General features: G+C 34.8%; 5 protein-coding genes and 1 long non-coding RNA gene across 6 annotated transcripts; 3 read left to right on the forward strand and 3 right to left on the reverse strand.

Annotated features, from left to right (window-relative positions):
* Nucleotides 1-27,605: 27,605 nt before the first annotated feature.
* LOC141685917 (uncharacterized) lies at nucleotides 27,606-28,522 on the reverse strand. The gene is made up of 5 exons (XM_074490993.1): nucleotides 28,300-28,522; nucleotides 28,114-28,213; nucleotides 27,901-28,022; nucleotides 27,730-27,811; nucleotides 27,606-27,645 (listed from the first exon to the last, which is right to left on the reverse strand). The coding sequence occupies exons 1-5, from the start codon at nucleotides 28,520-28,522 to the stop codon at nucleotides 27,606-27,608; spliced, it is 567 nt and encodes a 188-aa protein (XP_074347094.1).
* Nucleotides 28,523-37,379: 8,857 nt separating this feature from the next.
* On the reverse strand, nucleotides 37,380-37,882 carry LOC141684182 (uncharacterized). The gene is made up of 3 exons (XR_012560576.1): nucleotides 37,831-37,882; nucleotides 37,626-37,752; nucleotides 37,380-37,528 (listed from the first exon to the last, which is right to left on the reverse strand). It is a non-coding gene; the product is annotated as an uncharacterized LOC141684182 (long non-coding RNA).
* Nucleotides 37,883-41,548: 3,666 nt separating this feature from the next.
* Nucleotides 41,549-46,155, reverse strand: LOC141685918 (uncharacterized). Its single transcript, XM_074490994.1, has 12 exons — nucleotides 46,110-46,155; nucleotides 45,925-46,026; nucleotides 45,748-45,843; nucleotides 45,537-45,667; nucleotides 45,245-45,398; nucleotides 45,092-45,148; nucleotides 44,872-44,946; nucleotides 44,463-44,606; nucleotides 43,375-44,364; nucleotides 42,799-43,257; nucleotides 42,442-42,694; nucleotides 41,549-42,356 (listed from the first exon to the last, which is right to left on the reverse strand). The coding sequence occupies exons 1-12, from the start codon at nucleotides 46,153-46,155 to the stop codon at nucleotides 41,549-41,551; spliced, it is 3,315 nt and encodes a 1,104-aa protein (XP_074347095.1).
* Nucleotides 46,156-46,721: 566 nt separating this feature from the next.
* On the forward strand, nucleotides 46,722-54,459 carry LOC141685194 (C2 and GRAM domain-containing protein At1g03370-like). Its single transcript, XM_074490311.1, has 9 exons — nucleotides 46,722-47,343; nucleotides 47,877-49,136; nucleotides 50,120-50,302; nucleotides 50,428-50,711; nucleotides 50,805-50,921; nucleotides 51,125-51,387; nucleotides 52,368-52,608; nucleotides 53,573-53,842; nucleotides 53,953-54,459. Exons 1-9 carry the CDS (start codon nucleotides 46,998-47,000, stop codon nucleotides 54,142-54,144), a joined length of 3,156 nt encoding a protein of 1,051 aa, XP_074346412.1. The 5' UTR covers nucleotides 46,722-46,997; the 3' UTR covers nucleotides 54,145-54,459.
* Nucleotides 54,460-59,161: 4,702 nt separating this feature from the next.
* Nucleotides 59,162-59,665, forward strand: LOC141685919 (putative mitochondrial protein AtMg00310). The gene has a single exon (XM_074490995.1). It carries the CDS (start codon nucleotides 59,162-59,164, stop codon nucleotides 59,663-59,665), a length of 504 nt encoding a protein of 167 aa, XP_074347096.1.
* Nucleotides 59,666-68,367: 8,702 nt separating this feature from the next.
* On the forward strand, nucleotides 68,368-69,324 carry LOC141685920 (uncharacterized). Its single transcript, XM_074490996.1, has 2 exons — nucleotides 68,368-68,679; nucleotides 68,770-69,324. Exons 1-2 carry the CDS (start codon nucleotides 68,368-68,370, stop codon nucleotides 69,322-69,324), a joined length of 867 nt encoding a protein of 288 aa, XP_074347097.1.
* Nucleotides 69,325-72,089: the final 2,765 nt, after the last annotated feature.

Below are 72,089 nucleotides of genomic sequence, written 5' to 3' on the forward strand. Positions count from 1 at the left end.
ATTAAGATAAAACCAATTAATAACTTTTCCAAACAAAGCCTTAAACAGTCATAAATGAAGTACTTCGATCTCCAAAAATACTCGGTGAAAGTAGATGATTTTGGTATCAATCGAATCCTTATGATTTGGGCTTTCAAAAACTACAAAAATTATAAAATCCGGCAGAGTTTTGTTACTGATTTGATCAAAATATGATTAAGTCCTTCTCCTGTGATTTGAGTTGTGTGTATATACCAGAAAAAATCGATCTTTGTGTATATATACTCGCAACACACAAACCAAATTTCACAAAGTTGCTGTATGGCGACACCTTCCTGTGGCGACAGCTTGGAATCCTTCTATGGCAACACAAACTCTGTGGCGACACAGGAGAGTTGTACTTAGAGAATTTCTAAGGCTTTCTCTCTGTGGCAACACAGTCTCTGTGGTGACATAGGAGAGTTGTGCTTAGAGAATTTCTAAGGCTTTCTCTCTGTGGTGACACAGTCTCTGTGGCGACACAGGAGAGTTGCACTTAGAAGATTTTAAGTCTAAAACTCCTGTTGCGACCCAACGACCTCTGTGCTACTGTAAATCATTTTAAACATCTTTTAAATATTGAATCATTAAAAAGAATGTTAAAAATAATAAATCACAATTATTTTTCACTACTTCTACAAATATTATCATTACATTGATAACACTATATTTTTATGAAAAATGATTATGCTGCAAAATATTTAATATTAATTTCAATGAACCCCTTTAAATATTAATTACTTAAAGTCCACTGAAATTAAATTAAATAGCTTTATCAATATGAATGTGCTCAACCATATATATTGTTAGGTCACACATACTATAGAAGGGGGTTGAATATAGTGTTTACTACAATTAAATCGAATATAAGAACTCAAGTAACAGAAAACAGATTTTATTCAACACAATAAACTCTGTTACAATATGGAACTGTCCTCTCTCAGTGATGAACAAATTATCACGAGAGCTGCTAGGGTTACAAAAAATAATAACTTCGATTAAGATAACACATATAGTGTAAACCCTATGCTTGTGTTTATATACTACACAGTTACAAGATAATTTTCTAATTGATATGGAATATAATTCTGCTTCCTAAAATATATCAACTAGTTATCTTTTCTTCCAAGTATTCTATTCTTCATAGAATTCCTTCTTCAAGCATATTTCTTTCTGTCTTAGTCTCGATCTTCTTTCCTTTCAATCAGCCGTCTGCCTTATCTGAAAGTCTCCTTAAGTCCTGATATTATCTCCTGATAAATATCTTCTAATAATTTAAGTTCTGATAACTTAAGTTCTGATATCTTAAGTCCTGACTTCAGTATAAGTACTGATTTTCAGTTAAGTACTGATTTGTCCTGTTAAGTAAGATCTGAAAACTTAAACACAAATCATATTAGCCATGACATCACAAATATATCTAACATATATAAATTGTATGCAAGCACATAAATGATTGAATTACGAGAAATAATTAGTGACATGTAAATTCAGATGTCCTTAAGATATTGAATTTAAACAACAAGTGAATTTAACCAGAACAAATTGCAGTTATTGACTTCTAAAACTAATTAGAAATATTTAACATCCCAAGTTCACTAACCAACTTAGAGAAAGTGTTTACATCAAGTGGTTTGGTGAAGATGTCTGCAATTTGATCCTCTGTGGGTACAAAGTATAATTCCACAGTGCCATTTGTGACATGCTCTCTGATAAAGTGATACCTGATATCAATGTGCTTTGTTCTCAAGTGCTAAACTGGATTGTTTGAGATTGCTATTGTACTTGTATTGTCACATAATATTGGGATCTTTGATACCAACAGACCATAATCCCGGAGTTGGTTCCTCATCCACAAGATTTGAGCACAGCAGCTTCCAACAGCTATGTATTCAGCTTCAGCAGTTGATGTGGATACTGAGTGCTGCTTCTTGCTATGCCAGGATACCAATCTTCTTCCAAGAAACTGACAGCTTCCTGATGTACTTTTCCGGTCAATATTACAACCTGCAAAATCTGAATCTGTATAGCCAACTAGGTCAAAACCTGTACCTTTAGGGTACCAAATTCTAAGATTTGGAGTTCCCTTGAGGTACCTAAATATTCTTTTAACAGCTATTAGATGAGATTCTTTTAGTTCAGCTTGAAATCTAGCACATAAGCATGTTGCAAACATGATATCTGGTCTACTTGCTATGAGATAAAGTAATGAGCCTATCATACCTCTGTAGCTTGTGATGTCAACTTTCTTACCAGTTTTGTCCTGATCAAGCTTGGAGGTTGTTGGCATGGGAGTCTTTGCTGGAGTTGAATCTTCCAGATTATACTTCTTAAGAAGTTCTCTGATGTACTTAGATTGAAAAATGAATATTCTATCTTTCCTTTGCCTCACTTGTAATCCAAGAAAGTAGTTCAACTCTCCCATCATACTCATCTCGTACTTACTCTGCATTAGCTTAGAGAATCTCTTGCAAAGATCATCATTAGTAGAACCAAATATAATATCGTCAACATATACTTGAACTGATATCATATCAGATTTATGCACTTTATGAAACAGAGTTTTATCTATGACACCTCTAGTAAAACCATTTTCAAGTAAAAACTCAGAGAGAGTGTCATACCATGTCCTTGGAGCTTGCTTAAGACCGTAGAGAGCTTTGAATAGAAATTATACAAAATCAGCCAGATTTGGATCTTCAAAACCAGGTGGTTGTTTCACATACACTTCTTCTTCTAGCTCTCCATTCAAAAATGCACTCTTCACGTCCATTTGATAAATTTTGAATTCTGAATGTGCTGCGAATTCCGGAAACATCCTGATTGCCTCAAGTCTGGCTACTGGTGCATAGGTTTCATCATAATCTATACCCTCTTCTTGAGAGTAACCTTTAGCTACCAGTCTGGCTTTGTTCCTCGTTACAATGCCATCTTCATCTAGCTTGTTCCTGAATACCCATTTAGTGCCTATCACTGACTTGTTCTTTGGTCGGGGTACCAGCTTCCATACTTTCTGCCTCTCAAACTGATTGAGTTCTTCTTGGATAAAAATAACCCAATCTGGATCTTCTAGTGCCTCATCCACTTTCTTAGGTTCCATTTCTGAAAGAAACCCTGAAAAATGGGATTCATTCTGAGTGGCATGTCTTGTTCTCACTCCTGTGTCAGGATCACCAATGATCAATTCAAAGGGATGGTCTCTGTTCCAAACCCTTTGACGAGGCAGATAAGATCTTGATGTTTACCCTTGTTCATCCTGATATTGAGTATGAACTGTAGATCCTCTTCCTGCTCCCCCTGAGTTGCTGTCACCATGACTAGATGATTCTGATCTGTTTGTAGTGGTTCTTGATGAAGTTCCTGAATGATTATCATGATCATTATTTCCACCATTATCACCACTTGATCCTGAATCAGCATTTCCCTGAACTACAGGCACAGTTCTAGCAATCTCAGGTTCTATTATATCCAAAGGATCATCTGATAGATTCTCAAATTCCAGAGATTCAGAATCCTCTTCTCTCTGCAAGCTTGCCAACTTGGTGTCGTCGAATGTTACATTAAGGCTTTCAATCACCTTCTGATCAGAAATCATATAAACCCTGTAAGCTTTAGATTCCAGAGAGTAGCCAAGAAATATGCCTTCTTCTGCTTTAGCATCAAACTTTCCTAGATGTTCATTTCCTTCCTTTAGCATAAAGCATTTAACACCAAACACATGAAAGTATTTTAGTGTTGGTTTCTTGTCAGCCATAATCTCATAAGGAGTCTTGTCATGATCTTTGTTAATCAGGGTACGATTTTGAGTGTAACACGCTGTGTTGATAGCTTCAGCCCAGAAGTAGGTAGGAAGTCTTGATTCACTTAGCATAGTCCTTGCTGCTTCAACCAAGGTACGATTCTTCCTTTCTACTACCCCGTTTTGTTATGGAGTCCTTGGGGCTGAGTACTGTCTCAAAATACCTTTCTCCGTACAAAATTTATTTAAAAATGCATTCTTGAATTCTGTCCCATTATCCGATCCGATCTTTCTAACAGGTAATTTCGCTTCCAACTCAATCTTCTTTATATGATCCACTATCAGTTGAGGTGCTTCATCCTTGGATTGTAAAAACAACACCCATGTGTACTTGGAGAACTTATCGACCATTACTAAAGCATATCTTTTCCTTGATAGTGACAATATGTTCACTGGACCAAATAAATCCATGTGAATCAACTGAAGAGGTTCAGTTATACTTGTCATTTCCTTGCTTCTGTGCGATGCTTTCTTTGATTTCCCTTTTTCACATGCTTCACAGAGTCCTTCTTGACATAATTCCATATGTGGTAGTCCTCTCACTAGTTCGCTCTTGATCAGAGAGTTCATTATTTTGAAGTTCAAGTGCGAGAGCTTCTTGTGCATAGCCAACTTACTTTTGATGAAGCTTTCTTAGGTCCTGAAGGTTTAGGAGTAGAAATAGGCTTAGCTTTCACTTTGGCTGGCTCCTTCTCAGTGTTAGTCTCAACAGAGTTGCCAGACTTAAAAATAGGAGTAACAGTCTTGTCTTGTGTGTGCTTATTACTCATGCTTATCTTAGTATTGATGCAAGTGCTAGCAGTTACATGAAAAGCTTTTAAATAATCAGACATGGTAACAAATGCACATGGCATACATCCAACTATACCTCAAGGTTCATGAAAACTAGGCATGTTAGGCATGGCAGACATACTAGAAGTTGCAATAGATTCTACTTTACCTTTAGTGCATGCATGTGTAAGATGTGCAGCAGAATTGCAATTATTAAAAAGCTTCATAGATGCAGATGAGGAAGATGCAAAATCAGATTTCTTATTAACACCTACCTTACCATTCCTGTTCTTCTTAGTCTTAACCTTAGCACTCTCACCAGTCTTAGAGTTGACTATAAGTTCTGGTTTCTTAAGAGTTTCAGGTTCCTTTCTATCCACCTCAGTACCTAGGTCAGCTATGGATTTGGCTTTCGTAGCTGGAGCCTTAGGAGTCTTAGGGGATTCCTCTACCTTCTCTGTAACACCCCCAGATCCGGGGTCAGGTATCCGGGTCATCACGGTCTTTCTTTCCACAATATCACTTAACTGAATTAATAATAAATAACCTCATGCTGTGACCCCACACTAACACACACCACAACCCGTTATAGTCTCAGAGATGAAATTGAAATAAGTACAAGGCTTTGAATCCACAATTTAAAAGTTATTACAACCCAAAATGATTACTTGATAAGTTTACAATTAATTGCCATTATCTGCCACAAGTTATAATTATACATAATTGATTCCCAAAAGTAAAAGGTCTGATCTACAGATAGATCTACCTCTGCAGCTATAGCAGCTACAATCTCAACGGGAAGGCGCGGGGCGCTTCCCACGCTCTTGCACTAGGTCTGCTTGAGTCTGGCCATCCTTCCTAACTGTTGTTGTATGATGAAGAAATAAAGCAAGAGTGAGCATTACAGCTCGCAAGATAATATATAGTGTAAGCAATAATGCAAGTTTCTAAATGGATAACTTACTAAAATCCTTTATCAAGTGTAAGATAATTACTTACTGGATATAAGCAAAAATAAGGGATGAAGTTACCAAATACTTCACTATACTTATATCATTTATAAAACTACTTGAACTACCACTGTTCAAAGTATAATGAGTTTTCGACAGTTCATCACATAGATGAGACCACAAGATAAGATTTGCATAGATTAAATCTTTGAAATATTATTGAATGAAATGAAGTTATGAGATACTTCATTAAGTCCCGATATATATGTCCACACATATATCTCTTATACATTTCCTGAAAACCTCTGTCATGTAAAGTATGAATAGAGTTTGTAACATCCAATTAATTTTTGGAATGGAAAAGAATTGTGGCATAAACCCGATATCTTGCTGATTAGGCAAAGATACCAATAAGTAACCTTTTCTACTGTAGATGGATGAATTCCTCGCCGGTCATCACCCTGGCCGCATTCAGACCTCGCGCTAGACCGTTACCCGGCCACTCACGCGTGGATGGACTGTCACCCAGCCTCTTACACCTTCATAGACCGTACCCCGGCCTGTCGCTTATGCCGACTCAATTAGATGGACTTACTTCCCTAACATTTGGCAAGTAATCAAATTGTTGTCTCAAAACAGCAACCACGCTGCGAATATAAAATACACCACAGAGCCGGATCCCTCAGGTTTTGAGCGAGTATTTAAATCCCCTTTGAAAGGAGGATCTTAAATATAAAAATGAGTTTTGGGATCCGCCCTAACTTTTAAAAATCATTTTGAAGACTCGAAAACAATTTTAAGAATGTTTGGAGTAATGCTGATTTAATGAAATAAATCAGTCCCGGTATATTAGAAAATATCTGAATATTATTATTTAAATAATATTCCCATAAGGATAATCCTTATAAAAATAATTGAAGTAAAAGTTTTTAAACTCATACTTGAAATGGATATTAAATAGCCAAAGATATACTTATACGAAAGTATGATCTTTATTTGAATAATCGAAAATAAGTTTGATTATCGAAACATTATTCTTTAATAAAATAAAGAATATTAATTAGTAAATAAACGGTGTCATAAGTCCTCGAATAAATATTCAACTAATATTCATTAATTAAAATAAACGGAGTCATAAGTCCTCGAATGAATATTCAACTAATATTCATTAATTAAAATAAACGGAGTCATAAGTCCTCGAATGAATATTCAACTAATATTCATTAAATAAAATAAAGTTATCGAATAAAACTTATTCGATTAATAGTTTTGAAAACTATATCAATATATATATATATATAAGTATATATATATAATATACTCGGGAACATCGACTCTCGGTTTTAGAAAATGTTCACCTTTGGGTCCCCTATACTAAGGGTATACGCAACTACTGCTTATCTCTAGCATAGGTATTATGCAACTTATAAGCAATTGAATCAACAAATATATGTATCAAGATTACGAAACAGACATGCATATATACCATATCACATGCTCCAATATATCGCAAGAATTTGCTAATTAACCATCATGCATCTATCACAAGATAATGCATATACATATGTATACATCACAACAACAGTATAACGGGTAGAAAACTTGCCTGAGCAACTGGGGGTGACAAATGGCTTGGGACGAGTCTGGTAACCTATAAACAACATATAAGTTGGAATTAAACCAAAACATATAAGTTGGAATTAAACCAAAGTCGCTTATGAATCTATACTTTAACCAATTAGACTCCAACACTCGCTTTGCGCTCAACGATTCCCTTAAGTCGCTCGAGTACCCTTGGCTCCACCATTTTTAATAAATTAACCATTAAGGGTTTTAAGGCGATTCTTTCACGAGTACCTTACCAACTGCGTAATACATTTTACATAAATGATTCATACTCCAATTAGTCCTTTAAGGTCTTTAACCTATGTTTCAAAGTAAGGCGAGGGGTAATGGTTCGTTCGCGAAACGCCTTACTTAAAACGGTCGTTTCTCCTAAACCGTACACCAGATTCAAACGAACCACATATCAAAACGAAGTTCGTAACATGAACTATCTAATCATGGCAATGGTCAAAATCTAACAGGGAGTTCTCGGGTCCTGATGTAAGAGCAAAAACAGTCTAAAGTAAATCGGACATTACGACGGCTATATTTACGCGATTACCAATTTTTATTCTACTCCAAACCAACCCCCAATCAACCACAATTCATTCATACAACCAAAATCCATCCATACCATACTACAACAGCCCCAACAACTCAATATTACCAATTCATACTTATTTCTCAATCATGAACTAAGAGTTTACTTAAGTTTATTAACTAATCATCAAGATTTACAACTCCAAAACATAATAAAACCATCCAATCTCTAAGTCTACAAGAATCATGCTTCTCATGAACCATAACAACAAAAATAAACCTAATACTCAAGTAAAGTTAGGGTTTGGAGGGGTTATACCTTCCTTGGAGAGTGGAGAATCAAGTAATTAGCTTGGAATCACCCTTAAAAGTCCTTATCCAAGCTTAATCTAAACAAAAACTCAAGAACAAAAATTTAAGTTCTTGAAAAACACTATTCACCCTCTTCTTCCATGATTTTTAGGAAGAGATTGTGAATGAATTAGAAGCTCAAACTTATAGGATAGCTATATCTATGCATAAGGAGTATTAGATAATTACCTCACTAATTAACAAGGCTTGGATCTTAGATTTTGGTTTTTTTCTTCTTGAAAACAAAGAGAGGCCGAGAGCTTTGATGAAGAAAAGAGAAGTCAACTTTGTGTTTTGGTGAAATGAATTGTTTTTAGCTTGGTTGGTTGCTTTTGATTTGTTTTAATTATCTTTTAACTATGAAAAATTGTGTGGTTATTAATCAACCGCACTTCCTTCCTTTATGTCATACTTAGGTCATCATGTGATGTCATCCTCCCACACTTGTCCTCTTCTTGTTGGTTTGATGACATCAACCTTACTAACCTCTTTGATTAGCTTCTAATTACTTGGCTAATGACCGCTGATCTGTTATACGGTCCGCTTAACTTTCGTTTTCGTTTATCGTTTGAGGGATCATACCCGGGATCTTATTACTTGGGTTTCCTTAACCTTTCTCAATACATTATATTCCTTTTATGATCCTCTCTTATAATCCTTGAATTTAAATCCTTTTTATCCTGTAATCTTATACTCAATTCTTTCGGTATCTGGTGGATTTTCGGGAAAAATCAAAGTGTTCGAATTTGGATTCTGACGATCTTTACATACACTTATTTATCATATAGAGTACTAATACGATCTCAGAATATCAATAAAAGAACCCCTACATAGCGTGGCATGAAAAGTTTTCTTATTCAGCAATATCAGCAAAAACACTATTCATAAGGGTTACAAAAAAAAATTCAAAATTTTGGGGTTATTACAGTCTCCCCTCCTTAAAAGGATTCCGTCCCGGAATCAAATAGAAAACAAGTGGGGGTACTTTTCTAGCATTGCGCTCTCTAGTTCCCAAGTTGATTCTTCCACATTATGATTCTGCCATAGCACTCTGACTAGCTTGATCACTTTGTTCCGAAGCACCTGCTCCTTCTTATCCATAATTTTTACTGGTTTCTCCACGTAAGTCAGATCTGGTTGCATATCCACATACTCGTACTCCACTATGTGTCTGGCATCCCGATGATACTTCCTTAGCATTGACACATGGAACACATTATGAACTTGTTGTAGGTTCGGGGGTAAGGCTAGCTCGTAAGCCAACTTCCCAATCCGTCTTAGTATCTCAAAAGGTCCAATGTATCTTGGGCTTAGTTTTCCTTTCTTTCCGAACCTCATTAACCCCTTCCAAGGGGATACTTTTAGTAGTACTAAGTCCCCTACTTCATACTCCTTGTCCTTTCGGGCTAGGTCTGCATATTTCTTCTGTCTGTCTTGGGCTGCTACCAGCCGTCCTCTGATGAGATCCACTATGTCTTTGGTCCTTTGGACCACTTCGGGTCCGAGCATCTTCCACTCTCCTACTTCATCCCAGTATAAGGGAGATCGACACCTTCTTCCGTACAGGGCCTCATAAGGCGGCATTCTGATGCTAGCATGAAAGCTATTGTTATAAGAAAACTCGATCAACGGCAAGTGATCATCCCAACTTCCTTTAAAGTCTATTGCAAAGACTCTCAACATATCCTCTAGTGTCTGGATGGTCCTTTCACTCTGCCCATCCGTCTGGGGATGGTAAGCGGTACTCATATTTAACTTGGTCCCCGCACATTCTTGAAAGCTCTTCCAAAATCTGGAGTTGAACCTGGGGTCTCGGTCTGAGACAATGGACGCTGGGACTCCATGTCGCGTCACTATTTCCTTAAGGTAGATGTCCACCAGTCTATCGACTGTGTATCTCTCATTGATAGGAATGAAATGAGCTGACTTTGTCAGTCGGTCTATAATCACCCATATGGCATCATGGTTGGCTTTCGTCCTTGGTAAACCGACAACAAAATCCATGGCTATTTGTTCCCATTTCCATTCGGGAATCTCCAGGGGTCGTAAAAGTCCACTGGGTCTCTGGTGCTCTGCCTTTACTCTTTGGCAAGTCAAACATTTGCTTACCCATTCTGCTACGTCCCTCTTCATGTTGGGCCACCAGTAATACTCCTTCAAATCCCTATACATCTTGGTGCTTCCCAGGTGAATGGAATACCTTGAACTATGGCTTTCATCCAAAATCTCATCTTTAAGCTCTTGAACGTTCGAAACCCAAACCCGGTAGGAGTACCTCATTATCCCTTTATCATCTTTCTCAGCATGGATCTCTTCTCCAGCCATTGACTCTCTGCCTTCATTCATTAATTTCTCTTGGCACAATCTGATCTTTTCCAATAACTCTGGCTGCATTGAGATCTCAAACAGTTTTTCAGTTCCGGTTTCGGTTACCTTTACTTCTATTTCCATTCTCTCAAAATCCTTTATCAATTCTTCTAAAGTCGTTATCATTTTGAGTCTTTCCTTTCTACTAAGGGCATCAGCCACCACATTGGCTTTCCCCGGATGATAGAGAATCTCACAATCATAGTCCTTGATTAGCTCTAACCATCTCCTCTGGCGCATGTTGAGCTCTTTCTGCGTAAATATGTACTTGAGGCTCTTATGGTCTGTGAAAATCTTGCACTTCTCTCCATACAAGTAGTGCCTCCAAATTTTTAGGGCAAAAACTATTGCCGCGAGCTCAAGGTCATGAGTAGGATATCTAATCTCGTATTCCTTCAGTTGTCTCGACGCATACGCAATCACTTTACCGTGCTGCATAAGCATACACCCTAATCCTTTGTGCGACGCGTCACTATATATCACAAAATCTCCTTTTCCGTCTGGCAATGCCAACACCGGGGCCGTTACCAACCTTTTCTTTAATTCCTGAAAACTGTTCTCGCATTTTTCTGTCCATTCAAACTTCTCTGTCTTACGAGTAAGTCGTGTCAAAGGGTCTGCGATCTTCGCAAAGTCCTGTACAAATCTACGATAGTAGCCGGCCAATCCTATGAAACTCCTTACCTCTATGGGTGTGGTTGGCCTTTCCCAATTTGAGACTGCCTCTATCTTGGATGGGTCGACCAATACTCCTTCTTTATTGATCACATGACCTAAAAATTGTACTTCATTCCGCCAGAATTCACACTTCGAGAATTTGGCAAATAACTGTTCCTCTCTGAGTATTCCTAGAGCTATCCTCAAATGCTCTGCATGTTCTGCCTCAGTTCTTGAGTAGATTAAAATATCATCGATAAAAACTATCACACACTTGTCCAAGTACTTCTTAAATACTCTGTTCATTAAATCCATGAAAGCCGCTGGGGCGTTGGTTAATCCAAAGGACATTACCAAGAACTCATAGTGCCCATACCTGGTACGGAATGCGGTCTTGGAAATATCTTCGGGTTTAATCTTTAGCTGGTGATATACAGTTCTCAGGTCAATCTTGGAAAAATAAACAGCATCCTTTAGCTGGTCGAATAGATCGTCTATTCTAGGTAGCGGGTACCTGTTCTTTATGGTTAGCTTGTTCAACTCTCGATAGTCGATGCACAGCCTCATGCTCCCATCCTTTTTCTTAACAAATAACACTGGTGCTCCCCACGGAGACACACTAGATCTGATCATACCCTTATCCAAGAGTTCCTGCAATTGGGTAGCTAATTCCTTCATTTCTAATGGGGCTAACCGGTAAGGTGCCTTTGAAACTGGCGCCGTCCCTGGAGCCAACTCAATAGCAAATTCAATCACTCTATCGGGTGGTAATCCCGGAAGGTCTTGTGGGAATACATCTTCAAATTCGTTGACTACCGGAATATCTTGTAAGTTGGGCACCTCCTTCTGCGTGTCCACCACATAGGCTAGGTAAGCCTCATTTCCTTTTCGTAGCATCCTTTTGGCCTGGGCCATAGTCAAAAATTTCTGCGTCTGCCTCTTTTATCTAAATATGACTTCTTTCTTTCCTGGGATATTTAACTTAACTTTCTTCCCCTTACAGTCTATCTGAGCATCATTACTAGATAGCCAGTCCATTCCCAAAATTACATCAAACTCCCCTAATTTAAAAGGAATCAGATCAACACTAAAAGATTGTTCCCATATGCCTAACTCACAGGCGGGGTGAATCTTGTTAACAGGAATAACTTCATGGTTGGCTATTTCTACTTGTAAGGGTTCTATCAAGGGTTCAACCTTAAGTCTTAATTTACGTGCAAAGTCTCTTGATATAAAAGATTTAGTTGCTCCCGAATCAAATAAAACATTTGCACTAGCTGAATTTAGAGAAAGGGTACCTGCTATGACATCTGAGTCTTTCATAGCATCCTGGACTATCATGTTGAAAGTCCTCGCAGTAGGTGGCTTATTAGAAGCAGCCCTGCTTGCTTCTGAAGCTGCTGGTTTATTCCCTGGGCATTCCCTCCTCATGTGGCCTGGTCTTCCACACTGATAACAGATGGTGGTCGGGCTGACACTAGGGGGTTGTGAAGTACACTTGTTAGAATAGTGACCCTCTCGACCACACTTAAAGCAGGTTACTGGCTTCCCCTTACACTCCCCAGAATGCATCCTACCACAAGTGTTACAGGCTGGTAATGGGGGTCAAGACTGGTTGGAATAGGACCTTCCTGACTTCTGGCCGCTCTGGCTCACATTCACACCCATTGGCCGCTTAAACCCAGTACTCTTTCCCGGTAGGGACACTGCTCCTCGATTAAATCTAGTTGGGAAGCTCCCTCCTGCGGAACCTCCACCCATGCTCATACTTTTCCTCTTTATTCCCTTCTTCTCTCTTTCCTTCTACATCTGTTCACTTCCGGCTTCTACAATTGTTGCCTTTTGCACCAGAGTGGCATAATCAGTAAGCTCAAGGATTGCCACCCTATTCTGAATCCACGGTTTCAGTCCCTGCTGAAACCTCCTAGCTTTCTTTTCCTTGGTGCTCACAAACTCCGGCACGAACCTTGATAACTCAGTAAATTTTGCTTCGTACTCTGCTACGGATAAGTTATTCTGCTTTAGCTCCAAGAACTTGAGCTCCATCTGGTTCTCCATAAACATCGAGAAATACTTTCCCAAAAACAACTGACTGAACCTCTCCCAGGTTATGATAGTATCTATCTCCATGTTTTTCTTGGCCTCCCACCAGTAGTTGGCCTCTCCTTTCAGAAGGTAGGTAGCAAATACAGTCTTCTGTGCCTCATCGGTACTCAGAATCTCAAAGGATTTCTCCATTTCCTTTAGCCATGCCCTTGCCTCAACTGGGTCGGCTGATCCGTGGAACTCAGGAGGCTTAAGGGACTTGAAAGCCCTGAAAGAGTTTGCCACATCATTGTTATTTCCTTGAGGGGGTGGGTTGGGTTGACGTTCCAAGTTCTGCCTTAGTAGTTGCATGAACTGGCCCATGGGATCCATGCCTGGGTTTGGTACTAGTTGCTCAACCTTAGTTTCTCCTTCTTCAGCCTCTATCTCAAATCCCTAAACATCATATGTTTCCTCCTCCTCTTCATACAGGGAGTCATCCTATTCAACATAATCCTCATCTTCCTCTTCACTGTGTTCCTGGTTCCTATCGTCCTGGTTATGGCTTCCCTGGTCCTCAGGTCCAGGGTTCGCCCTAGTTCCAATCTTTCTTGGCGGCATGATACTGATAAATATTTGGGAAATTCAATGTTAGGTCACAATTATACACAACATAGTGCCTTGCACAGTTATATAATGGGGAGAATGTATCTCGCAATTCTATTATATTATGATAGTTCTAATAAGAAGTGCAGTAATAATAATGATAAAAACAGTGATCTCGTCACTAAGGAACTGAACTGAAAGGAAACAAATATATACATAATGCGAGAAATACGTAGTTTGATCTGGTCAAAAGTACAACAGTGCTACAGCCATCTGCCCAAAAGTGATACACAAGAGTCTATCTGTCTAGTTAGAAAAAGGGATGCTATATACAAGTCAACTATCCCGGAAAATTGGCTCTTACTAAGGCCTCGACTAACTAGACAATTAGACTATCCCATCGCCGGTCCTGAATCACACACCGGAGTGGGTCAGCTCCCATACCCTTTCCATCGCACGACGGAAGATATAGTCGGCCTGTCGCCTGGAGATCCTACCATGCCTGTCCCCCTGGAGCGATCGGAGTCTTGCTCGGGACGTGAGCTCTATCCCCATCAGCTCCCTCCTCAAGGATCGGGGTATAGTAGCCCTAGTCTCATAAGCTCGGGCACGCCTACCCGCCCTCTCCGCATCCAACTCCCTCCTAACCTCATCCAGCCGGGCCTCAGCAACAGCCACTCGGGTCCTCAGTACATCCTGAACATAGTCGTGGGCTAACAAAGACTGCCTATGGGCAGGGTCGAGAGGTGGTGAATTCGGAGCCGCTGGGGGTGCCTCCTCGGTCTGCCTAGGCTCGGGAGTATGGGTCTCTGAGCTGTCATCATAGGGGCTCCAAGATAGTGGTGGAGGGGTATGAGCTCTGACCACCGGGAGTGTGGGCAAAGGGGTACCAGTGTACTCCACTATAGCTCTGACATGCTCCTCAGCTACTGGGACCTCATCCGGGTCCTCCTCATCTGAAATAGCAATAACCTCTATCTCTGACTCCTCTGAGGGGTCCTCCTCATCCTCCTCCATCTCAGGCTCCTCCTGATCCTCGGCATCTAGCAGTGCCTCATCATGCTCACGCTCGAACATCTCAGGGTCCTCTATCTCATGTGCCTACACATTAAACGAGCTAAGTTACTATCATGATACTTATAAGGGTTCCCGTAAGGGTTTTAACTGCCAGCGCTACTTTAAGTAGTCCGACTATGAACTTGGCAAGAGTTCTTATTATCTTTGTGAGTTTATTATTATATCGTCGCATCATCTCTGAGGTTTATAACTCTTGGCTCTGATACCATTTCTATAACACCCCTAGATCCGGGGTCAGGGATCCGGGTCGTCACGGTCTTTCTTTCCACAATATCACTTAATTGAATTAATAATAAATAACCTCATGCTGTGACCCCACACTAACACACACCACAACCCGTTATAGTCTCAGAGATGAAATTGAAATAAGTACAAGTCTTTGAATCCACAATTTAAAAGTTATTACAACCCAAAATGATTACTTGATAAGTTTACAATTAATTGCCATTATCTGCCACAAGTTATAATTATACATAATTGATTCCCAAAAGTAAAAGGTCTGATCTACAGATAGATCTACCTCTGCAGCTATAGCAGCTACAATCTCAACGGGAAGGCGCGGGGCGTTTCCCACGCTCTTGCGCTGGGTCTGCTTGAGTCTGGCCATCCTTCCTAACTGTTGTTGTGTGATGAAGAAATAAAGCAAGAGTGAGCATTACAGCTCACAAGATAATATATAGTGTAAACAATAATGCAAGTTTCTAAATGGATAACTTACTAAAATCCTTTATCAAGTGTAAGATAATTACTTACTGGATATAAGCAAAATAAGGGATGAAGTTACCAAATACTTCACTATACTTATATCATTTATAAAACTACTTGAACTACCATTGTTCAAAGTATAATGAGTTTTCGATAGTTCATCACATAGAAGAGACTACAAGATAAGATTTGAATAGATTAAATCTTTGAAATATTATTGAATGAAATGAAGTTATGAGATACTTCATTAAGTCCCAATATATATGTCCACACATATATCTCTTATACATTTCCTGAAAACCTCATTCATGTAAAGTATGAACAGAGTTTGTAACATCCAATGAATTTTTGGAAAGGAAAAGAATTGTGGCATAAACCCGATATCTTGCTGATCAGGCAAAGATACCAATAAGTAACATTTTCTACTGTAGATGGATGAATTCCTCGCCGGTCATCACCCTGGCCGCATTCGGACCTCACGCTAGACCGTTACCCGGCCACTCACGCGTGGATGGACTGTCACCCAGCCTCTTACACCTTCATAGACCGTACCCCGGCCTGTCGCTTATGCCGACTCAATCAGATGGACTTACTTCCCGAACATTGGGCAAGTAATCAAACTGTTATCTCAAAACAGCAACCACGTTGCAAATATAAAATACACCACATAGCCGGATCCCTCAGGTTTTGAGCGAGTATTTAAATCCCCTTCGAAAGGAGGATCTTAAATATAAAAATGAGTTTTGGGATCCGCCCTAACTTTTAAAAATCATTTTGAAGACTCGAAAACATTTTTAAGAATGTTTGGAGTAATGCTGATTTAATGAAATAAATCAGTCCCGATATATTAGAAAATATCTGAATATTATTATTTAAATAATATTCCCATAAGGATAATCCTTATAAAAATAATTGAAGTAAAAGTTTTTAAACTCATACTTGAAATGGATATTAAATAGCCAAAGATATACTTATACGAAAGTATGATCTTTCTTTGAATAATCGAAAATAAGTTTGATTATCGAAACATTAATCTTTAATAAAATAAAGAATATTAATTAGTAAATAAACAGAGTCATAAGTCCTCGAATAAATATTCAACTAATATTCATTAATTAAAATAAACGGAGTCATAAGTCCTCGAACGAATATTCAACTAATATTCATTAATTAAAATAAACGGAGTCATAAGTCCTCGAATGAATATTCAACTAATATTCATTAAATAAAATAAAGTTATCGAATAAAACTTATTCGATTAATAGTTTTGAAAACTATATCAATATATATAAGTATATATATATAATATACTCGGGAACATCGATTCCCGGTTTTAGAAAATGTTCACCTTTGGGTCCCCTATACTAAGGGTATACGCAACTACTGCTTATCTCTAGCATAGGTATTATGCAACTTATAAGCAATTGAATCAACAAATATATGTATCAAGATTACGAAACAGACATGCATATATACCATATCACATGCTCCAATATATCGCAAGAATTTGCTAATTAACCATCATGCATCTATCACAAGATAATGCATATACATATGTATACATCACAATAACAGTATAACGGGTAGAAAACTTGCCTGAGAAACTGGGGGTGACAAATGGCTTGGGACGAGTCTGGTAACCTATAAACAACATATAAGTTGGAATTAAACCAAAGTCGCTTATGAATCTATACTTTAACCAATTAGACTCTAACACTCGCTTTGCGCTCAACGATTCCCTTAAGTCGCTCGAGTACCCTTGGCTCCACCATTTTTAATAAATTAACCATTAAGGGTTTTAAGACGATTCTTTCGCGAGTGCCTTACCAACTGCCTAATACACTTTACATAAATGATTCATACTCCAATTAGTCATTTAAGGTCTTTAACCTATGTTTCAAAGTAAGGCGAGGGGTAATGGTTCGTTCGCGAAACACCGTTACTTAAAACGGTCGTTTCTCCTAAACCGTACATCGGATTCAAATGAACCACATATCAAAATGAAGCTCGTAACATGAATCCAATCATGGCAATGGTCAAAATCTAACAGGGAGTTCTCGGGTCCTGATGTAAGAGCAAAAACAGGCTAAAGTAAATCGGACATTACGACGGCTATGTTTACGCGATTACCAATTTTTATTCTACTCCAAACCAACCACCAATCAACCACAATTCATTCATACAACCAAAATCCATCCATACCATACTACAACAGCCCCAACAACTCAATATTACCAATTCATACTTATTTCTCAATCATGAACTAAGAGTTTACTTAAGTTTATTAACTAATCATCAAGATTTACAATTCCAAAACATAATAAAACCAACCAATCTCTAAGTCTACAAGAATCATGCTTCTCATGAATCATAACAACAAAACTAAACCTAATACTCAAGTAAAGTTAGGGTTTGGAGGGGTTATACCTTCCTTGGAGAGTGGAGAATCAAGTAATTAGCTTGGAATCACCCTTAAAAGTCCTTATCCAAGCTTAATCTAAACAAAAACTCAAGAACAAAAATTTAAGTTCTTGAAAAACACTATTCACCCTCTTCTTCCATGATTTTTAGGAAGAGATTGTGAATGAATTAGAAGCTCAAACTTATAGGATATCTATATCCATGCATAAGAAGTATTAGATAATTACCTCACTAATTAACAAGGCTTGGATCTTAGATTTTGGTTTTTTTCTTCTTGAAAACAAAGAGAGGCCGAGAGCTTTGATGAAGAAAAGAGAAGTCAACTTTGTGTTTTGGTGAAATGAATTGTTTTTGGCTTGGTTGGTTGCTTTTGATTTGTTTTAATTATCTTTTAACCATGAAAAATTGTGTGGTTATTAATCAACCACACTTCCTTCCCTTATGTCATGCTTAGGTCATCATGTGATGTCATCCTCCCACACTTATCCTCTTCTTGTTGGTTTGATGACATCAACCTCACTAACCTCTTTGATTAGCTTCTAATTACTTGGCTAATGACGGCTGATCTGTTATACGGTCCGCTTAACTTTCGTTTTCGTTTATCATTTGAGGGATCATACCCGGGATCTTATTACTTGGGTTTCCTTAACCTTTCTCAATACAATATATTCTTTTTATGATCCTCTCTTATAATCCTTGAATTTAAATCCTTTTTATCCTGTTATCTTATACTCAATTCTTTCGGTATCTGGTGGATTTTCGGGAAAAATCAAAGTGTTCGAATTTGGATTCTGACGATCTTTACATACACTTATTTATCATATAGAGTACTAATACGATCTCAGAATATCAATAAAAGAACCCCTACATAGCGTGGCATGAAAAGTTTTCTTATTCAGCAATATCAGCAAAAACACTATTTATAAGGGTTACAAAAAAAAAATTCAAAATTTTGGGGTTATTACATTCTCTCTATCTTCAGCAATCAATTCCTCATTGATCAGCAAACTTACTTCATCCAAAGGTTCTGAAACAGACTCACTGAATAGCGGAGATACAACATCCTTAATAACATATGGAACCTTTTCTGAGACAAACATGTTTATCTCTGATGTGCCACTATGTTTCTTATTGTTCAGCTTAGAATAGTCAAGTCCTATTGAAGTCTTAGATTTAAATCTTTGACTATCTATTATCTCCTCTGGAGTCAGAGCTGCATTCTTAAATGCCTGTAACTTCTTTTCTAAGTCAACAATTTGGGTTCTAAGAATGGCCTTTATGTCTGCATTACACTTAACCTTATTTTCTAGATACTCATTCTTTTGCTTAAGGTCTTCTAGTCCAACTACAAGCAATTATAGTTCTTCATTCCTAGAGGTTAAACTCTCAGATTTAAGAACTAACTTATCATTTTCCATTTTATATTTAAGTAAGCTTGTATAAACTTATACAATTCTAAAGTAAGTTCATGCACAGTAGATTTGTATTCAGATACAAACATTTCTATAGTGGTAAGTTCAGGAACCTGAGATGATTGTGGTGATTCCTCTGTAGAGTCTTCCATGAGAGCCAGATTTACATGCTCTTCCTCTTCATCCGAATCAATATCATCCCAGCTTTTTCCTATCAGTGATGTAGGCTCTGCCTTTTTCCATTACCACATAAGCATTCAACTTCTCTTTCAGCTTCTCATTCTTCCTTTTCAGATCTTCATAAGTTTCCTTCTTTTCATAGGAATCATTTGATTTAGCTGCCTTAGGCTTTCTGCAATCAGATGCAAAGTGCCCTAACTCATTGCAGTTGTAGCATCTGGTTTTGCTCTTGTCAACCCAGCTTGACTTGTAGCCTCCTCTAGAGCTTGACCCTGATGAGTAACTTCCTTTCTGAAATCTCCCTGATGAACCCCTTGGTTTGTAGTTGGGCTTTCTTCTAAATCTAACATGACTAAATTTTGCAGCCATGTATGCCATTAATTTGTCCTTCAACTGTTCAATTTTCTCTTGAGTATAGAACTCACTTTCATCTTCTGGCTCACCATGAGTAATTTCAGCTACGACAATTTCTTTAATTGTTGAGGAGGGTGCAACCTTGTTTTCTTGAGAATCCCGGTTCACGAACTACAAGTGCAGTGGTTTTTTGCAAGTGTCGTACTCTTGCTCTCAACAGAACCAGTTCCATAGATAATGGCTCTTTGCTCTTGCTCCAGCTCATGTGTTCTTAACTTACCATAGATCACATCCAGGGACATAGTGATAAAATCTGATCTTTCCCTGATTGATGTGTTCTTTTGTTCTAGGTGAACTGGGAGCGTCAGCATAAACTTTCTGGTAGACTCTCGTATGGGGTAGACTTTCCCTTGCAGATTTAATTCACTTAACAGTCTTGTATATCTCTCAAAGAGTGAAGACAGTGCTTCTCCGGGTTGAAGTTTGAATGCCTCATACTGAGTCGTCAGAATATCCATCCTGTTTTTTTACTTCCTCTGTTCCTTCCATCAAAAGCTCAATAGTCTCCTACATATCTTTTGCACTGTTACTTCCTAGAAGCTGATGGCTCATATCATTATCAGTCGATTCCATAATTATGAGTTGAAGGCTTGTGTCCAGATTTATCAACTCCTTATCGGTTTCCGTATATTTAGACGAATCCCTGGGAATAGATGTGGAAAGAATTCTTACACCAGTTGCAGTTGTGGATTCAGCAATTACTTCCATCGGAATATAAGGTCCATTAAGTAGTATCCCAATGTAAAGTGGATTCGAAGCTTTCATAAACAGCATCATCTTTTTCTTCCATAGGTTGTAATTATCTCTGTCAAATGAAGGAACCTTTATGCTTCCAATTCTTTGGTTATTCATTTTCTTGGCGGAATTTTCAAGAACTTGTTTCTTTCTCCAGATCTTGATTTGTATGTCAATCAACAAACTCTGATACCAATTGTTAGTCCCAAAGTATCGTAAAATGGGCGGTTGAATGTAACACCCCCAAATCCGGGGTCGGGGATTCGGGTTGTCACGAGTTCCATTTCCCTTAATAACACTTAATCTTAATAAATAACCAACTACTATGTACTGTGACCCTACAATATACACACACATCACAAGTTATAGTCTCAGAGATGAATACCAAAAAAAAACACAAGTCATCTTATTCCACAATTATAAGCCATTACACCTCAAAAGGAGTTTCTGAATAAATTTACATATTCTTTGCCATTATTACAATACATAAATATACATAAGTCTAATACATTAACAGTTGAAAACCTGGCCTATTAGTAGTTCCTACCTCAGCTACAGCGTCATCAATGCCTATAGGAAACTACGGAACGTTTCCTATCTGCTTGTGAATTGGGAGCTTAGTCATGTTCATTTTGTCTATCTGTTGTTGTGTGATGAAAGAAGAAATCAAGGGTGAGCAACAAGCCCACCAAAATAATATGTATAATGATTAACAATATATGAGTATCCTCATCATAATACTCATGAAAGTCTTGGTCAAGCAAATATGAACCAAGTTTGATATCTTAACGTGACCAAGTCGCAAAATATTCAGTATATATGTATATATATACTTTTCAAATTCTTGGAAATCCTCTTCCATGCATATTATACCTAGAGTTCCAGTTTATAACTGTATAAAAATATCGTTGCAAGGTGATCTCATATATCTAACCTTGTCTCATCATTTTTCTGAAAATCTTTGTCATGCATAAGATAATCATTTACTAGATATAAGTTTATAAGATGAAGTTACAAGATACTCCAATATACTTATATCTTTTCTGAATACTACTTGAACTACCACCGTTCAAGTTATAATTAGTTCATCCCATAGATGAAGCTACAAGACAAAACTTATAGAGAATCAATCTTTGAAATATCATCAAAATGAAATGAAGTTACGAGATACTTCATTTGATGAAAACATTATTTTGAAAACTCGACCCTGCCAACACTCAACAATCGCCCAGCCGTAGCCTTTCTTTCGAAGTGCTCTGGGTAGTGTTGTAGAAATATCCAACTGGATGATGAACTCATTACGGGAGTTTGCCGCGCCAGGAAGACCACTCACGATGATCAGTCGCAGTGGTGCAACCCCACCATTTTCTACATGTAGAGGAGAACAGTCGGATTTACTTGTGAACCGAACACTGGACTCCTAAGGAATAGACCGTCTTAGCAGAACTTCCGGGCCATTTGGGCCAATATAATAAGGCTGGGCTGGCGCCACTCGACCACTTACGCCACTCCTACTTCAGATGAAATCCATGACTCTGAAATGTAAAGCTCGTCCCCCTTTCCCCAAGTAGAAACTTGTTGATACGGCTCCACCAAGAAATCGTATCTAGTTGGAAAGGAAAACTCACCGATATTTCCCAGGCGATGCCTGTTAATGGATTAACTTATTCCAAGAATTTTACTTCCCGAGTGTTGGGTAAGTAATCAAAAACTCTTTTATCAAAACAGCAACCTTGTTGCGAATATAAAAATACATTACAGAGTCGGATCCCTCAGATTTTTGAGCGAGTATTTAAATCCCCTTCAAAAGGAAGATCTTAAATTTGAAAACGAGTTTTGGGATCCGCTCTAACCTTCCAAAAATAGTTTTGATAAAGCTTTAAAATAATCTCTGGAAATATTTAAAGTAAGAATGATTTGATAGTATCAATTATTTTCTGAATACTTGGCAAATATCGAAACATTATTCTTTAATAAAATAAAGAATATTATTTAATAAAATAAGCGGAATCATAAGTCCTCGAATGAATATTCAAAATAATATTCATTTATAAAATAAAACTATCGAATAAACCTTATTCGATTAATAGTTTTAAAAACTATATATATATATATATAATATACTCGGGAACATCGCCTCCCGGTTTAGAAAGATGTTCAACTATGGGTCCCCTATATTAAGGGTATACGCAAGTACCGCTTATCTCTAGCATAGGTATTATGCAGTTTATAATCAATTGAATCAAAAACGAGACATCAAGATTATGAACCAGGCATGCATATATATATATATATATATGTATATCAACATGCTCCAATATATTGCAAGACTTTGCTAATAATAATCATGCACTTATCACAAGATAATGCATAAACAAATATGTACATCACAACAATAGTATAACAGGTAGAAAACTTTCCTGAGCGACTGGGGTTAGTAAAAGGCCTGGGATGAGTCTGGTAACCTATAAACAACATATAAGTTGGAATTAAACCACGGACGCTTAAGAAACTAGTCTTTAACCAATTAGACCCTAACGTTCGCTTTTGCGTTTAACGATTCACATAAGTCGCTCGAGTACCCTCGGCTCCACCATTTTTAATCAATTAACCATTACGAATTTTAAGGCGACGTTTTCGCGAATACCCTACGGACTGACCCTTTAAACTTACATAATTATTTCATACTCCAATTAGTCAATTAAGGACCTTAACCAAGGTTTCAAAGTAAGGCGAGGGGAAATGGATCATTCGCGAAACGCTGTTACTTAAAACGGTCGTTTCTCCTAAACCGTACATCGGATTCAAGCGAACCACATATCAAAACGAAGCTCGTAACATGAACTATCTAAACATGGCAATGGTCAGACTTTTACAGTGAGTTCACGGGTCCTGAAGTTAAGAACAAAGACAGTCTAAGGTAAATCGGGCATTACGATGGCTATATTTACGCGATTACCAAAGTTTATACTACTCCAAATCAATCACAAACCAACTTACAACCAACATTACAACCAAAATCCATCCAAACCTCACTACATCAGTCCATTACTTCATGTTTTATCCAACTCATTCAATCACAAACAAGAGCTACTAACCATACTAAGGTTCATTAACCAATAACCAAGATCTACAACTCAAACTCATTACAAATCCAACCAAACTCTAAATATACATGAATTATGCTTCTCAAGAACTAAAACCAATCATAAAAGCTCTAAATATTCAAAAGTAAGTCTAGCTATGAGATTATACCTTCCTTGGTGAGTAGAAGTAACTAAGGAGCTTGAAACAACCCTTGAAAATCATTACAAAAGCTATATCTAAACAAAAACACAAGATCAAAAATTTAAGTTATTGACAACACTATTCACTCTCTTCTTCAATGATTTATTGAAAGAGATTGTAAAGGAAATGGGAGCTTAGATTCTTAGGATAGCCATATCTAAGTACAAGGGTCTTTGGATAATTATCTTACCAATTAACAAGGCTTGGATCTTGGTTTTTGAAATTTTTCTTCTTGAAATGATGAAGAGGCCGAGAGCTTCTCTCTTGGAAATGGAAAGTCAACTTCAAATTTTGTGTTATGATTTTCCTTGTCTTGGTTGATATACTTTTGTTGTTAATTACTTTTTACCATGGTGAAAAATGTATGGTTCATAATCAACCAACCAATCCTTCCCACTTATCATGCTTATGTCACCATGCTTAAGTCATCTTGTTAACACATGTCATCTCCTTGTTGGTGTGACGACATCATCATCCCTTAATGTCTTTGATTAACCCTTAATTACTTGGCTAATGACCGCTGATCTGTTATACGGTTCGCTTAACTTTCGTTCTCGTTTATCGTTTGAGGGATCATATCCTGGACCTTATTACTTGGGTTCCCCTAAACCTTTCTCAATATTTTATATTCCTTTTATGATCCTCTCTTATAATCCTTGAATTTAAATCCTTTTAATCATGTTACCTTATACTCAATTCTTTCGGTATCTGGTGGATTTTTGGGAAAAATCAAAGTATTCGAATTCAAATTTTGTCGAACTTTACATACACTCTTTTACTTTATGGAATACTAATATGATCATAGAATTTCCATAACAATACTCCTATATATCGTGGTCTGATAATTTTTCTTAATCAGCATCATCAGCAAAAGTTACTATTCATCCGTGTTCCAAAAATTTCCAAAAATTGGGGTTATTACAGTTGAATACGATACCTACAATCTTTTTCGAATCGTTTCAAGTTCTTCATTAAAAGAACAGAATCAAAAACAACACAAAATAATTCGAGGAATATATTGTTTTATTAATATAAACCTTGAGGTTGCTACAATCTAATCAAAGTATTGATTAGCTACAATAAATTCAGCATCATAACATTCTGTTTACAAGGATAATAAATGTGAAGCTTTAATGGAGCTCTCGTAAACTTTCTGTGTTTGCTGAAGAAGAAAACCAACTAAATTGAATTACATTCAATTGCTACTTTGTAGTCTTTCAAAATTAAATGGACAGCTGTCCAATTATTATCCACACAAATCATTTAACTTTGCTGCACATTAAAATAGTGAACAACACATCTGTGGCGACAAGTTTCCTCTGTGACAGCTCTGTGGCGACAGAGTTGTCTTGTAATTCTATGTGGTGACAACCTCTGTGGCGACAGGCTCTATGGCGACAATTGCTCTTCTGTGGCGACAGCCTCTATGGCGACAGTTACCTTGAGCAATTGTTCCAACACCTCTGTGGCAACAGGAGCTTCTGTGGTGACATAGTTGCCTTAGAGCCATTTCTCTGTGGTTACATCTCCTGTGGCGACAGGGGTGCCTTAGTTCCATTTCTCTGTGGTTACATCTCCTGTGGCGATAGGTAGAGAGAGCTGTCTTTACTTAGAATATTTTGGCTACGTGTCAAACCATTCTTCAATGTATCAATCATTTTTCTTCTGTTAATTGAATCAAAATACTTCCTTGAATGCTGATGTTTGGTGCACTGGTCTGGTTCACAAACAACTAGCACTGAGAGGATCCTGATTCAATTTGTCTTGTGATTCTGAGTTGATATATACTGATATTTATCCATTGCTTCTTTCACTGATCCCTTGATCTGTAACACTTGAATTCAATACATGCAACTGATATTTAAAGCCCCTTGATGTCTTATTCTTCATGGCTGTTTGAACATAACAATGAACTTCTTCTCATGATCTGTAAGAGGATATAATGAATCAATCACATCATTTGGTTCTTTGTGTTTATCATGTCTTCATCTGAAGGGTTCCTGTGCTTCACAGTTTAATAATGTTTATCTGTTTCTACTTTCATGTTGAGTTATAAATCCTCGATTACATGTTACATTACATTATGCTTTATAGGGGCACATGTTCAGAAAGTGACATTGCAAGTTCAGAAATCTCAAGAATAGTCTTAAGCTCAAACTTGTGCCTTGGAATGGTATTTACTTCAAAAGAAACCGGATGGACAATGATATCATGTGCGAAAATAATAATCTTATCAGAAGATACAGGTCTCAAAAGTCCAGCGGGCTCCATTACTATAAAGTTGTGAATATCATATGTGTTTCCTTCAAGTATGATATTGCTAACATCATGCCAAATCACACGATTCACAAATGCAAAGACATGACAATCCTGCATAACATTGGCTCATTAAAAAACTCTTCTATATAAACATTGATCATATAATACTACTTTATAAAGTGAATGAGATTACCTCAGGATCAAGCAAAATTAGATTAACACCTCGAAATTGTTGATTGTGAGAAAATGAAGGCCATATTAGAGTAATACGTACACGAACCCTCTGATCAGTCCTAGTACTATCAACTGATGTAAGATTATTTTCCATGTTAGCCATGAGAAAGATTAACAACAACCAAATGATTATTAAATGGGTAAACAAATTAAACACTCATAGAATATAAGTTAACCATATATGTAAGAGGATTAGTATGTCAACCATGGATTTAGGTACATGATTGATGTTAATCCAGTTGGCGAAATATTTACATATGAGTTTGTTAGGATTTGGGTTCTGCATAAGTAATCCAATATTTTGAAAATAATTAGAATAAGTTAACGTGATATAATAATGTATACGACCTTAAAATTATGCTAGGTCATCTAGTAAAATATTTTCAGTACTGATTTCCTACTAAACATCTATTGTAAAAATAAAAAGCTTAACAAGTACAATAATTAAGACAAAATATGACGAATATTTTTCTTTTAATTTTACTTAGACTTTTTATTTCGTCAATATGATGTTACCATTTTTTGTACTAAAATTACCAAAATATAAGCCAAACAAACGTGATTTAGTCCGCTTTGGTATGTATCTCGTATCCAATGATTTTCTTTCAACAATATCTAAAAACATGTACTACATTTATACAGTTAAACGTTGATAGAATATTTATCATCAAATGTTACAATTAGGGATTTGAGCAATCCATTTAAATAGTTAAACGCAGAACAAACATGTTGTGTTTGATAGTCATGCGAAGAATGAAGAGCCGGTTGATTTGGATATAGAAGATGCAGTACAGAATGCTGAAAATGAGGATGATAATAAGGCATATGAAGTAGTCCAATAAACAGAAATCATTAAGGGTGTACATTCAAACCATCTAAAATACCAACAATTTTTTTTAAGTTTTGCAACAAGACAGAACTACACATAAAAATTGACTTGTCTCTAAAACTTATTTAGATATCCTTGACAAAAATTCCGATTGAAATAAAAAGTTTTCTTTGATGTGACATCCAAGCGATGCATTCTCTTTCCAGATATCAAAAATCACCTTAAAATCTTTCCTCCTGTAATGGAAAAAGTAGTAAATAAGTTACAATATTTAATTTCATAATTTTATATATTTACTAACTTGTGTTCAATAAGTACATTACTTCACAAACAAATGCTATATATTAACCTTATTTTATTCATCAATTACTATCGGCACCATCATATCCCATTCCCTCAAGCCTGTAATACACATAAATGTATTAAGACATTTATACCCAAAAACAGTTAAAGTACAAAGTTTTATTTGAATATTTTTACACATACCAATGCCTAAAGTTAAAAACCTCATGGACTCCCGGGTTAATATCGAATTTGGAGGCTGGAGTATTAGTGATAATAGCGATGCCTTACAACCAAAACAAACATGTTACAAACGTACAATGTACTTGCCTAACTAAATAATATAATAAACTATCTTAACTCCATAAATTTTACCTTTGTACAAGATAACTTTGGCACTTGACAGAACAATAATGATCGGTGTCTCTTCCCCATCTTCGTACAGTGAAGACATACTTTCAGTCAATGCACCCCATATATCCACTTTAAAAGAAACCCTTGTAACAAAACACATAGGAACAAAAAAAATTAAATTTAAGTAGATACATTAATTCAATAAATTATTTAAACGTGTAACTTAATTCTTACTCTGGTCCTTGAGTAACATTGAATCGTATAAGAGGCTGAGCTTCAAAAATTGTTTCAATATTCACCCTTGGCTGGAGATCAACAACAACTCCAATGATATCTGATAAAGAACAATGTCATATAATTAAAACAAATGGACTTTTTACATTGATGTGTTAGTATAAAGCATATGAAATTTATTGATACCTATGGCGAATGTCCTATCTAGAGCATAAGATTCAGGATTTATAGCCAACTGAGGTAAACTGACAAATTCAAAATTGTGCCTCTCTATGAAAATCTGGTATAAGTCATTTGGATACATAGTTTGGACTGTGGTTAAAGGTGTGAAATCAATTTTCAGCGCAGAACGAACAGGCCTCAAGATACCAGATGCGTAGGTAGTAATAAAATTTCTTATTTCATACATCTGACCCTCAACAATAGTGTTGTAAAAAGAGTTCTATATATCAACTCTAACAAAAGCCTGCATATGATCATTCTTACAAACAGGAAAACATGTAGGTTACAATTGTATACTCAAAACTATAAACGTGACAACTTAAAACGATCTGTTTTAAATATTAATTACCCGAGGGTCCAAAAGGAATCAAATTACATCCAACAAAGACTCCTTCTCTATTATTAGTATGCCACAATCTTGTGACTCGAACTCGTATCCTCAAGTTTCGGCTGTAAATGTCCAGTGAAGAAAGCGAATGAATTATAACTGGAGCTGAAAGAATTGAATTTTGAAATCTATATTAAAAGAGAACATAGTAGTAAACTCCAGAATTCATAATCGTTCACCATGTAATACAAATTGTATGCAGAATACTAACCCATGATGCTTGCAAGATGTGGTATGCAACATTTTTTATGCAGCTCTGAGTTATAATACAGGAACAACTATGACAATATCGGAATTAAAATAAAATGCTATGAAAAAGATTTAGACGCATATCTACAACTTTAATTTAGAGATATGATCAGATTACATATTTTATGCCGCCAAAATTGTTATATGTGATATGTCAGGCTATTAATATGGAATGAAGTTAGTTACTCTGAAATATATAAAGTCAATCATGGAGTGAGAATATGATACTTCTTGATATTTTGATTGTACCAAAATATGTATATTTTAATTGTTAATTTTCTTTAGATGATTTCACAAATCAAATTATAAGTTGTTGCACAGAATCGTGAACATAATGATTAACGATTATTGAATATCATTGCCTTATTATTGAAAAAAAGAATTAAGTGTTAAGTAGACCTAAAATCTTTCACAATTAGTTAGTATCAAGTACATATACAATATATTTTTCAACCTTAAAATTTCATAATAGGAGACTTAATCAATTTATTTTGTAGATTTGATCGAAAGTATAATGATACATTGATTTATAACTTGGTAATTACTTATGCAAATCTGTCAAGAATATTATTTTACCAATAAAACGATTGATGTAGACAAAGCTAAGCGAATGCATTCAGTAGATATGAGAAACTTATTATTACAATATAATATATCATATTCATATACCCATACAGTGAATACGTAAGTGAGCCGATTACACATTTTAATTTATTAATAATTTCAGATTATGCATATCTATTAAAGTCAATGGTTATTTGTAATTTGTATTGTGATGATATTATAGCGTTAAAACTTCGTAAGAAAATTTATTCTACATATTAATTAGCTCGAATAAGCATTAATGTCTGTAATCCTTAGTAAGAGCATATTAAATCTTAAAAAATCCACAATTGACAATTTAGTATGTACCAAAATTTCATAACAGTATTTTATTTTAAAACATTTTGTTGATCAATAATTAATTGAAATATCTACGTTTATCTTAGACGTATATTATTATTATTTTTAATCCAATTACAATTACAAAAAATCAAATTGCAAAAATATATATAATCCGGCTCCAAAAAAAGTAAACGATACCAATTGTATATTGGAAGCTATTGCAAATTTAGCATGGGAAGATGAGTGAACATATATAACAAAAGGACACATAATAATCTATTAAAGTCGAATCCCAAGGGAGGGAAATTTAAGAGCCTGTCACTTAAATGCGCTTTACCTTGGTTCACGTGGTTTGTCGGCTATTGTGTGAGCCCGTAAGGTTTACCCAGTGCGCACCTGAAGGGTAGCTGCTGCGGGATACCTAAGATAAAAAAAATATGTACAAACATTTAATAACAATATTTTAGTTCAAAATAATTTGTTGATCAATAATTAATTGAAATATCTATGATTGTTTTAGACGTCTATTATTATTTTTAATCAAATTACACTTACAAAACATCTTATTGCAAAAAGATATATAATCCGGCAAAGAATAAAAAAGATATCAATTGTATTTTTAGCATGGGAAGATGAGTGAACATGTATAACAAAATGACACATAATACTATATTACAAATTCTGGTTATTTGAACTGTGCATTGTGAAGATATAATGGCGTAAAATACAAAACTTAAAACTTAATAACATAATATTGAGAAATAAAAATCTCGAATAAATAGTATTGTTTATAATCCGTAATAAGGACATATTCAGTCAAATAAACTTATTGGGGAAAATAATTCACGAATTATCAACTTTTATGATAAGATTGCACCATATTGTTCTAAAAATAATAAATGTTTTTTCTTAGTAGATAAATAATATTTACTTGCTCTTTTAAATGTTATTTTTAAATTTTTAACATATTAATAATTATGTAACTAAATTATGTAATCTTACTTAATATTCATAATTATGTAATAACTTCTTTTATTACATCTTTCCAACTAATTAAACACAAATCATAATTACACATAGAGATGCGTGTTGTTTAACTTTTTAGTGGTTCAATAGTTTTTGGTATCTTGATCAAAATAAACCCTTGAATGTAAATCCTCATTCAAAGTGAATACTACAACTAAATCGCAATCCAACTCTACATGGAGCATCGACTAAAAACTTTTCCATCTGATCATTCAACAGTTGTCATGTAGGTATGTTTCTACTCTATCCTTCAATTAGGAACATGATGATTCAATATCAATCTCCAATAGATCTTTATTGTCTTCGATTTGTTCAATCATGCTCATGTTTATATACAAATAAGTATAGTGAATAGCCTACATTTATGATTCTATGAAAATAGTTATTAAGATTAGTTTAGGACTGACAATGTAATCTCGTGATAACATTGTGTATTGATTAATATTGGGTATTTTTTTATATAATATTGTCATATTGTATGTTGACTTATATGGTAAAAAATCAATCTAATTCTTTTAAGTATGTCGTTGGTAGTCTTAATCTATTTTGGCTAGCAGTGTATGTTGTGATTTTCGTTATATTGGTTTACTATTGGGACAGTCATTATAGATATTCAACTCTGCTATATTGATTTGTAATAGTATATGCCATGATTGTATTAAGAGATATTTAGCATTGCGCCTGGACTTTGCATCTGACTTGATTCACAGTAGCAAGAGCTACTACAATATCCTGTAATCCATTAACAAAATGATTGTCCTTCGATTAGAAGCCAAAAAATAATAAAATTATAATTATTGCATTGCACAGGTCTCGGTAATTGGTCAATTAGACTTAATAATTTGTTGTTGCTAATTATACTTATGAGAGGTTGCATTGTGGCATCAACCTGAATGATATTGAATCGTCACATTCCTAATTGAACGATAGAGTAGAAACATTTAATCACATTCCTAATTGAAGGATACAGTAGTAGCTCTTTGTGATTTTGGTTATATTGATTTACTACTGGGACAGTCATTATAAATATTCAACTCTGCTATATATATTTGTAATAGTATCTGCCATGATTGTATTAAGAGATGTTTGGCATTATTCCTGGATTTTGCATTTGACCTGATTCACAGTAGAAAGAGCTACTACAATATTCTGTAATCCATTAACAAAATGATTGTGCTTGGATTATAAGCCAAAAAAACAATAAAATTACAATTATTGTATTGCACAGGTCTCGGTAATTGGCTAATTAGACTTAATAATTTGTTGTTGCTAATTATACTTATGTATATTATTCCATCTCAGCAGCAAAACTGTGAGCCTTTTAACATTTCAACATTCATCATTCAGGTCGATGCCACAATGCTACCTCTCATGGATGAATTGGTAAATAACTTACTCAATTGTCCCAATACATGTACTGACTATCATAATTGATTAATTGAATAAGTATTTGCTTATGCCTTCAGAAATTACCACTCTCCATTATTTCTACATATGGTGAAAATCTTCCTGGTAATGGATTAATAATGCTACCAAATGGCCAACATCTACAATTCTCTTATGAGAAAAACAGGGAAAGCTTAACTGGAGTTGGGGAACTCAACAATTTGTTCAAAAAAGGCATTGGTTGTAAACTTCTTCTCTGCTAAAAAGGTGAAGGAAATTTTCGGGGTCACATTTTTGATAAGACAGGATGTGAAATAGAGTATATCATACCAGAAAAACCGAATTTCTATGTAGCCAAGCGAGGTAAAACTCTAATATGCTATTCACTATATGGCTGAACATTGCATTATTTTAAGTCATGATTGTAATTATACTTTTTACAAACATGATCAGCCAATGTTGCTGGAGTTGGATGGAAAATTTTAGTTGAAGCTAATGAGAATACAATCTATGATGGCTTAGTTGTAAGTTATTTTCTTATAAACTTGTAAAATGCTTTAATCGGGCAAAAATTTCTATTTACATAATAGAAATACATAGGATAAATATGTTTTCACTTTTGATGCAGGATATTCCACATTCTTTCATGGCACGCTTTGGCAAGCATATTCTCGATGTTGTTCTCTACTGTTTCCCTCTGGATACAGTGTTTACAGGTTATTTTTCCAAATATGACAAAAGGTTCTTTGGTCTCAATAAAATTCCAGCATATATTCAACTCAACCTGGGAGATTTTATTGTGTTCACCAACTGGGAAGCTCGTCGGTTTGATGGTGTCATTTTTGACAAATATGGAGTGCAAAGGATGTTTGCACGTCAGACCCCAAAGCCTGGTGAGAACTCTAATAATAAAAACTATGTTATACAGTATGGTCATATTAATTGACGATCATTGCTGAACTTACATAAAACTATTTTTGGTTTATAATGAAATGATTGTTTACCTCCATTTGAATACACACATTAAAAGATATAAATGTTCTTTTTCTTGATGGAGAGAACGTCCAGGGAACTTAGTTCGGGAATAATGGAATGGAGATGAATTCGAGTGAAAACATTTTATGACTATGCTTGCGTGTCTGCTGATATTCCAATATTTTTAACTTATGCTTTCAACAAAGAAATGTATTATTGATACAGTCGCCAATTATTTTGGCATGGATTTCACTTTAAGAAGTATCATTTTGGTATTACTGAATTATTATAATTTTTGATAATTATCGACTAAAGATAGTATTGGGCTTATGTATTAATTCCTTGGGTGATTCCATTAAGGTACTTAACTAATCATAGTATCAACTCATGCCCTATGAATTGCACATATGTAGTTATGATTTAATGAAAGTGCATATAATAACCCACGTGTAGATTTAAAACCTATGTGAGTTACACTTGTACTATAACTAATATCTCATGATACTCATGAAAACTATAGTTTCACAATGATGGTTTCAATGACTACAAATTTGGAGACTCAGGGATTTCGTAAGTTCTTTGTTGTTACAAACTGACCACATCTAACAACTGCCAAAATATGCCCAATTATGTATTCTGCCTAATTTATAATTGTGGTTTTGACATCACAAAATCTATAATTATATAATTATTATCTCTATCATATCTTTATTTATTGTAACAAAATATTGTATCATACAATCTATCTTGGACTACATACCAAATTAACTTCATTTACATGTTCAAAACACATATATTACATCACATTCTTCATCTTAGTTTGATCAACGGCAAAGAAAAATAATATTCCATTCAACATAAATTCTAGAAATTACAAAACTCAAACTACCAAATGTTTCAATTTCGTACTAAATTCAATAAAACTGTAAAACATCAATCACAAACATCACCAAGCATAATCTTGAACAAAAGTAACTGCACTTTGCAATGACCACAAACTGAATTTCATATGTGTGACATGGTTAAACGTTCATTAAAAAATTCACCTTCTTCACGGTACTTCTCTTTCACAGTAAACTCACAAAGTAAATACCAAAGTTGTTCGCCAAAAGGATTTCCTTCAATCCTGTTTATCTGGTCTTTATTTCTTGTATTTGGACAAAATTTAGAAAGAGGAAGCAAATTGTCTACATCCGATATGTACCAGTATATATTCTCAAGCAAATGAATAATGTCTACCAACTTCGATTTAAGATCAACCATTCCAACAATATGAGATATTTCTTCAACAACCTGATCTTTTTCATATGGTCTGTACACGTCTCTAAAAAACAAAACTAAAATAAGATGGAAAATGATTACCGGAGAGAAAAGAGAGAGTTTGAAGATTATGATCCACATTATTGCGCATGAAAAGCATTCGAACCGAGTTATAAAACATAGATTGCTCAACTTAAGAGAAATGGCAAAATGAATAAAGCCATGGAATTGGTCACGCCTAACTTCTAGATAATTATTATGGTACTGATATAGAGTATCCCAGTTGAGCTTCTGCAATATCTCTTTAACTTGGATTCAGCTCGCTTTGGTGAAATAGGCCATCAACAACTTTCCAAACATATGAAAGCTATCAAGATCGTGTATTATAAATGCAATCAATATAGCCATAATATCAGTATCAATGGTGAAAATGTTAAAGTTTTCCATGATGTAGTGAAGATAGTGATTTGGCAATGAAGCAGAATTAGAATGATAACTGATTATGATAAGGTCTAAATGCAACAGTTATATATGTAAAGGCGGGCAAACTTGGAGTTCTCCAACTCTGTATAAATATAAAGTGGTTTATGTATTCCAATTAATTGAATTAACTGCATTGAATGTGAAGAAAAACTTTTCACTTTCTACTCTACTTTAAAGAGTTATAACTTTAGAAATGCGTGATGATTAAATGGAAGTAACTTAGATTATTGGAAAATACTAATACATCATTATGACTTGTAATAATAAAAATAGTTTCCAAAATATTTTTGCCTTGTGGGAATAAACATGATCATGACTTTAATTGAGTAACGTGTCAGTAACAAAATACAGCATTGTAGGTAATCGAAAAAAACAGGAATGGACAATCCATGTAACACCAAATCAAATATATTTTCACATTCACATATTTACTAAGTACAATAATTACTTACATTGATATATAAAACCAATTTGTACATTATTTTTACATTTTTACATAAGGATTCAGTACTTATATATAATTAACAGGAACAAACACAAACAATTGAACATGCTTAGAAATTCACAACAACACCATCTTGAACTGGTTCAGGGTTATCAATTTCAACATCTTAAAACCGGGCTTATGGAGGGCCAATACTGAATTCATATTAAGAAATTCTTGAATGTTATCAACAGTTCGGTCCAATGTCTGCAAATCATGGAGATTTTGTCTACCAATAGATGTCAAGCGTCTTGCAACAGAGTTCTTTTGCGGATGTACCAAATTAATTTCATAATGAATGTTAGGATCATTAAGACGTGAAAGGATAAATCTGAAAGTGCTCCTACTATATGGTGTTAATCCATCCTCTCTGTAGTACTTGCATTCATGGTAAGCCTGGATATTATCAGTCTCAATGATAACACGTTCATACTGGTCTTGAAAAGCTCTATGCATTCCTCTCAAAATAGCCCATAAAGCACTATTCAAATTAGTTAGGCCTGGAATGATGCCATATGTTAATCTAAGAAGAAAGCCATTTGAATCTCTCACAACAACGCCATTGCCATTTCTATTTTGGACTTCAGGAGCATTCTGAACGAACTCACTATGAACATTTATCTTTATCCAACCTTGAGCAGGGAATTCCCATACACGTTCAACATGTTCCATGATTACTTGTTTTGTGTTTTTGGTATTCTTACTAAAACGTTTAAAGACCAACTAATCTCAACCATAATGACACACTTCCATATATACAAAAAAGGTACAGAGATGTGACTATTGGGGAATGGATGTTGAGTTTTATTTATAGAACAGTTTTTTTCTTAATAACTAACTTCAAATAGTTATAACTATATAAGATTAACTACCTGTAACATATATAACTAAAAGCAGGAATCGAAAATTTGGTGTTCCTCTTAACATTGCATTAAACATGAAAAATGTGATTATCTAAAATTATGAATTAGACAATAAACAAAACTAAAGAGCAATCTTCATAGATTATAATATAAAAACAAACTTGAAACAACCGGAAATAATGTTTAGAGTTCAATGTGATAAAGAAATATCATAAATAAAAGCTTAGGAAATTGGATTGCAAGATCAAATGCCGCATCCATGCCACAAAATAGATGCACATCATCACTTCTTCTGTAATATTAGAGCATTTTAATATAAGATACGCATACGTTAAGAGATTAACTCAAAAACTATTATTACTATTTACCATTTTTATCTTCTTACTGGTGGATTTGCAAGATCCAGGGTCTTTGAACTCTCAGCCTAATCAAATGACTATAATGCAAACGTTTAGTCAATAATGTTTAATTATATTCCAAAATATGCAATAACAGTAATTTATTAAAAAAAATCTCATACCTCTGACAAATCAAGGGTAGGGAAATCAACATGATTGGATGATTCAGAAGTTGACATGGCATACATGTTTGAATCATACATGTCTTGGGCTTTGATGATAAAAATTTCTAAAACATCTTTGGCTGCATGAACTTCAACAACAACAATAATTTCTTTCCCGTCCATTTCATGCAGAAATACAGGAAACACTTTAGCAGCTACCTCTTCCTGTTTTGGTATTTAGGTCATAAACATAATTGGTCTGTATTGCAAACAATTTATAATATGGAAACAAATTTTAAAAATGTAATTGATTGAACCTTTATTTGCTTCAAATAAAGATGTGAAGCGGAGCATCCTATGAGCCGTTTCACAACACGGTCCATGAAAAGAATGCTCCATGAGAACGATTGATCCACAACAACAGCCTTTACACTGAATCTGTGAGTGAAAAAAATATATTAAATAATTCAACATTTCGTAATCCAAAGAAATTGTACCAACCAACTGTTTAATATATTATTTCCTCTGTGTCAATACCTTTTTTCAGCAACTGGAAAAGTTCGATTACATTTACCGCATTTAAATCTATTCCCAACTTCAACAACTTCTAAATGACATTTGCTACATGAATATGAAAACCAAGGATGTCCTTCCTCCAGCTTAGCAATTGTCAAACCACAATACAATTTCTTCTGTAATTGATAATTTTGAGGATAATGTTATAAATGAAAATTATATTGCATATAATTCTAAGATAATGCTCTAAAACTTCTGTCAAAAATAATTAACCTCAACACTGCCAGCAATATTATCAATTAATGTTTTCAGATTTATAAACTCATAAGGAGAGGCCAATGTTAACGCATAGTTATTATCCGCATCATCCCTCGACGGCTTGTAGCACTCAAGTTCAAGCCTACACATTATATGATGTACATATCATATGCAATCTTGACAAAATATGGAAAATGAGTAAATGTTTATAAGATTTTACCTGTTTCTCATCTCAAGTACACACTCATCATCAAGATTAAAGTACACTTTCGAGGATGCCAAGCTGCTGATTTGAAGCGTATCAAAAGTTTTAAAGCAATATGTATCTTACATAAAATATAATTTAATATAACCGTGTATAACTATACTGACAAATTAGTATATAGCATAAAATATTAAAGATCAAACCGTTGTAGTTCCTAGCTTTACGCTTGTCAGGATTACAATAACATTTTCCTCATGGTTATATTCCTCATATTAATCACTGACAATTTTTGCCATATATCCCCATATACCAACCCTGTGCTTATTGCTACAATGTAATCAAGTAAACATTTAATTATTTATTGAGCAAGGTCCCAAAATTGATAACGACGTAAAAATTAATAAAAAAATGTGTGCTGAATTAAAAGAATAACCTTGCATCACAAATCTTGAATCGAACAATATCCCTATCTCCAAACTTAGTGGGGATTTTGCTTACTTTAATAAAGTCTTCAACAACTGCAATTATATCTACAATATATAAACATATGGATTGCAGTCAAAACTTTTATAACAATTATTAATACGAATAATAATAAGCCAAATAGGAAAGATGAAGTAACATATAGCAAATTATGGATTCTCTTTGGGACCATGTTTTCTGGCTTCATCCATCAAATCACCAAAATCCATAAATTCAAATTTGTATTTTGGAATTATAACATAATTGGTGCATGGTTGGAAAGTGGTAGCATTTGTAAATCTTATAGATGTGTGTATAGAAACAGGCTTGAAATTCCCAAAAGCTTTCCTAACCATAAACGTGTCAATAATAAAAATAGCTCCTTCAACAATATTCTTCCCAATAAATTTTCAAGTATCAACAAAAGCAAATGCATGAATATGAGTATTCTGCACATAGTATAAAGTGGCAAAGTATAATTATAAATATCCATTCTAAAAATGTAAACATAATCAATATAAAATGAAATCAACAGATTAGGTAGTTACATCAGCATCAAGAAGAATGAGATTCCAGCCTTTCGTTATTCCTGATTCAGAAGACACAGTAGGCCACATTCTTGTAACTCTTTCCTTGATCTTTCAATCTGACCTAGATTTGTCAAGACTTAAAATGTGTTCAAACATGAGGGCTTTCATCTCTACAAGATTCTGTGAAAATAATTTGTAATTTAAATTAAACAGGATGATCTATTATTAGAATTTAAAAGTCACAACTCCTGAGAGAGCTTACATGTTCTATTCTTAATGGAGGTACTGAACTTAGAAAATCACACCGACGTGGTGGTCTTTTTGTAGTCCATTACCCTACATTAACGAGAATGATAATTAATGACATGCAGTTGAATGAAGTGCACGACAAACATATATTGCGGACTTGATCTTTCCCTTTTAATACGTGACATAAAGCCTGTAAAGGGATAATCCAATCAGCCTTTAACTGAATCATAAATATATCCTTTAATTGGATGGATTATTATTAAATACGATGAGGATCAATGTGATTGGCTAAGCATCAAGTTAGTTAGATGGATTAGTGGGAACTAATTATACAGCTTTGTTATATACATGCCGTTCTTTTTTATTATTTTTAAATACTATAAATTATTTTTCCAAACGAAACTCAATGATATAAAATTATAATAATAAAAACAAATTCAACTGTTAAACAAATCACATACCACGAAATAAAGACTTCAAGTACAAAATACTCATGGTCAAACAATTACAATAAGTTAGTTAAATTAAATATGATTATAATTTAGGAAGGTTGTAGAAAACTTCTTCAAACACAACATTTAATGTTATATTTGTGCTTTTCCCATTATCGTCATCAATAAGAATATATAGTCCTTCTGGAGATGTAACATGGGATATTGCAACGTATAACTGACCATGAGAGAATACGAGCCGAGGAAGATACAATCCAACTGTGTCCAATGATTGACCTTGGCTCTTGTTAACAATCATGGCAAAATATATTTGGAGAGGAAATTGTGTTCTTTTAAATTCAAATGGCCAATTCGTGTCTGTTGGGACCATATCGATTATTGGAATTAGATGTTTCGTACCAACTTGAGATCCACAAAGAATTTGACATTCTATACTATTTTTTTCAGCCAGTAACTATCATCCTTGTACCATTACATAGACCCGTAATCTGATTTAAATTCCTCATCAACATAACAACAGCTCCAACCTTTACTTTCAACTCATGTTTAGGCATACATGGCATATTTATGGAGTTCAGATACTCAACTGGAAATGACAAATCAAAGTCATTATCGTCAACACCCCTGTCTTCAATTAAATCTCGGCTGAGATAAATATGCACATTACCCGGAACTCTTTCAAGAATATGCGTATTGATGTCATCAACTACAACGTTTGTTGGAGTCAAAATAGATCTCGATCTCAGATACTCCTGTGAATGCAAGTTATTCTGAAAATCTGGATATATAATGTCAATTAGGGTTTTAATGGGACTTTTCAAGGGACTCTTGACAACATATTCATCAGGAACTACAAACTCAGTTTCAACATCTGCACGATGAGTATCAATGCATTCAACTCTTCCGTCTCCAATCTCAAGTTGCCATTTACTAAAGTCAACTATTACTTTATTTCTAGCTTCAGAATTACCTGAATGTAATCTCATGTTCTGACTGAGAAGAAAGACCTGCAAGATTTCCAAAGCCGGGATTTGTTAAATGATGCATTCACTATTTCAGCCCTTCCAGCCTTAGACAGAACATGTAATATCTGTCAAAAATCGCCACAAAAAACAACTGTAATACCACCAAAGGGTCTTTTTCCTCGTTCTACATCAGCGGCAGCCATTATGTCTCGCAAGCTTCTGTCCACGGCTTCAAATGCATAGCGATGCTGTGTGGGAGCGTCATCCCATATTATAAGACTTGTGTGATGCATCAACTCTGCAATATATGTACCATGTTTTATTCCAGCAATAGAACTCTGATCTAATTTAAGCGGTATTTTAAACCTAGAATGAGCTGTTCAGCCACCACGAAGATGTGTAGCAGCAATTCCTGAGCCTGCAATAGGAAGACCAATATTTCCTTCTGATCGAAAAAGTGAACAAAGAGTTTGCCAAAGAAACGTTTTACCGCATCCACCGCTCCTGTAAACAAAAAACATTCCACCTTTATTTTTTTTACATTATCAACAACTGCATTATATACATCCAGCTGCCTTGAGTTCAGATTTTTATGAGCTTTTTATGATTAAGTCTTAATTATTCTTTATCGTAGCTAGTTTCCTCAATAATGAGACAATTGACAAAAGTGTGGAAAAATTGTTCGTCAGGATATGGCATCATATGAAAATCTCTTAAGGACTTACCAACATCATTTAACAACTTTTCAATCTCTGCAAAAAAAATATTGGTAAATGTTCCGACATCTAATTAAAAATAATACAAATAATACTACAAAGTAACACACGTATCATGTATTTAATACTTATCACACACCTGCTAAAGCATAGTTTTGGATTTCATACTCGGACAATGTTAAATAAATTTTATCTGAAATCTTGCGCCTAATATATATAACATCGTCTGACAATGCTGGCCAGTGTTTTTCCCATAGCGCAAGCGGATCAAACAAAGAACAATTTTCTAGTATGTTAACAAACATAGCCCGAATTTGGGTTGGCATAGATGAGAATGCATTTTCTTCCAAAGCATCATGTCACTGCTTGTCATTATTCAACAAACCAAGAGCACAACATGCTTCCTTAAATGTATCATATGTAGTTCCATCAATAGTGTGCAACTGAGTGAAAGATAAAGCACCTTTACATCTAAGTAACAGCATTCGAAGATACAATAATTTACCAGTTGTTGCATGAACCTCTGCTAACCTCCCAACCACATCACCTCTTTGTCTAAGCTTCCATTTAGTAGTTTTCTTTATCCATGTAAAATGGGTGGAAAAGTCAGAATACGTAAAATTTCGAGCTTGTGGAAATTCACTGTTAGCTACAAACCAAGCCTCTAGTTTACTTTTTTTGGAAGTCGCGTTATTGCACACATTCTCCAAATCTGTAGAACTCTGAAAATTCAAGTACTTCTGACCGGGCAAATATATTGGTAAACGTTCAATACTTGGGGAACGATGGTGAATGTCAAACCCAAAAATCCTCCAGGATGCCTCAGATGCACAAACATATGTACCATCAAGAAAATTCTTTACCTCATCCAAATTCTTCACGGATCTTGCAGTTTGTTCACTCCCTGATTTGTTACTTTTCTTCTTCAACAACATTCTAGCAGTGTCATGACCCTTCAAACAATACTTGAAGAGATATTTTAATGATCTTGAACTGTTGTAAATTTCCAGATTTATATGACACTGAAACCGCAACAAAAGATCTCGATTGTATGGAACTACATATTGATTGTCAAGGTTGATCCCTTTTTTGTTGATCGCTCTACCAGTGTTACGCCTCTGATAAAAAGGAAAACCACAATCGTCAAAATAGGTATTACCATTAAACCTGCAAAATAAAAAATTACATGTGTCGATATTAATAATAAAATAGACTTATTACGGAACATATGTATCATTCTATTTATTCACACCTCTTTGGGAAATGACGCATGCATTTTCCTTTCACCATACATGGAAATGTGTATAAGTCTTTACCACAGGGTCCATGCATCATGTAGTTTTTAACAGCTTCATATGCTATTGGATCAGAATTCTTATCTGGTATTTCAGCAAAAACCAACTGGTCAACCTTTTTAATAGAATTAGGTCTGCTTTTAGGGCTCAGCCAGATTAGCATATGCACGTGTGGCAAACCGCGCTTCTGGAATTCAATTACATGCATAACTGTGCAAAACATAAGTAAAGAAAATATTAAATCTATGCATGTGTGTAGATATGATTCAAAAAATTAAATCTAAAATTGTCGGTGTCCAATAAAATAAATTTACCTCCGATACACTTTCCAAAGTAGTTCTTCCTTTTAATCAAATCTAATAGCTGATCAAGCTTCAGTTTAAACACGCGAGAAACAATATCCGGTGCATCAACAGGATCAACATTGGGCAATAATTTAAGCATATCTTGTATCTCTGGCCACTTTGAGTTGCAAGTCACGGTGAGAAATAGGGATGGATGACCAATTGCATGACATATCGCTAATGAATCCTTAAAATATTGAGACATGTATCGTTGAGATCCAGTGAATGAAGCAGGAAGTATAACAGCTTTTCCAACATGCATTGGATCCTGGTCTCCTTTACTGAGAGCATCACGCACATAATTATACAAATCAGCACGGATGGTAGTTTGATGCGTTGAAACCCAGTCTAATCTATATTGTTCAATGGCAGCAAACTGATCCATAACGTATTGTTGCCACAAATGTCCAGCAAGGTATGGCGTTAAACCTGAAATTAATGAGACGATGGTGAAAATATGCATTAATTTATTACGCATTTTATATTCTAATCACATTGCTTACTTCTAATAAAAATCTTTAGAAGTGCGTATCATAATCTTGTAACAATAATACTCTCTTAGTGAAACATGTCGCCTCTGTGTTGAGTCAGGATCAAGGTCTTCATCATCTAAATTCTCTATTTCAGAGTATTTATTGCTTATCAGAGGTATACGCTTATGATAACCCTCGGTTCCCCAAGAAAACAATAGTGGATATTGCAACTGCATGAAATGTGGATCTGTTTCATATATCATCTTCAATCCTTCTTTTTTGAAATTCACAACCGTGTCTCTAAAACCACAGGTATCCGTATCATCACTAACAATGAAAGCAGCAACTTCATCAGATGGAGTAATATGGTTTGGTCTACTGCTAGAAGATTTAGATGATATGAGGACTAACTTAAACTCATCTAGATCTTCATTTTCAAACCGATTCCGAGCCATGTGAAAAGCTTTGACTAACTCATTGTTCTTGTCTAACATACCTAAAAGTTCCTCGACAATATCTGGATCAACATTATCAGAAGCACCTCCCATTGCATTGATTCTATTCTCAACCTCATTCTGCGTGTCGTATATGTAGAGCTGGCAAAATTTGGGGGAAGATTCATCCAGCGGTACTAAACTCCCAACCAAATGATAGTTTTGACCTTGTAAGCGAAAACAATATGTTGAGCTACCTCTGTTTATTGAGTTATCAATCTTACCACCGGTGGAAGTGAATTGGAACATGCAGTTGTACACTCTTATGTACTGTTTAAAATGCCTCGATTTCTCACCACCAAGTAACAAAGAAGCTAGTAGTTCAGGTGGCGGTCTTTCTTTTGGCAAATGTATCTGACCATTCTGACAACACACTGAAAATGTGGGCTCTTTACACGGACATGATTTATTATTACGCTCTTCGTTCCACATAGTAGCACCACATTTATTGCACAACTTTAACGGAGGACCAAGATCCATATATCCACGCCACAAATTGTGATTCAAAATCACACCATCCAGGTCATCATGGTACATATCATCAATTCCAACATCTGAATCACTGGACTCTGAATTGTCAATTTCAACCACATTTTTAAAATCTAAAATCAAATTCCTCTTCTCAGGAGATGCTTGACAATTATTCTTTCATGCACGGTTTCTTAACTTTCGTTCATGGGGATTATGACAACTTCTACGTAAATGAGACGTTCAGGTTGGCTCATTCGCCCATGTTCGAAGATGGGATTAGAGTTTGAAGATGCGTCACCGCTATTCACAGAGGTATTACCAAGTCCTTTACGTTTCACAACTGCATAGCAAACAAATACTTGACTACACATCTCCGTTGTTGAAGAAAGTGGGATTAATCAATTACATTCTGTAAAGTTTTAAAAAAATTTAGAAAACAACATATTCTCGAAAAAAACGTACTCATGGCATTTGTATACATCTTCTAAATATTAGGACCACGTACTCTACATTTCTTATCTGCAACAGGATATAACAATGGAAATTAATTATTTTCCCATCAAAACAAACATAAAATCTTACAATTTTATTAATAGGTAACGCACACATGGTACTGTTCATGTCTGAAGGCATGGAAGATGGTTTTGTGTTCTTCACCGCTACACTGTTATTTTCTACACCTGTAATTCCCGATAAAGATGATTGATGAACAAAAAAAAATACAGAGTTATTAATATACATAGTTAGTAATGGAAGTAACTGATTAGGGGCAATAATGAAATATGAAATCATAACAACTTATTTAAAACAGAATTATCAACAAACAGATGGGGTTTGTATAAATCTTCTCAATATTGCGACCACGTATTATACGTTTCATGACTGCAACCAATAACACAATGTAATGTTAAACATATAGCAAAGGCAACAGAACATACAAACTTCGTAATTTCAGTATCAAGTTATAATATAACGTACACAACGCATTGGTAATATCTGACAATACGACAGCTCCTTCCATGTTCTTGGTTGTTAAAGTGTTATTTTCTTCAAGTGTAATGCGCAAAATAGGTGAAATTGATACACTGGAAGGAGTGTTATTGATCCACCAACAGGTCTCAATCCCACACTTCTGCTCATACGTTTCAAATCTAGCAATCAACAAATATCACAGACAATAAAATTATACACAACAACATACATCTCCAAGGAACATTGGCCAAGAAAGTGAACATCTACACAGAACATTTGTAAAAAAAACTACACATACCTGTGAAGGAATATCTGCTGCTTCTATTAGACGATACATCAACAACAAAGTTAAAAGGTTTGTGGGGGATGGGCAATCACGCAAAACATTTGTCTCATTTGATAAAGGCTGTAAAGGAGACCTAATTCCCACTACAAAATGCATATGCTACACATGAGTTTCAAAATTAATTTATGTAACATATAAGATATATATGATATGGAAAACTTACCAGACGATACTACAGAACCTGTTGTCTGTTGATTTGAAACTGTAACATTGGGACTGAGATTTTCTTGGCCAACAAAAATATTTCTACGCTTCACAACTAAGTTCATGAAACGAATATAAGAACATGATTTATATTCAAATCTATATACAAACAGAAAGACAAACAAAGATACAATACCAGAGGAGTCAGGAACATTCAAATTTGGGATGGGCTGCAACACAGAAGATTGATTTGCGTCATTATTTGATGAATCTCGTCTACGAATCAAACGTTTCAAACCTATGGATAAAGACACAAACCAACCAAATCAGATAACATTTAACGTGCATAATGATTAACAGGACTTCATAATGAAAACAAACCTATAAGTGAAGTCCTTGAAGAGGTTGTCTGAGAGCGTGGATCCATGTTTAATAACAGATTAACGGAGCTTTGAATGAATGAAAAGATCAGAAGAGGATGGAGTTATGCAGCAGCCTGAGAGAAACAATTCAAAAAAAATCAAATGTACTATTCAGTTGCTACAATCAGGGGGTGGGTTAAGTGTATATTAGGGTAGTTTCTAAAATGGGTTATAATTAATGTAAAAGTGAAAGATTCATAGATATATGTATAATATAAAATTTTATGTGTAAAAATTAAAATGGGTCATGGTTCATGGGTTATGAATAAATTTTATGGGTAAATTTATATGGAAAATAGTAACTTTTAAGATTATATAATATAGATGGGCTAATCAAAAGAAAACAAGAAAACTTGTCTAATACAAATTACAAACTATCCAATTCCCACGGTCTAAAAAATAAAAATTGTCCGAAACTTTCAATTCAAAGCCTCTCCTTTTGCCTCTTTTTCCAGCCCCTTTGAAATAATTTGATTTGATAAATTCCAAGAATTTATTCCCTTAATTCTTTCCATTTTCAAATTTCTTTCTTTCTTGTGATCATGTTTCTTGGCAATTTTTGAAGTTTCATCAGCTTTATTTTCTGGGTATTTTGTTGGACAAAAGATCCCAGAAAGCCTAGATTTTGATACCCTTCCAATCTTTTGTTCCATATTGTGTCTTCAACTGTGTGTATATATCTATGCATGTGTATCATCATTCTCTTACAACCTTTTCATCATGTAACCCTGGTCTTGTCTTGACATGCATAGCATATGTACATAATCTTGGATGTCTCTCTCTCTTAGGTTATTCATTATGTTGTAGCAGCTTATAGATTTAAAGTTTTATATTATGCATGTGAATTATGAAGCTTCTAGTTCGTGTGATTGAAGCTAGAAATATACCTGCAATGGATCAAAATGGCTATAGTGATCCATATGTAAAAGCTAAAATAGGGAAACAGAAGTTTAAGACTAAAGTGGTGAAGAAATGTTTGAATCCTATGTGGTGTGAAGAGTTTTGTTTTAAGGTGGAAGATTTGAAAGATGTGCTTAGGGTGTATGTACTGGATGAGGACAAGTTTAGAAAAGATGATTTTGTTGGAATTGTTAAATTCCCGGTTTCGCAGGTTTTTGATGCTGAAGGCCAGTCATTAGGCACTAGTTGGTACTCCTTGAAACCCAAAAAGAAGTCTAAGATCAAGGAATGTGGTATGTCTTGATTATGATTTTATTTCATGTTATATGTGATGGTCTGTATGTTCCTGCAATTTTCCTGTATTTGCGTATGTGTTCGTTTAAATACAAACTAATTATAGCTTATAAACTGTTATACTACGTACTAACCGGTAGTTGTAGTGATGTGACTCTGATTTCCGATAATTTGCATTTTGTACCGGGGTAGTTTGTAGTTGGTTTACGGGCTACAACTTAGAATGATTTGTAGTGGATCACACTACATATAGGTTGTGGTTGTAATATCTTTTTAATGGGGCATTTAAAAATTTCAGGTTTGATTCGTCGATTTTATATCATGATTTACTCATAAAAATTTGTACTCTGCTAGAGCTGATCATCTGATGTGTTTCTTTTACTTTTAGAGTAAAATGTTATATGGAGTTCATTGATTAAACTGCTCCTCGCCCAGATATTATATGTATTTAATCTGGTAATTCTTTTGAATTGATGTTTTCCTGCTCACAGATATAGGCTAACACTTATGTTTCTTTGATATATTTTAATAGGTGAAATTCTTCTTACTATATGTTTCTCACATAGCAATTCTTCCATGGATATGCAATCTCTTGAAAGCAATGTGTCAGGAAATTCTCTCGATATTCCTCAATCTGATTTCTCGCAAGTAAGATCCTTAAGTAGTCAGCCTTCTTCAATCAAGTTTGAGGAAGTCGCCCCTCCCAAGGAGGAGAAGTCACAAAAGCACACATTTGCAGAAAAAATTGCTAATATCTTTAACAAAAGTTCAGATGCCACCAACAAAAATGTTGATGCAATCTCCAGAACCTCTACTAAAGTAATAGATATGTCGGAGGTACCTGAAACTGCCAACACAGAGGTTCATGCGGAAAAGTCTGTACAGCCATCATCATCATCTGGTTCTTATGAAGAAATGATGAAAACCATGGAAAACAGAGATCAAGGAACCGAAATGCCAAACATTCTTCCTGGAGGAGTAGTTCTAGACCAACATTATGCTATTGCTTCATCTGAAATGAACTGTTTACTCTTTTCGCCAGATTCAACCATCATCAAATCTTTGGCAGATGTACAGAAAACTACTGAATTGCAGATAGGACCTTGGAAATTTGAGAATGGTGGCGAGACCCTGAAAAGAGTAATTACTTGTGTAAAAGCTGCAACTAAAATAGTTAAGGCCTTAAAAGCCACTGAGGAGCAGACATATTTAAAAGCAGACGGAAAGGGTTTTGCAGTCTTATCGAGCGTAAGCACTCCAGATGCTCCATATGGGGGCTGCTTCAAGACAGAAGTGCTTTACTGCATCACTGCAGGGCCTGAACTGCCGTCAGGAGAACAGTCATCTCAACTTGTCGTATCTTGGAGGATGAACTTTATTCAGAGTACTATGATGAAAGGTATGATACAAAATGGTGCAAAACAAGGTATAAGGGACAGCTTTGAGCAGTTTGCCACCTTATTAGCTGAGAGAGTAAATCCAGCTGATGTAAAGGACATTGTTACTGAAAAGGAACAAGCATTGGCATCTCTGCAAGGGGAACCCCAATCAGACTGGAAACTCGCATTTCAGTATTTTTGTAATTTGACATTTATATCAACAGTCTTAATTGGATCGTACGTCCTTGTACATCTGTGCCTAGCCGCGCCGAACAAAATGCAAGGGCTTGAATTCGTAGGTTTGGATTTGCCGGATTCAATTGGTGAACTGATTGTTTCTGGAGTATTAGTTCTTCAAGGTGAACGGCTGCTGGCACTTATATCACGTTTTATGCAGGCGAGGGTGCAGAAAGGTAGGTCACTTGAGCATACTATCTTCTTTTCTATGTAGTGCAAAAGTAATGTGTAGAATATAAACTTTACAATCAGCTAGGAAACTAAATATGCTGATCATCTGGTCTTAATTTTATAGTACGGTTTGGCCTGTAAAATATTATTTTATATGCAGTGCTACTTGCATATTTATTTTTCATCTTAATTCTATTTACATTGTTTTCAATTTTCTTTTCCCATTCCTGACATAAAAAAATTATTTCCATCAAAAGACAGAATCATAATTAAAGTATCAGACACCTATCACATTTTAATAGCATTAAAATAATGCTAATTTATTAAGGCCTATTGCATATTACAAAACTTTGATCAATGCAGACCTTCCTTCTTAGGTTGGTCATCCACTGTTGTATTCAACTTATTTCACACATCATATCTCATTTCTTCCACTCTTCTTCCCTATCCTCTCTATCGTCCGGCCTCCCTACTTCACAACTCTTTCATATCCGCCTATTGTGTCAATTGCATGTGATTGTAATACATTGTTTTGTATACATTTATACAATAGGCCGAGGGATACGAATCATTGTATTGTATACATTTTAGAATATTTCAAGCTGCAGTTCAAGTGCCGAGGGATGTCCGTTTCTTTTTGCCTATAATATTTGATCAGTACCCTATCCTGGGGAGAGACTATATTTACTTTTTAAGCTTTAATAAACTAAAAATTCTTACTATGTGCTATGATGCATGAAAGAAATTCTATAAGATGTATGTATATTCACTTTGAGCCCCTCCTTCCCTCTAACAAAAATGGATGATGGCTACGTATAAAGTCCAGGATAAAGAAGAATTATAAACTACTTTGATATTATGAGGTAAATGCATTCATCGAATAAGAATCAATAAATATATTTTAGCTCACATTTGCTAAAGTTTTAGTAGTTCTCATGACTTGTATGTAGTATCTAATATGTGTGGTTAATTTTCTTAATTGATGAAGGCAGTGACCATGGAATTAAAGCACAAGGAGATGGGTGGTTGCTAACTGTTGCCTTGCTAGAAGGAAACAATATGGCAACTGTTGATTCAACTGGTTTATCAGATCCTTATGTGGTGTTTAGCTGTAACGGTAAAACTAGATCCAGTTCAATTAGGTTTCAGACATCTGATCCCCAGTGGAATGGTTAGTTCATATTTTAGTATATCAGTTATATAATACTAGCTTTGTTGCTTTAACATTATATAATATGCTTATAGACATCTAAAATTGTGAAAATGATTTATCGCGTTGCGACCATGATTTTGCAGAGATATTTGAATTTGATGCGATGGATGAGCCTCCATCTGTGCTAGATGTGGATGTTTATGATTTTGATGGACCATTTGATGAAGCTAAATCTTTGGGACATGGTGAAATTAATTTTGTTAAAACTAATATATCAGAATTAGCTGATGTGTGGGTTCCTCTTCAAGGAAAGTTAGCTCAGGCATGTCAGTCAAAATTGCATCTAAGAATTTTCCTGAATGATACAAGGGGTAGCAATGTTGTTAAACAATATCTATGTAAAATGGAGAAGGAGGTCGGGAAGAAGGTACATTAGTATTTATTTTCTTCTACAAATATTATATATTATGTTATTCTTTCTTTCTAACATCTTTATTTAATTTTCTTATTTATTGCACAGATAAAACTGCGATCTCCTCAAACAAATTCAGCATTTCAAAAATTATTCCACCTACCACCAGAAGAATTTCTAATCAATGACTTCACCTGTCAATTGAAACGTAAACTACCTCTCCAGGTACCGTCAATTAGTTATTTTTTTGTTAGCATATGTTAATATATGATGCAGACACAAAGATTTTGTAGTCTACTTAACAATGTAAATACTTGAGATGTATGCAGTTCTTAAGTATAGCATATAAATGATACACATTTCATTAATTTTTTTGTGCATACAATTTATCATTTTGGGGCTCACTCAATTGTAAGTTTTCTACTCAGGGTCGTCTATTTTTGTCAGCAAGAATAATTGGATTTCATTCTGATCTTTTTGGACGCAAGACGAGATTTTTTTTCCTCTGGGAGGACATAGAAAATATTCACTTAGATCCTCCTACTTTGTCATCAATGGTCAGTCCAATTATTGTTATGACTTTACGACTTGGTAGAGGTGTAGATGCAAAACATGGTGCTAAAACTCATGATGCTGAAGGCAGGCTAAAGTTCCATTTTCAGTCTTTTGTGTCTTTTAGTGTCGCACACAGGTAATAATTTTTTACTACATGGTATTCAAGAACATCTACATCATATATTGTTATCTTTCTTCTATATATTTTCATATTGTTAATTTATTTACTTATTACATTCTACAATTTAAGATGATATTGAGTTTGGATCCCTCCCCCCCCCCCCCCCCATCCTCCAAATATCTAAATAACTTTGATATGCATAAGTAAATAAGAGTTTTGCTTTTATATTTTGTAGATTTAAAGGTTTGTCAATTTTTTAATTAATTTTTATACTAATCTGAAGAAAATTCAGTTTTTAGTATGAAAATGATTGAAAGCTCGCGTTCCTGGACTATACAAGGCTTAAAACTGATATACAAGATAGAAGCTAAATATATGACAGTGCTATGAATCAGAAGAATCTTTTAGGGTTTTTTCCTTTCACCGTTCTATCTCCATTGCGTGTTTATAATCTGGTCTTAAATTTATAACCCTTCTCCTATATGGTGCTGGCACTAGATGTATTAATTTCAATTCTCTATACAGGGTCGCTTCGTAAAATCGATCTTTTACTTTCAAGGATATCTAAAAACCTGATAGCTATGGTGACAAAGAAGTCAATATGGTTATCTGCTAGTTTGCATAACTAATTAAATGCCGAGACAGTGGACTACAACAAAAACTTTTATGTAGAGCGAAGTATTAGGGGTGTGTTACTTCAGCAGTTTAGTAGCAATCTCGATTATAAATGTTTCTTTTCTCATTTTTGGACAATTTACTTGGCTAATATGTATTGATCAACATTAGACAAATTCAGTAAGCTTCTATTCATTATTTTTTGGACTCGCAATTGAACTGCAGGCATATCACAAGTCTTCATTTTGATGACGTGTTCACTTTTCCCAATTTCTAATTTTAATCACTTATCATAACTATATTTTGGTTGGTTGTCATTAAGCTGTGAGCATTATACAGAAAAATACATGTTATTTAAAGGGATAATATGTAATGACTAGGACTATCATGGCTTTATGGAAGGCAAAATCCTTGACTCCTGAGCAAAAGGTACGAATAGCCGAACAGGAAGCTGGAGATAAGGACCTCCAAATTCTTGAAGATGAAGTGAGTAGCAAGTGTCAGCAAGTATCCGAAGATGAATCAGATGCCAAAGACCTTCAAAGTGAGGAAAATGGGTCATTGTTTGGCTTTGGGGATGTTGGCATGTCTGTGATTTATTGTTCTGTTCTCTCCGTTCCTGTAAGTGTGTTTCCCCTTACATATATATCAAGTGTGTCTCCCTATCTGCTGTTATTCTATATATGTATAGTATATATATTCTAGTTTTGAGAACAAATACATGCATTGGGATTTGGGAATGTAGGTGTCCAAATGAATACATTTACTACACTAGATTAGGAAAGAACACCACCAATCACCATTTGTCACGACCAATTTTTGGAATCAGACTTGGATGCATCTCGTGATAATGTAATCTGAACAAATAAATCAGATTATGATATTAAACATTGAAGTACTATTACAATTTATGGTACCCTTGCTCACCTAAATTTGCCGATAATTAAGAACAATAAATGTAATAATAATATAGGAACGGCCAATTATATGTAACCAGACCATTCGAGCTGGATACTCAGGCAAGGAACACTATCAGTAAGGCAGAAGATGTAGATTACAAACTTCTCAATATTGGCGCAATATAAAACCAACCTGAAAGAAAAAACCTATAGGCTATAGTCCAATAGGAAATAATTGTGGCTATAATCAAATTTCTTGTCTGCATATGGTAAGTGGTAACTAATGATATTTGATGCAAGCCGCTATCTGGAAAATGAAGAAGCGTCTATAGTGCCTTTTCCTGTTCACTCATTATGAGAATGCCTCTTTCCTAATTAGCAAAAAGAAGAATGCCTCTTTCCTGTATTGAACCAAACATAATTTGGTAACTTCTGACCAGGTTATATAACCATGTAAAAACAATCACCTACGAAGTTCCAATCATTAATAAGGCTACACTTAGCCCTCAATAATATTTGAAAGCAAAATGAATAGAGAGTGTTGAGACCTGAGACACATCTTCACTAAAGGTCGATACCTAATGCAGATAATGTAAAACGACTGCTTAATTGTGTGGTTTAGTTAAGTAGCAGAAGTACTATATATTCCAATATTAGATACAACTCTGATTGCCCATATTTTTCAGGTTAACTCTGTTATGGAGCTATTTGGTGGAAATGAATTAGAGCAAACGGCTATGGAAATAGCTGGTTGTCTTAATTATTCTTCTAGCCCGTGGGAGTCGGAAAAGGCAGATGTATACGAGAGGCAGATTTATTTTAGATCAAAACAAATTTCCCATTATAAAGGAGAGGTGACAAGTACACAACAAAAATCCCGTCTTTCTGAAAATGATGGTTGGGTCCTTGAAGAAGTTATGACGTTCCATGGGATTCCACTTAGCGATTATTTCAATGTAAGAAATGCTAATAAATCAAAATCAAGTGTAATTTTTTTTAGTTTGTTTCTAGCATTTTGGTTTTCCTTATAAACTAATGGTCATTTATTGTCTTGTCAATCTTCCAGGTTCACTTAAAATACCATATTGAAGATGACCCAAAAGGCATGGGATGCAACGTTCAAGCTTATCTTGGAATAGCATGGTTGAAATGCAATAAACAAAAGAAAAGGTTCACAAAGAACATTTTCTCAAATATGCAAGAGCGTCTTAAGGTTATGTTTAGTATAGTTGAGAAGGAATATGCATCGGCAAAATAGAAGTATGATCTTGACAAGGACAGGGGTTAACGTTTCGAAAATCATCATTCACCGGTCACTTAACTCTGTCATGTGAGTTATCTGCTGGGCTTTTTATATGGATTGGAGCTTTGTTGTAAAATGCATTGTCGTGCATCTACAACAAAGTTCTGAAATCTGGCGAATGTACCATCTAACACAAGTACAAGTAAGGGGTGTATAACATCAAGGTGGAAAAAGTCGCAGAACATCGTAGTAATTACAGAACTGAAATACTTGTACAAAGCTCTGTCAAAAAAATACTTGTACAAAGCTTACTAGTTTTTTAATACTTTATGCAGGTGTAAATATGATTACTTTTCACCCTTGTAGTTTAAAACAAATTTAGAAAGACATTTCACGTTCTTTTACTAAAGAGCAAGTTTAACGGCTCTTTACTTCAGCTCTCTTCACTAGCTAGAAATATAAGGAGAATAGTGAAATTTCAAGTCCGACTCTTTCCGACTCCTCAAATCATTAAGGGGGTCGTTTGGTTCGCCCATTTCTGAAATTAAGTATGAATTTCAACCATTTCAAACTTATACATGACATTTTTTTTCTAGTGCGCACTTACAAACCAGGTGAACTAACTAAACCGCATTTAAGCGACAGGATTTGAGAGAGTCATAATCATAAATTCTCCTTCCGTGGAATTCAAATCTCTGACCATAGTTATCCCCTCCTGAGCTAATCCTGCGGGCATTTGGTTCGGAAAAAAATAAATTTCTTAATTCATACCCATTTCTTAAATTCCTTAATAAAATTAATGTTTATAACTAAATTAAAATTATTGACTTAAAATATTTTAAATTAAATATATTATTTCCGGCACTCAACCAAACACATACATGATCAAATAAATAGTCTAAAAATCCCTCTTTCAGATTACATTTTATAAAGAGTAATCCATTTACTTTCTCCCAATCAATCTCTTTTCAAATTTATGGTGAGTTAAAAAATTATAAAATAATATCATAAATCACTAAAATTCATCATTTTATAAGTAGTCTAAAGAGTATCTCTTTGACCCAATGTGTTCTGGAATTATCTATTTATCTAAATATATTATAATAGCAGGGGAGCGGGAAGGTCTCTGAACATTTCAAGTTCTATTTTCATTATTTTTGATTTTTTATTAAATATATTTTTCATGCATTTAATAGCATCTTAATAGTCATAATTACACCTAATAATTATATATTAACTTTATTTCTTAGTATAAAAGTTGAGTGAACCTTCATTTTTACCATTATAATTTTATTTTAATATAATATATTACTTATCTGTATGAAAATGATTGTATTAAGGTTAAATGATGATTTAAAATATTTATATTGTGTCATTTTTTATTATCTGTTAAGATCAATGACATGGACAAATGTATTTTAGCCGATTTCAACCTCTTTGATAAATTTTTAGAAAAAATGACCAAAATACCTCTTTTTAGATGTCCTTTTGCCCAAAATATCCATTCTGGAAAAATGTGCCCAAAATACCCACTAGATACTCCACCGATACTGGAGTATCAGGATAATACGCCAATTTCAATGGAGTATCATGATGATACTCCTTTATCAGTAGAGTATCATGGCAGATACTCCTCTGTCAGTGGAGTATCAGTCCGGATACTCCTTTACCAGTGGAGTATCAGTCTTGATACTCCTTTCCGAGTGGAGTATCACTTTTAATTTTTTTAATAAAATATTTTTAAAAAATAAAATTAAAATTTTAAAATTTTAGATGATACTCCACTGACAAAGGAGTATATGGGTGGATACTCCATTGACAAAGGAGTATATGGGTGGATACTCCACTGACAAAGGAGTATCATCCTGATACTCCCATGTCACTGGAGTATCCCACTGAAAATGGAGTATATGGTGGGTATTTTGGACAGCTTAAAATTCTGGTCGGTATTTTGGGCGATTATTATTTAAAAATGGTTATTTTGGTTTTTCACCCAAATTTTTATCCATGCTGTGAACAAATCATCATAAGACCAATGATAAGTTATGTAAATGTGTAGATTTTTAATTGAAAAAATTATTAATATGGTAATTTCTATTTTTATATTTACTATTTTTTACGATTATTAAAATTTTAAATCTATAATAAGAGCATTCTTCTAACTAATTACTCATGTAATTTGTAAAAAAAAATTAAACAACTCTTAAAATAGCCATCTAATTAAATTTAAATAATTAAAATTAAATTTTAATATTTTAAACTTTTTAAAAATAAAAATCTATAAAACGGTTGAAACACGAATAAGTTACCTCAGATCATAAATAATAATATATTAATTCTTATATGTAGTTGGTAATCATGTTTGTCTACCAAAATAATGTAGTGTATTTTTAATTTTGATAAAAAAAAATTACCGATCTAAAAATATTCAAAATGTAATATATGCTTCATCTTCAATTTAATCAAGTATGACGACTCAAACTCGCTTTTATATTAACTAAAGATCGATTTCATTGTTATAACTATTTTTGCCATTTTAGTAAACTACAATAATGTTAATAATATTAGATAGTGTCAACCCAAATATTATATTGATAAAATAAGAGATAATGCTCATATAAATGGATGCACAATTTAAATCCGTGCTCACTTGGCCCAACTTGGACAATAGTTTAAGAGTCGCAACATATTCTGAAATTATATTTTATAAGCAGTAATCCATTCATTTCTCTTTGTCAATCTCTTTTCAAAATTTATGGTGACTTAAAAAGTTATAAAATTACGCTTGCTATGCAAGCTAGCCGGACGCCTTGAAAATGCTAAGCTGGAATTGCCAAGGCATGGGGCCGCCTTGGAAGATTCAGTTGCTTCTGGACGTGATACGTCAACACAGACCTAATTTAATGTTTGTTTGTGAGATGTTGAGTAATTCTAAGAAGATGGAAAGGGTGAGAAGTCGCAGAGGTTTTCAAGGTATGCTTACGGTGGAAGCTCAGGGGCGTAGTGGGGGAATAACCTTACTCTGAAAAGACCAAATTCATGTCAGCTTATTGAGCATGTCGAACAATCATATTGACGTGGTCATTTCCATACCGGATATGCAGATATGGAGATTGACGGGTTTTTACGGAGAACCCAACAGAAGTCAGAGGAGAAGAACGTGAGAACTGCTTAGAAACTTGTCTAGAGAGAATAATTTGCCATGGTGTATCATTGGAGATATGAACAACATTTTGCAGCAGGAAGACAAGAAAGGAGGAATGCTATACCCTCAATGGCTCTTAGATGGTTTCAATGACACTATAGAGGAAGTTGGGTTAAATGATTTAGAACTTCATGGTCACCAATTCACGTGGAAAAGAGTTAGGGGTACAGATAACTGGGCGGAAATACGACTGGATCGTGCTCTAGCGTCCAGCAGCTGGTTAGAGTTGTTTCCTTATGCAAAACTGTACAATTTGGAGGGATCACCGTCTGACCACAGTGCTATCTTCCTTGACATAACCGGTAGAGTTTCAGGTACGAGACAACCTCGGTTCTGTTTTGAAAATGCATGGTTAACGGAACCCTTATGCAGTACTATCATTCGAGAGAACTGGGAGATTAATGCACGTACAGATGTTCAGCAAAAGATCAAACGTTGTGCAGATTCGTTGAGTGTCTGGGGAAAGGAAATCACGGGCTGTTTCAATAAAAGAATCTGTGTTTGTCATCAGAAATTAAAAGAGCTTCGAAGGAAAAGAGATGATTTGTCAATAAAAGAGTATAAGGAGGTTAAACAACAACTGTTTCTAATTTTGGATCAGAAGGAGATATTCTGGCGCCAAAGATCAAAACAACTATGGCTGGGTGCGGGGGATAAGAACATGAAATATTTTCATGCAACCTGCAATAAAAGAAGGAGACTGAATCACACTGTTAAGCTGAAGGATGAGTCTGGGAAATGGTTTGATTGGCAAAATGGTCTTCAGGCTCTCATCGAATCATTTTACAGAGACCTTTTTACAGCAGGACAGGTGGAGCTTGAGGGTGTCACTGACTGTGTTTCTCACTCGATTTCTGAGGAGCAAAACAACGTTTTGAAATTAGAACTGACTCGTGAAGAAGTGAGACGGGCCTTATTCCAAATGCACCCTGACAAAGCACCAGGGCCAGATGGGATGACCCCGGCATTCTATCAAAGACATTTGCATATTGTTGGTGAGGACATTTATATTTTGGTCAAAACATCTTTGCTACAGGGGAGATACCACAGGGGTTAAATGACACTAATATCATTTTGATCCCGAAAAAAACAAGCCCTTCAATGCTAGGTGAGCTTAGACCAATAGCTCTATGCAACGTTTTAATGAAGATCGTTACTAAGGTGATGGCCAATAGAATGAAAGGTCTACTCAACAGTGTGGTGTCTGCAACTCAAAGTGCTTTTATCCCGGATCGGCTTATTTCTGACAATATTATGGTTGCGTATGAGATAATGCACTACTTGAAAGGCAAGAAAAATGGAAAGGATGGCTTTATGGCCTTAAAACTCGATATGAGTAAGGCATATGATCGGATAAAATGGGCTTTCCTGAGAGCAATTCTGCTAAAGATGGGCTTTTCTCAGTGGTGGGTTAATCTAGTTCTCCAATGCGTAACCATGGTTGTGTACTCGATCACTCATGGGGAGCACGTAATGGGGCTAATATTACCAACTAGGGGACTACGTCAAGGCGATCTGTTGTCCCCCTATTTGTTTATCATTTGTGCTGAGGGCTTATCTTCGTTGCTGAGAAAGTATGAGCACAACAAATGGATTCATGGTGTTAAGATTTGCAGGAATGCTCCAGTAATAAACCACATGCTCTTTGCTGACGACTCTTATTTGTTTTGCAAAGCAGACCCAGTAGAGGCCATGAGAGTGCGGGAACTGTTGGAGACTTATGAGAAAGCATCAGGACAATAAGTAAACAAAGGAAAATCATCAATTTTTTACAGTTCGAATGTTTTACAGTACAACAAGCAACCCATTTGTGGCACATTGCAGATGATGGAAGCAAACGAGCACTCAACATACCTTGGTTTGCCGAACATCATTGGTAGAAACAAATCTGCAATCCTCGGGTATTTGAAGGACAACGTTAACATGAGGATCCGTAGTTGGGATGGGATCTTTATATCTAGAGCTGGCAAGGAAATTTTGGTGAAGCAAGTGGCCCAAGCATTACCAGTTTATGCTATGAACGTATTTCTATTACCTCAAGAGATCACTACTAGCATTGAAAAGTGTTTAATGAAATACTGGTGGAGTTCAGGGCAAACAAATAATTCGAAAGTGATATGGATGAATTGGGACAGGTTGTCTAAACACAAAAGTACTGGTGGTATGGGTTTTAGAAATTTCAGGGACTTTAATATCGTTATGTTGGGCAAACAGTTGTGGAGGCTGGCTACGAATACACAGAGCTTAGTGTCACGACTATATAAAGCCAGGTATTTTGACAAGACGGATGTGATTCATGCTGGACTAGGGCATAATCCTAGTTTCATTTAGCGTAGCCTAATGAAGGCTCAACAGTTGATTAGAGATGGTGTTCGATGGAGAGTGGGTAACGGAAAAAGTATCCAAATTCTAGACCAGCCCTGGTTACTGAAGGGTTTTTAGCACATAAACGCAACGAAAACGTAAATTTAAATCTTAAAAAAAAAACGAAACCCTCCGCAGGATCCATGCAAAAAATAATATTTAATTCGTAGTTCAGTATGTTTACCTTAAGAAGTTTTACGTTAATGGAAAGATGGAGGTATTTAATAGCGATCCAAGAACGATGAACGGAGATCCCTAGTAGCTGCTCTTCAATTGTGAAGCACTCCACCGGTATCCACCAAGGGATCAAAATAATGGAGGGAGGAAGAGGTTGAGAGAATTAGTTGCCTCCCTCTCTTTTCTACTTTAAAATTAGGGTTTTTATTTTTTGGTTGAGGCAAATAGGGTTTATAATAGTATATTTATAGGAAAAAATTTCAGCTGAAAATGTTCCCATAAAATATTATTATTATTAACCCTTTAATTGATTATTCTTATTAACCAATTAACTAATAATTAAAACACATTTTAATCATTAATCCCTTTTCTAAACACTTTAGAAAAATAATTCTCTCACTTGATTTAATTTCCAAAATTAAATTCTTAATTAATAATATTAAGAACTTTTCTTAATTAATTTTATAATTAATTAAATCTCATTTAATCAATTATTAAATTTTCTAATTAATTATTTATTTCACAAATAAATAATTACCAGCCATTATTAATTAATTCCTCCACCATTAAATCATTCTCTTTTATGGTGTGACCCTGTAGGTTCAATATTAAGCCGGTAGTAGAAATAAATAATAATAAAACTATTTTATCATTATTTATATAAATTCTCTAATTTATTAAATATGATTAATTAATAAATTAATCATGTTTATTCTACATCGTGAGGGATACTTCTCAGCATATCGCGACTATCCGGATAATACGAATTCACTGCTTAGAATACCAAGAACCTATTCAGTGAATAGTTACCGTACAATTAATTTCTTCTACCCTGCAATGTCATGATTAAATACAAGGCATGGAACTCGTGTCAAGCCTATCTTATTTAATCATATGCTTTCCCATTCACTATGCTTAGTTCTAATTAATGTGAATTAGAAACTCCTTTCTAATTTCATTCACTCTGGCCAGAGATTCCTGAACTAGCATAAGTGGATCATCATTGAACATTATCTTCCTTTCACTGGAAGGGGTAGATCCTTTATTGATCATACACTATCTTCGTGTATAAATTCCTACACCCAGTAGAGCCCTTATTATTGTCCCTGGAGACTAAGAACTAAACCAAAGTATAGTTCAGTGTACACAAGATGACTATGATGACCTCAAGTCTAAGGATACTTGTAAAACTATCACAATGTGAACATCTGCTGACACGTGAGTGAACTCCATCAGTTGTTCATCTGTGTGAGTCATGTTCAGTGAACTTATTCTATAATAAGCACCTACATACTAGCTATAGTGTCACCACACAAATGTCTATGAGAACAGACATCCTTCATAATGAAGTAAGCATAGTATGTACCAATCTTTGCGGCTTACTAATTACCAGTTAGTAATCCTATGACCAGGAAATATTTAAGTTCAGAGTTATCATCTTTTTAGGTCTCATTATTATGATCTCATCATAATCCATAAAAAGCTTTACTCTAAACTATGGTATATCTTATTTAAACACTTAAATAGATAAAGCCCGCAATAAAACCAAAACAAGTCTTTTATTAATATCAATGAAATCAAAACAGATTACATAAAACTTATTCCTAAATCATCATACATGTTTGGACTTAGGACACATCTCTTTCAATCTCCCACTTGTACTAAAGCCAATCACTCTGGTATCTAATACCCATCTTGTCTTTATGACGATCAAAGTGACTTTGAGAAAGTGGCTTTGTTAAATGGTCTGCTATGTTGTTATGTGTGTCAACTCTCTTGACGTTGACTTCTCCTCTTTCAACAATCTCCCTAATCAGATGAAAATGTCACAAAATATTTCTTATAAGAAGTATGTCATCCACATACAATACAAGAAATGTTAATGCGCTGCCACTAACCTTCTTGTAGACACATGGTTCATCTATGTTTTTGATAAAACCAAACTCTTTGATTGTCTGATCAAAATGGATGTTCCATCTACGAGAAGCTTGCTTTAAACCATGTATGGTTCGTAGTATCTTACACACTAGGTGTTCATTTCCTTTGGAAAGAAAACCCTTTGGATGTGTCATATACACTTCCTCTTCAAGTTTCCCATTGAGGAAGGGCGTTTTCACGTCCATTTGCTAGATCTCATAGTCGTAGTAAGCAGCAATCGCAAGCAAAATCCGAATTGATTTTAACAGGGCTACAGGCGAGAAAGTTTCATCAAAGTCAATCCCTTGCCTTTGTCTGAATCCTTATGCCATGAGCCTGGCCTTATAGGTCTCCACCTGGCCATCTGCTCCAATCTTTCTTTTGTATACCCATTTGCACTCATTAGGCTTCACACCCTCAGGTGCTTCAACCAAAGTCCATACTTGGTTGGTATATATAGATTCCATTTCGGATTTCATGGCACTTTGCCATTTCTCTGAGTAAACAATACTCATAGCCTCATTATAGGTCATAGGGTCGTCATCATCAATGATTGACAACTCATTGTCATTCTCAATGACAAGGCCATAATACCTCTCAGGTTGGCGAGACACTCTCCCTGTCCTACGAATGGGTTGTTCCACAGAAGGTTGTTCAGTCTGAATAGGTGTTTCCACTTGAACCGTAGTAGTCTGTGCTTCTTGAACTTCATCAAGTTCAATCTTGCTCCCACTGTTTCCTTCAAGGATAAACTATTTTTCCAAGAAGTTAGCATGTCTGGAGACAAACACCCTATGATCGGTGTAAAAGTAATACCCTAAAGTCTCTTTAAGATATCCCACAAAATTACATTTTACGGATCGAGATTCCAGCTTATCTGGGTCAACTTTCTTGACATAAGCTGGACATCCCCAAATCTTAACGTGTTTAAGACTCGGTTTCCTTTCTTTCCATATCTCATATGGAGTTTGAGGAACAGATTTGGAAGGAACCTTATTCAGTAAATATGCTAAGATTTCCAATGCATAACCCCACAGGAATACTGGAAGATTCGTATAGCTCATCATGGACCGAACCATGTCTAACAAAGTTCAATTTCTCCTTTCAGATACCCCATTCAACTGTGGAGTATATGGAGGAATCCACAGGAGACTATACTATTTTTTTTAGATAAGCTAGAAACTCTCCATTCATGTATTCACCACCTCGATCTGATCGAAGAGTTATAATACTATGTTTGGTTTGTTTCTCCACTTCATACTTATATTCTTTGAACTTTTCAAAGGCTTCAGACTTGTGTTTCATCAAATACACATATTTGAATCAAGATCGATCATCTATGAAAGCAATGAAGTATGAAAATCCACCCATGGCTTGCGTAGACATTGATCCACATACATCTGTGTGTACCAATCCTAGCATATCTGCAGCCCTCTCTCCATGTCCACTAAATGGAGATTTGGTCATTTTACCCAATAGACAAGACTCGCATGTAGGATATGATTCAAAATCAAAGGGGTCAAGTAACCCTTCCTTATGCAATGTCCGCAGTCTATTTTCACTAATATGACCAAGTCCGCAGTGCCACAAGAAAGTGAGATTTTCATCATCCCTGTTTCTTTTATTAGTATGTTCAATTTGTAGTAAATTATGCTCTACGTCACATACATACAGACCATTGTTTAAAATACCACTTCCATGAAGAATGTTATCTCTAAGAATTGAACATTTATTATTCTGAATAACAAACGAAAATCCAGCCAAGTCTAACATGAAATAGAAATAATATTCCTCACAATCGAGGGAACAAAATAACAATTATTTAGAACAACAGTCTTGCCCTTAGGCATATGTAAATGAAATGATCCTACAGCTTCAGTATCAACTCTTGCTCCATTTCCCATCCGTAGAATCACCTCCTCTTCTTCAAGAGTCCTACTTCTCCTTAGTCCCTGCAACGAATTACAAATATGAGAACCACAGGCGGTATCTAATACCCAAGTAGAAATTTGACTTAGTGATATATTAACTTCGATCATGAACATACCTGAATCAGAAGCGGTAGTCTCACTACCCTTCTTCTTCTTCAATTCTGCAAGGTAAACCTTGTAGTTCCTCTTCCAGTGCCCCACCTTGTTACAGTGAAAGGAAACAGCTTTGCTCTTGGGGTCTTCAGCTTTTGGTGGAACCGGCTTTTTCTCACCTACTTTCTTCTTCTTGGAAGGGTTCTTCTTCCTTTTCTTAGGATTGGAACCTTCACCAATTAGAAGAACAGAACTCTTCTTAGGGGGAAAATTCGATTCCGCAGTCTTCAACATGTTGTGGAGTTCAGGCAGGCTGACATCCAGCTTATTCATGTGAAAGTTCACAACAAACTGTGAGAATAAACTCGGAAGTGATTGTAAGACCAAGTCTTGGCTCAGCTCCCCATCCATGGCAAAACCAAGTTGTCCAAGACGTTCAATCAAATTGATCATCTTAAGTACATGGTCATTCACAGATGATCCCTCAGACATCCTACAACCGAACAGCTCCTTCGATATCTCATATCGAGCTGTCCTCCCTGCCATATCATACAACTCTTGTAGATGCATAAGGATAGTGTGAGCATCCATATGCTCTTGTTGCTTCTGTAGCTCAATATTCATGGAAGCTAGCATGATGCATTGAGCAACATTTGCATTATCTATCCACTTATGATACACAACATGTTCATCATTATGTGCATTGCTAGCAGGTTCAGTAGGCTTAGGTGAGTCAAGCACATATTCCAGCTTCTCAACCCTGAGAACAATTCTCAAGTTTCGAAGCCAGTCAGCAAAATTAGGACCAGTCAACTTGTGAGCATCTAGTATACTCTGGAGTGATAGTGCAGAAGACATAACGTATATAGTAAATCTGTAAATGATGAATACATAACAACACTTAGCAAATATTCAATTTTATTTCAAAACACTATATGAATCGGGTCTTTATTAATAAGTGGCTCCCACTAGTTTATCTAATTTATACAACCCCTAAGTGAAAATTAAGCATTCATAATGCTAGTGGGAATAGGGATCCTACATTCCATCACACAACCTCGGCTGTAGCACGAAACGTCATGTGATGTTCAATAGGCAGACAACTCTTGTCAATTACATCTTATGTTATTCCCTAATAAAACTTTAGCCTCTTGAATAATTGAGTCACGGATGTAGCATGACAAACTCAATATTCTAAGTCAAGTCTAACCCAACATTTTGTACAATTGAATCAGTCTCCAACGACCCACGACTGTAGCACGTAACGACCTTTAGATTCTAATTCAATGTATACATCTTTATGTAATAGACAAGTATTTCTTATTTCGAAATCAAAGCCCTCGGTTGTAGCACGAAACGACAATGATTTAAAAATAAGAACTACTTTCTACCATGTTGGAAGGCTTTGACCGACACAAGCTCGTTGTGTCATTGGCCAATTACTACTTGATATTATTTAATTTTAGAGGGATTATATTATGTTACAATCATAATCATATTATAAAGAGATTCTTCCTTTTAAATTAAATATTTCAAATCAATAATCGATAATCAGATGATTCCCAGATCGGGGGGAGCATTGTCAAGAGGCGTCACTTAATACCCCTTTCTTACAGATAGAAATCTGCTTTTGACAGAATCATCCTTTCTCTCGATATTGAAAATTTATATTTAATTACGTGTTTCATAAACACAAGAATCTCATGATTGTATTCATAATATTATTGTTAAGGCAAGAAACGATTCATATTCTAGATTTTCTAGAGCACGCCTTATATTGATTTAAGTTCACCTAAATCTATCATCGCATGGTAAACATAGGCATATATCTCATATATAAAATTAAATAAACAAGTAAATGTAAAGTGCAATAAAGTAAATGTGTTTGGTTATGACCCCATCCTATGTGATCTTTATCAAGCTCATGATAAAGATCAAGGTCAATCTAATATGGTGATGGAAATAAATACAACTACTTATTACATAAGTCTTCTTCTTTGTTTAGACTTCTTGTATGCCTCGTCTTCTTCTTTGTATCACCTCCATTGGATAGCCTTCTTGAGTCTTCAATCACATTACATGATTGAAAGTAAAACTAATCTAATGAACTTACAAGAATAACTCGAGTTACATTCGAGATTTATAATTACAAAGATTGACAACATACAAGTCGTATTTAAAACCAAAACCAAAACCATTACACTAAGGTCGAAAGGCAATAACCATCCACCATGCTCATACAACACATAAAAGCATGTTAAAACACATAATCTGATCTTAACATATCATATTATCCATGATCTAATCATAAAAAAAGTATGACAAAAATCAGAAAAATCAGAATCAAATAAGAAATAAAAGAATCACTGTTTACGGGCAGTAAACGACGTCAAACGCCTTACAGACGAGTCGTTGATAGCTTTATCTATCAGTTTTGTTCAGACGCTCGTTTACATATGGAATAGGGTATTCGTTTGCGTAAATCGGACACCAGACCCTGATTTCAGCAAATCTGCAGCAGCCAATTCAGAATCCGTATCTAATATGATTCTCATAATTAGAACAAACATAAATCATGTATATATCAGTATATATACAGATTACATAATCATCTTATGATTATACAACTCACATGAATATCATATATTCAAAACCATACATATATAAGCATATTATATCAACATCAAATCATGGCGAATCACGTACATGCTCATATATCGAAAACAGTTAAACACATAAACGAATTAAAAACTTTTCGCAAGTAGCTCTGATACCATTGAAGGGTTTTTAGCACATAAACGCAACGAAAATGTAAATTTAAATCTTAAAAAAAAAACTGAAACCCTCTGCAGGATCCATACGAAAAATAATATTTAATTCGTAGTTCAGTATGTTTACCTTAAGAAGCTTTACATTAATGGAAAGATGGAGGTCTTTAATAGCGATCCAAGAACGATGAACGGAGATCCCTAGCAGCTGATCCTCAATTGTGAAGCACTCCACCGGTATCCACCAAGGGATCAAAATAATGGAGGGAGGAAGAGGTTGAGAGAATTAGTTGCCTCCTTCTCTTTTCTATTTTAGAATTAGGGTTTTTATTTTTTAGTTGAGGCAAATAGGGTTTATAATAGTATATTTATAGGCAAAATTTTCAGCTGAAAATGTTCCCATAAAATATTATTATTATTAACCCTTTAATTGATTATTTTTATTAACCAATTAACTAATAATTAAAACACCTTTTAATCATTAATCCCTTTTCTAAACACTTTAGAAAAATAATTCTCTCACTTGATTTAATTTCCAAAATTAAATTCTTAATTAATAATATTAAGAACTTTTCTTAATTAATTTTATAATTAATTAAATCTCATTTAATCAATTATTAAATTTTCTAATTAATTATTTATTTCACAAATAAATAATTACCAGCCATTATTAATTAATTCCTCCACCATTAAATCATTCTCTTTTATGGTGTGACCCTGTAGGTTCAATATTAAGCCGGTAGTAGAAATAAATAATAATAAAACTATTTTATTATTATTTATATAAATTCTCTAATTTATTAAATGTGATTAATTAATAAATTAATCATGTTTATTCTACATCGTGAGGGATACTTCTCAGTATATCGCGACTATCCGGATAATACGAATTCACTGCTTAGAATACCAAGAACCTATTCAGTGAATAGTTACCGTACAATTAATTCCTTCTACCCTGCAATGTCATGATTAAATACAAGGCATGGAACTCGTGTCAAGCCAATCTCATTTAATCATATGCTTTCCCATTCACTATGCTTAGTTCTAATTAATGTGAATTAGAAACTCCTTTCTAATTTCATTCACTCTGGCCAGAGATTCCTGAACTAGCATAAGTAGATCATCATTGAACATTCTCTTCCTTTTACTGGAAGGGGTAGATCTTTTATTGATCATACACTATCTTCGTGTACAAATTCCTACACCCAGTAGCCCTGGAGACTAAGAACTAAACCAAAGTATAGTTCAGTGTACACAAGATGACTATGATGACCTTAAGTTTAAGGATACTTGTACAACTATCACTATGTGAACATCTGCTGACACGTGAGTGAACTCCATCAGTTGTTCATCTGTATGAGTCATGTTCAGTGAACTTATTCTATAATAAGCACCTACATACTAGCTATAGTGTCACCACACAAATGTCTATGAGAACAGACATCCTTCATAATGAAGCAAGCATAGTATGTACCGATCTTTACGAATTACTAATTACCACTTAGTAATCCTACGACCAGGAAATATTTAAGTTCAGAGTTATCATCTTTTTAGGTCTCATTATTATGATCTCATCATAATCCATAAAAAGCTTTACTCTAAACTATGGTATATCTTATTTAAACACTTAAATAGATAAAGCCCGCAATAAAACCAAAACAAGTCTTTTATTAATATCAATGAAATCAAAACAGATTACATAAATGTTATTCCTAAATCATCATACATGATTGGACCTAGGACACATCTCTTTCAGTTACTAACAGAGCAAAACCCTTATATCATGACTGACGTAATTGGTTTACAGGGTAAAACAGTTGATTCATTGATGTGCACAGACAAGCTGGAATGGGATGTGGAAGTAGTCTCTTATATTTTCAATAATAGGGATAAGGAGAGCATTTTGGCTATTCCCTTATCTACATCAGACCAAGAAGATCAATTATACTGGAAGTTTGAAGAGTCTGGTTTATATTCAGTTAAGTCGGCCTACAGGAGATTGCAAGATCAGAGAAGTCACTGGAGTGTGGAACCTAATGATAAGGTCTTGCAAATTCTTTGGAGCATAAAAGCCCCGCCAAAACTTATTAATCTGGTTTGGTGAGCATTAACAGGTACGTTGCCAACTTTGTCCCAACTTCAGTTAAAAAGAGTATAAGTTCAAGCTATATGTCCTACATGTCAGGCAGAGGTGGAATCTATAGTTCATAGCTTGGTGTATTGTCAATATGCAAGACAGTGTTGGTCGGTATTATTGCCAGGTTCTCCTCTTATAGAAGCACCTGATTTTCGCTCCTGGCTAGTATCTGTTTTTGACGTGGTGGATAAGAGTAAGTTTGCAGAAATAGTTTCGCTCTGTTGGTCTCTTTGGAGGACAAGAAATGATCTTGTCTGGAACCAGAAACACACAAGGATCTACAGGACAGTTGCAGCAGCAAGGCAGTATCTTGCACAGTGGATTAAAACCCAAGATAGAAACTTTGTAACTCCTCTTCAGCCCAAGATAGATGGAGATGGAGCCGTTAATTGGGTCAAGCCCCAACCGAACAAAATCAAGATATCAGTTGATGCGGCGGTATTTGATGATCATGGTGGTGTTGGTTTTGGACTAGTAGCAAGAAATTCAGCGGGTGAGTTATGCGAAGCTAAAGCAGTTTTCCAGCGAGGACTATATTCCCCTGTTGAGGCAGAAGCTATGGCGTTTAAGGAGGCCTTAAGCTGGATGGACAGACGCGGCTGACATGATTCCATTGTTGAGTCTGACTGTTTAACAATGGTTCAGGCGATATGAAGCAGTGTGCCTTTGAGGTCTTACTTTGGCCGGATCGTTGAAGAGTGCAGGTGCATTTTACAATGTTTAAATAAAATCAATTTGTTTTTTGTTAAGCGATCTGCTAATATGGTTGCCCACCAATTGGCTAGGGAATCATATTTTCTGTCTGGTCATACATTTGATAGATCTAATGTTCCTCGTTCGATTCAGAATTGTATTGAGTTGGATTTGAATGCTTAATAAAATCTTAGATTTCTGTAAAAAAAAGTTATAAAATAATATCATAAATTACTAAAATTTATTATTTTATAATAATATTTACAAAGAACCAATTAAAACATCGTTTGACCTCCTCTAATAAACAAAATTGCAACTCTCTTGTTATAGTGTAGATAGATTAGGTATTTAATAATTTTATAATTGCACATTGGTGGTTCCAACCTTTTTGCAATAATTTTTTTTTGAAATTTTTTAGTTATATGGCGTAAATTTGTATTTAGTTATTAGTATTAATTTACATGTTTGTAACAGTGTAAAAATCGTGAATCGGGAAAGATCGGTCGAACTACTGATTTAGAATTAATTGAAAATCAGGGTTTAATCGGAAGGATTAATCGGATTAAAAATCGGATGTATTATAATATTAAATTATATTTAATATATTATTATCATTATATTAGTTATTTATTAACAAATATATATTTATTATATTATAATTTCTATACTTATTCATATTTATATTAATATAGTATTTAAATTTTAATAAATAACTATATATACTCCAATAAAGAAAAATTCGTAAGAATTAATCGAATTTCAAAGATCGAATCGGTCGAATAATTTGTTAGAGATTAATCGGAGATTAATCGGTTGAATATTTTTAGAACACTGGTTTGTACACGTAAATACTCCTCACTTAAGTGTCTTTTCTTGGGTATGTTTTCTCTAACGAGTACTAAAGGTAAATATCTATAAATTAATCTACTCGACATTGGAAAAAATTATTAATTAATCGAAATATTAGTTAATAGACTCACCAATTAAACCATGAATAAACTCTGCATACTACCGGGAATCTTTATATATTAACACAGTCATCTAACAGTTAACAGCAAAACAGAACCCAATTTTGACGATTATGACGAACACAGGATTCGCAAAATAATGAACCTCAAATTGTGATTCTGGTACCAAAAGAACCGCCTCTTCAGGGGCTTGAATTCGGTATAAAGAACGTAAAGAACGGAGGTCTACAGCTCGGGGAATCAAAGGATTTGTGTCAAGAACAATCGTTCACCCCTAATCCCTATTTTCTGTTTTTGCATAATTATAAAATAAAATTTAACTATTTATATTTATTGAAAAATAAATACCCAAAATAAGTTAAGGGCGTTTTTATCCCTTAATTAAAATAATTAGGCCCAAAAATAATAATTATGGGGAATAATTTTTAAATTAATTAAATATAAAATTATGTCAAAATTCCCCAAAAATTATGAATAATCCAAAAATGCAAAAATAATGGACATTTGGAATGTGTGTGATTTTATAAATAGGAATAATAATTTTAAACTCATGTAAACATATAATATTTATTTATTTTTCATAAAATATTCACATAATTTCCCGGATATTACAGTAATTTATGATATACTTCCGGAACTAGCATTGGATACCCTTAGTATGCGCACGAGTGTGTAACTTAACTTAAGAAAATGTTTTACAAAATTTTCATTGCTGTGAGAAAAATTATTATATTGAAAACACCCATCATTTTTTCGTTAAATAGTTAGTCAATTTGTACTTGTCGAGCTGTGTAACTCATCCCTTTTCTCCATTTCAGGCTATTAAACACCAGATTTAAATAAGGATGTGAACTTCTTGGTTATCGTGCTATTTAGTTTTGAATAAGACTTTTGTACAATAAGATTAAATTTGATATTTGTTTAAATAATTATTATCGGATTTGTGGAGCTGCGTCTCTGTTTCTATGATTTTGATTATTGTGTTTGACCGCTACTTTGACCTTCGCAATATCTTGAATTATCGAATAAGAATATATTTTGTTTAAGTTTTTGTATTTAGAATTAATAGCCCGGAGTGCGGGCTGTTAAAATTATTTCATAATTATCATATTATTAAAAATTTAATGTGATATGTTATTAACATACCTCCCCGATATGCATGATAATAAGGGAATTTTGTATAAAATATTTTATATTCTCAATTTTTACTAATAGACTCCTAATATATTTTATTCTCAACTTCTAGTTATTAGACTTCTAATATATAACTTCATTATTATTATTATTATTATTATTATTATTATTATTAATTATATATTTTAGTGGTATACCTTAAAGAGGGGGTTTCTACTTTTAATAAAGAGTATAGTAGTCATTTAACTGGGGGATTATATATAGCACCTTGTTGGTCGGAATATATTTTTCATCTAAATTTATTTTCCCCTAAAATGGGATAAGTATTTGTAGTGTTATAGGGAGAACTTCGTATAACAGTGTTGTGGAGGTTTATGGGTGGAACAAGGATCAAGGACGATGTTTGAAGGCGGAGGAAGGTTATGTATGGTGGTGGCTGAGCTTGTATGTTGACTCCTTAAGAAAGAATAGGGTTTGTTATTCTCTATCAAGTGTCGACTCATGTCTCATACAAGTGCCTACGTACCCTATTTATAGGGATCAAGCCTCACGTAGTTCTTGGGGAACAAGTCA

Source organism: Apium graveolens, chromosome 9 (assembly GCF_009905375.1).
Source record: "Apium graveolens cultivar Ventura chromosome 9, ASM990537v1, whole genome shotgun sequence".
Taxonomy (NCBI): Eukaryota; Viridiplantae; Streptophyta; class Magnoliopsida; order Apiales; family Apiaceae; genus Apium; species Apium graveolens.

Excerpts from the sequence above, each read along its gene's own strand:
- LOC141685917 (XM_074490993.1), bottom strand. The coding sequence starts at position 28,522 with ATGTATGAAATAAGAAATTTTATTACTACCTACGCATCTGGTATCTTG. Across the intron at positions 28,214-28,299 it reads AGATAGGACATTCGCCATAG|ATATCATTGGAGTTGTTGTT; the intron begins GTATCAATAAAT and ends GTTCTTTATCAG. Across the intron at positions 28,023-28,113 it reads AATGTTACTCAAGGACCAGA|GGTTTCTTTTAAAGTGGATA; the intron begins GTAAGAATTAAG and ends TTTTGTTACAAG.
- LOC141685918 (XM_074490994.1), bottom strand. The coding sequence starts at position 46,155 with ATGGATCCACGCTCTCAGACAACCTCTTCAAGGACTTCACTTATAG. Across the intron at positions 45,668-45,747 it reads AGGTTCTGTAGTATCGTCTG|TGGGAATTAGGTCTCCTTTA; the intron begins GTAAGTTTTCCA and ends TGCATTTTGTAG. Across the intron at positions 42,695-42,798 it reads CTTTGGAAAGTGTATCGGAG|TTATGCATGTAATTGAATTC; the intron begins GTAAATTTATTT and ends TGTTTTGCACAG.
- LOC141685194 (XM_074490311.1), top strand. The coding sequence starts at position 46,998 with ATGAAGCTTCTAGTTCGTGTGATTGAAGCTAGAAATATACCTGCAATG. Across the intron at positions 47,344-47,876 it reads GTCTAAGATCAAGGAATGTG|GTGAAATTCTTCTTACTATA; the intron begins GTATGTCTTGAT and ends ATATTTTAATAG. Across the intron at positions 50,922-51,124 it reads AACGTAAACTACCTCTCCAG|GGTCGTCTATTTTTGTCAGC; the intron begins GTACCGTCAATT and ends TTTTCTACTCAG.
- LOC141685919 (XM_074490995.1), top strand. The coding sequence starts at position 59,162 with ATGGAAGCAAACGAGCACTCAACATACCTTGGTTTGCCGAACATCATT.
- LOC141685920 (XM_074490996.1), top strand. The coding sequence starts at position 68,368 with ATGACTGACGTAATTGGTTTACAGGGTAAAACAGTTGATTCATTGATG. Across the intron at positions 68,680-68,769 it reads CGCCAAAACTTATTAATCTG|GCAGAGGTGGAATCTATAGT; the intron begins GTTTGGTGAGCA and ends CCTACATGTCAG.